Below are 64995 nucleotides of genomic sequence, written 5' to 3' on the forward strand. Positions count from 1 at the left end.
CTGTTTTTCCCTTAGTTACTTACTATAGTTCCATGTATGGATATTTCAACAAATTGCTGCATCTATTTCCCATTTCTCTAGGGAAATATCACAAAATGAGGGGTGGTTCAAAACCTTTGCACAGCAACGTACCGTACTGTGCAAAACTGAAAATAATATTCTCACTTAATTTGCTTTGTGATGGTTTTGATCCTATTCACAGAAATTTGCAGAGCCTGTGACTTTATGGTGAGTTACAAGTTTCCCTGTTGGGCAATAAAAGCCTTATTTTTATAAAAATGCTCTGCAGTCCTTCATAAAGACAGACAACTGGTCACCCTAGTCAGTATATAAATTGCCTATGATGCGTTGTTTAAAAACAGTATAATACAAATTTGCCGGTGTAAGAGATTTTAACATTTTATTTGAAATAAACTGACATGATCACTTAGATCTCATTGCTCTCACCTCACAGGTTTCAGCACTTCTTCTTTCAACTAGCAGATCACCTAGAAGCCAGCAGAGGTCAGCAGAAAGATAAACCACCTCCACTTTGCATAGCCTTATGTGCTAACCCTATATCTGAACACAAAATTAGGTTATCAGGACTTATAAAATTTTATATCTTGTAAATAAATGACAATAATCATTAATATGACTTCCTATCCAGAACTTTACAAGCGTATCTGTGTGCTGTGAATACTCATTTACATGTTTTATTTTTGGTTTATTATTTTTAATAAATTAGCAAGAATTTCTAGCATTTTTTTCTTTCCATTTTGGTGTGTTGTGCATTGAAGAGGTGAAAAATGAATAGAATCCATTTTGGAATGACGTTGGTAAAATGTTGAACCCATGTCATTAGTTTCCCGATGTGCCATTATATCACACTTTATGTTGTTAAAGTGTGGAGAAAGTGTTGCATCATGCCAGTGAAGTTGACAGGATGTGGTTCATTTTCTGAAACTGCTTAAATAGACATTAGCCGAAGTGGTTTGACTCATTTCAGCCTCAATCATTGCTAATGTGAGCCAAGTCGTGCAAAGTATAGACCAGACAAGTAACCAAACACAACAAAAATACATTTGCACCTAAACCCAAAACAGCAAAAGCATATTTAATGCTCTTCAAAATGTCTACAGTCTAGGCTACATTGTGATATTACTGTACAGATTTCAACAACTCAGGTACTTTTATAAGGTTTATAAACTGTATTACCTGTGACTTTTAACCACCTGAAGGTGAGACAAAAACTTATTTAACAAATAACTCCACACACAGTCACCAGGAAGTGTGTCATGCTCTCCAAGGGTGTCTTAGAAAGCTAGTGTGTATTACTACAAACACATACCTGAAGATACACACGCAGAGCCCAGATAAGCAACATGGTAAATCTATAAAAACCAATAAAAGATCCAATCATAAAGTATATTAAAAAAAAAAATCAAAAATCTAATTTATTAATCATCCCAGCTGCACATGCACAGACAGGCAGCAGCGTCAGAAGTCTGAAATACTAATTTCACTAACAAAAAACCCCCAAATCAAAGCGTGCGGCACATTACACAAGACAGTGTTGCAAGAGCTGACTAAATGAAAACTGAAACGTGTTCAAGCGAGACAGCCGATGTGTTTTGCATGACAAAGATTTCTCAAATAAAAGTGAGTTAATATTTTTATTAAGGAAGAACATCACGATCCAGCAAATATGTACATTTTATGCTAAATAATTAACTGCAAGTGTATTTATTAAAGCGTGAATAAGGAATTGATAATATATGATGCTTGTTCTAAAAACAAATATTTAAAAATGATCAACCCAGAAACTTCAGGGTAAAGCGTTACCTTCTGAAATTCTAAGAATATTTATAGCATTAACTATTCATATGAAATCCATGGGAGTATGTAACAATAGTTTGTAAAACACAATACAAAGAAAATTGGACAGAGTAAAGAAGGCGGCATTAAAGCAACCGCAGTGGCAGTTATGTAATGTCAGTGGCGTTAAAACATCACTGACATTACATAACCGCCAAATTTCCCAGATTTCAGTTGTAAAAAAACAAAACAAAATCAAGAACATTACTTTGTAGAAAGAGGCCAGTTTGGGCCTGATAAGAATGTAGACTTTAATAATTTAACTGTCCACACGGAGCTATAACATAATTTAATGCAACGATGAACATGTAGAGAACCTTTTTTGGGGGGGTGGGTATGGTTAAAATTGATCATTTCCTGTGGAAATCTACTTTCAAAGAATTAAAAGTACTTTCCTATCAGCCTGCACAAACTGCTATCCAACAACTCAAAAAAAAAAAAAAAAAAATCAAATGAAACCTCACATTTCATCACTGATGACGTCCAAGACATCCTTGGCTGTACATTACCTTTAAAAACATACATCTCCAACTCGCAACCTCAACCAAACACCAGCCTTTCTTTTCTCATCGATCAGATGGGTTTGGTGGTGCTATTGTAGACCAGAGCGTCTCTGCTCGGCTCCATCGTGGTGTACGTTGCATTACTGGCAGGCAGACGACGGTGCTGGGACTTCCTTCCCTTTAGGAAGTGGTACACCAGGATGGCTAGAACGATGACAATAGCCACACCCAACACGATAGCTAACGCTAAAATGGCTGTTAAAATGAATTAAAATAAGCATTACAATTACAGACAATTACAGCATTACATTTTTGGTCATATAAGATCTGAGCTTGAAAAGAGGGTGAAGAGTAATGCTCTTGATGTAAAAGTGGTAGGATGGGTATTTAAACCTCAACGGGCAAGAAATTATTTTCCTTTGGTACAGGCATAGATAAAAATAAAGGGTAATATACCTGTTTGGCTGTCACTCTCACTGGTTTCGCTCTCTTGTCTTTCTCTTAAATATACATCATTTTCTGAAAAACAAAAAGCAGTATGTCATTAAAAAAAATAAAAAAAGTTCCTTTAATATTAAAAACAATCTTTTAGAGGAAAGAGCAGGTGTAAAACCACTGCTGAAGTTGGAAATTGTTGGTAAACTCTTGAAATTGTAACACAAGTTAGTAAAGGAGTTCTGAAGTGTGGAGCATATAGATCCAAACCTATTTATAATACCCCAAATGCCACATAAACACTAACAAATAACTATCAATTTCAATCAATAATTCATTCATTTAAACCAGGGATGTCAGTCATTTTCAATCGTGGGCCACATACAGCCCACTTTGATCTCAGTGGGCTAGACCTGACCAGCGAAACTATGTGAAATTACAGGTAAAGTTCTGATATTTTATTGCCCTGATTGTCTTGTAATTAAAAAATATATAGTTTTCTGTAAACTTGTTCACATAAAATGTCATTTTTATTTTACTGTGAAATCGCTGTAAAAACAAACAAACAAAAAAACCTCAGGGGTGTCGTTACAGGGCCAATTTTGGCCCCCGGACCATATGCTTGACACCACTGATCTAAACAGTAAAACCAAGCAACCTGTTACTCTTTAGCATGAAGCAATGATGGAAATAACTTAATATTAACTTGCAGATTTCCTTTGGCCAAACACTTTGACAGTAAAGACAGAATGAATTACATTTTACTGCTTCTCTGTATGTTAGCATCTTTTTACTAATCTGGCAACGAGCTAATATTTGTGTGTCACCGTGCGACTCGGCTATAATTCATACGGTTCATGAGTCTCATTCAGCCGTATTCAAATTATGTGCAATAATGCATGGCCCAAGGTTTCAGTACTGGTTATCATCACCTCCAGCAATAAATGCATAAACATTTTTTGGACCATATGGTAACGCCAGTTTGTCATTATACAAACAGTTCCATATTTACAGACCCAACAATCATGTAGCAGAGTTGGCATTTAGTTGTTTTCACCTGAAACAATATTTAGTTGGCCTTTTTCCTCACCAAATGATCACTAGCTAGTTGTTGGCAGCAGCTGGGCAATAATATACAGGAAGTTTATCAGGGCTTTTTATGGTCCACAAAGGCTCAACGGTGAGATAAAAGATAGAAGCCAGCTCCACTGTGGAGCTGGCTTCTATCTTTTGTGGGTTCGTGGTAGAATTTATTTGATAAAGAAGTTAAACCTACTGGAAAATAATTCATTTACAGTTCACCTTGTTTACAGTTCATTGTGAGAGCTGTGAACTGCTCCATCAGAACAGGTGTGAAATGTCACCTCTAACAAAGGCGCCCAAACTAAACCCGAGGAAAACAAAGAACCATTTAAACTCATGTAGCATAAAAATGGCATGAATAGGAAATTGTACTATCATATATGAAGTCTGGGATTATGTGTACTATAAATATATAAAAATAAAACCCTACCTGTGACACCACGACAATAGTCTTGACAGGCCTCCTCATTCTCAAACTTGTTATCATTTCCTCCGCAGCCACCGTAGTTGAAGCGCAAACACTTCCGTTCGATGGGTTGGTAGTACCACTTAGTCATACTGTCCCTGCAGTCTCCTGGGTCAGGAGTTTCTGTGCAGTGTGCTGTGAATTTCAATAAACCACCACTAAGGTTACATAGATAATACCAGCCTGTGCTACATTTAGAAATAGCTAATTATATAACAAATAAACTCTAGAGAATGGCTTAGAAGCTCCAATCACCTTTTTTTTCATTGACTGGAATCTGCCGCAGAATCTCAAAGTTGTCTTTCACTGACGACCACACAGGAGACAACACCAGTTAGCATGACTTTCAAGAAACATTTTATCAGAGTGCTATCAAAGCCCCATTTGTCATCCCACAAGCCCGTTAGTTATTGCTCACACTCGTCGCAGTTCTGCTCATCAGAGCCGTCGGTACACTGTGGTGTTGAGTCACACTCGAGTGCAGGATCCAAACAGCAACCATTAGCACAGGTGAATTGTGTCGCATTACACGGAGCACCACATTTTTCTGCTGTGACACACAAACATAAGGGAAAGTGTAATTTGTACTGCTCTATGGCCTAGATAGATATTTGCCCTAGATAACTAATTATATCCAATAGCTAATGAACCATCAGACAACTATCACCTAGAGTTGTGGTGAACTTAGCAGTCAGGCCATAAATTTACATAGTTTTGGTTGTGAGAACAGGTTTTTGTCAAATGGCCAGAAACACAGCTTCAAGGGAATTCTGATGGTGTTTCGTAATTGTGTAAATATGAAACTATGTGTCAGTACAAATACATTTGTAAAAGTAAATAAATCACTTTTACATGTTAGCCAGTCCCTCATTAGGAACCATTCAGCTTGGCATCAGAGACTGTGAGAGCAACACTGAGGTGACCAAGAAAAACATACAGAGTAGAAAAAGTAGACATGCATTTCCAGTTGTGCACATGAGGCTTCTAGTCTTTTGTTCCGCGACCATCATTTACCTACCTTGATTTTTATGAATTGGTAAACCTCTACCAGATCCTTTTACTGAAAGAAATAAAACAAAAGGAGATTATGATTAAATGAAAATGATTTGTTAATTTTTTTTTTTTTTTACCAGGGAGTAAGCTACAGAAAGTCGTTAGTATTGAGATTTTCCTCAAATAAAAAGGGGTTTGATAATCTTAAGGAGAAGAAATGTTCCTTTCTTTTAATTACAAACTATCAGTGAAGCCATAAAAAAAGAAGTAAAATCTTAAAAACAATTATTACAGTGGAATTGAAACAAAAGTACCGGTACAGTTAATTCCCATCTTAAATTTGAGTAGATTTAAATCCAGACCGAAACAACTGTATCTGAGAATCTTGGAGAATTACACCGAGCTTTTAGATCAGGTCACTGACGTGTCCTGACGGTGACATTTCACCTCTTCAGGCAGAAAGACGACAACTTTCAGCAATAGTCTGCTATCTCAGAATCACTCAGCAGAGAGGCTGAGGAGGTATTTTGTCCCTTGGGCGATCAGACAGTATAACACCTGGGGGGATGTTTTCAATTTTTCAAATGTTTTTAAATAATCAATTAATATATTTTGTATTGTATTACTACTACTTCTATGTTTTCTGTTAATGCACCTGAGGAGACATTTACACCTACTCTGGAGAGCAGTCTTGATTTGTTGTGCAGAGATAAGTGTACATTTTCTTTACCATACAAAGGACTTTGCACTTATCCATTAGAATCGTGTTCACCGGCATTTTTTGGAACAAGCCTTGATATTGGCTTTGAAGTCTCTACTTGATTTTTCCTTTATTTAAAAAATAATAATAATAGTTCATCTTCACTTGCAGGCTCACGTGATTACCTCTCACAGCAGGAGCTATTTGGAGAATGAAACAAAGCCAAAGTCTCGCAGCTCTGGGCTCTGTGTGCTCAAAGGGCTGGATCTCTGACACAGTTCTGTCTGTGCTGATGTAACTACTCAAACGAAAGCTTAGACCTGAACCTGACACTTAGTGGCAAAAACACTTGTTTTAAATTGAAGGGAATGCTCTAAAACAGGGCTTGAAAATGTAAAAGATGTATACCAGGGCAAGCAGTTACAGTTTGTTCTCTAGATATATATATCCTCTTATAATCTGTAATGTAAACCCCTTCAGTGAATTGACACACACACATATTAATGATCTGTCAGTCATTTAAATGAAAAACAACAAACAGAAGAATAAAAGCATTGATCACAGGTACCTGAACCGTGGCAGGCCTTAACGCACTCGCCCTCAGTGAGATAGTTGTTGAGATTCTCCCTACAGCCCCCAAATAAGAACTCCTCACACTTTTCTTCGGCGCCATTGTAATGCCACCGAGGGAAAGAGCCACGACACGGTCCAGCCTTCTTCGGAGCCATACAGTGGTCTGATGGGACACAAAATAAAAAGGATTACCTTTGAATCACAGCTAACTTACTCCACCACACATTAAATTTCACTAGTAACTTCACAGCCTGTATGTGTTCACTTGAAAATATGAAACCTGTCAACAGCTTATCAAAAGGCCATTTCTTTGTGACTTTAAGAGGAAACAAATTGTGCTTTTTCTTATTTTCAGTAATATAAATGCTGCTAAGATCCTATTAAACACGGCCAGAGTTTCAAGCTATGAGCTCAGCGTGTGTGCAAGAAACCCCTGTGAGGCAAAAGGATTCAGGTTGTTCTAAACGCTCACTCTTCCCTCATGTATGTTTTATCACTCGGCTCTGGGTATGAGGACAGAAACCTCACACACCTGCTGTTCAAATATTATCTGTGTCAGGGGCAGCCAATTAAAGAAAGTTGGCTTAAAGGGCAATTAGCACCTTTCCCTTTAAGACCAAGCACTCGTGCTGATAAGTCAAACAGTGGATGAATCAAGATACTGCGCCAAGGCCCTGTGTTAAGATAAATAAGGATAATATGGGAATTTAATTCATCAAAATGACTCTAAAAGAGTCCAACTTGAAAAGTAGCTGAAAAGAAATCATAAAACAGATCCCCATTAACAAATATAAAATGATTCACTATTAGTCAATGCTTTAAATGTTAATCAGATGACTTTCTGAAGCAAATTAACAATATGACACTTGCTTTAAGTCCATAATCCAATCTGATCAATCGTATGAGACAGCTGTCCTGTCTCATACGCGATACTTTATTTGATGAGATTTTCTTTGACGTGTGCTTCCTTGTTGTCTTGAGAGCAGACAGATAATTACTTATGAAACTGCCGTCCAGACAGAAAGAGGGAGCAGAAAAAAGAAGTGGAGAACAAAAGAGCTACAGATCATGCGAATGTGGTTAATGACACAAAAGATCATAGATTCTTTTTACACTGGAAAAGGAAACGTAGCATTTGGAAGTATAAGCTGTACTTTAATTGGTAAGTTCTCGTATTATTTCTTCATTCATGAATGGCAAGAATTGTCATGCAAGAGTCGCGGCACTGACACAAAGGCAAGTCTCAGCAACAATCACACATATTCCACAGAAAGCATTCCTGAACATTATTCAGCACTAAACCTGTTAATGGGTGACTGAACCAACTGCATGGTTAGAAATCTTTTCCTGTCCTTCACTATATAATCAACCAGCAGATGCAGAACTAAGCAAAAGACAACCCCCTATAGCGCACACGTATTTTTTAAAAACAACAGATTTTAAATGACTTAATTAGTACGGACACTAACATTTACGGACATTGACTTTTTGTTTGTGCAGCCTAAGCAGAAACCAGACTGACAGGTTCTTCTGAGTTGGGGGAGGAGTGATGGTATCGGGGGAACAGTAAAAACCACACCGATTGAGACTGCTCACTTCCGTTTTCTCCAGAGAGCGTCATGTCGCCTTACTGTGGTATTTTACAACAGAAGCGACCTGGATATTACTTCCCCTCACACAAAAGGAGAATATTAAACCAGTCGCTTGTGCTCCAAAGTTCATTTTCCTGCTACCAGCCCTCCTTCCCCAGAGTCTTAGAATTGGGTGTAATCCCTTTAAAACACAAGCTTTTATCCCTCTGTGTTCATGTTGTCATGTCACTCTGTCCACAGGAATGATTCTAGCATGTTGTGACATGTCTGCCAACATGGAAGGACTTCAAGGAGCAACTGAAAACAAGCTGCTTGGAAATGTTTAATATTCCAGGGTCAGGGTGATGCAACAGAAAATTAATTAATTAAAATAAATAATCCATATATTTACAAAATTATTTTTTTTTGGGAAATATCTGAATTAGGACGTCTTGACCCCATTAAAGAAAATGTCAACAAATACGATACGGAGGAAAACATGACTCATTACAACTGAAACTGAACCATAGCTCCTGCCAGTCTATCAAGTAATGAAACATATCGGCCAACTCCAAGCTGAGATGTAATTTCCAGCTTCGGACTGGCAGCGCGGTATTTATGTCATGAAGACTCTGATCTACAGGGTAAGGTTCTCTCTCCATTTAAAACTTAAAAACAGATACATGGACTGACTCTTAGATATCACTTTTCTGCTTCAGCATTCAAAGTGCTTTATACAGCAGCCTCAATAACAGAAATAAGCACCTTTGTTCTACACCTAACCCTTCTATCTAACCTTCCAACTGTGATCGTGCCAGAGGATACTTTGGCATACAGACTGGAGAAGTCAGGGATAGAACCACCAATCCTTCAAATAGTAGATTCCTTGCTCCACCTCGTGAGCCACAGCCACCACATAATCTAAATCCCAGTATGTTCAAATCATGCTGAAGGTTCAAACAGCATCTTTTTTCAGACTAGATACTCACGCTCAGACTGCTCAGGAGTGAGGACGAGGACCTTAACTTCGGTTGAATCCGACTGGCCGATAGTATCCGTAACAGTCAGCTGGAACCTGTATTTCCCAGATGTCAGGTTGGAAACAACCATTTGGTCTTTAAATTGGATGTCCTGTAGGGCATATAAAGACAGTGTCTCACGTTTTTTTTAGTGAAACAGCAGGTGGAATCAATACAGTTATAGCAGATATTCCTATAAATAAATGCCATCGTCTTAAAATAATGGTGGTAAACTCAGGTTTGTCACTCTCCTCACCTCATAGACAGCATATAGATATTCGGTGAGCATTTTCCACTTGTAGGACACAATCCCTTTGTCATCTCTGCTTTTCATACCATTCAGTACCAGGCTTTCACGAGGCTGGATCACCTGGCCCGGACCTCCATCGGCCACTGGACGACGGTCATCAGTATCTAGAGCGAAACCGTGAGATTGGTGGGAATCACATTTTGACCAGTTTTAACAGAAAATGTAAAAGAAATAAGCAACAAAACAAAAACAGTACAAGCAACTAAACAAGCTGAAGAGAGATGAACATGCTAACCCTTCCAGGCATGTAGGAACACGCAAAACTGAAGATTACTGCCATAGATATGAAGAACAAGATATGCTTGTTATCATTAAACAAAACAAAAAAAGGGTGAATCAAAACTAGTGGATTTAATTATCGGAGTGTGCTAACAAATTTGGCAAATTCATGACCTTTAAGCATTTAAACAGGACACCCTCATAATGTCTGTTGTGAAGTTGGGTTCCTTAGAAAAAAGAAATGTCACTACTGGATGTTCCCACAGTTATAGTCCGTATGCATGTCAGATATTCACAAAGGCATAACTAACAACACTATGACAAATATTCTTTTGTGAGTTTTGGCCTTACCTGGGTCGGGGTGATTAACATGGTACCTGCTAAAAATGTTCTTGTGGATATAACTGTCGTATCCTTTCTTCCCAACAAAGTGGCAAACGTATTTCTGTTTGTACAGGCAATCAAAGAGAAAGCAGGAGCTGATCGTGCCTCCCTCCTCTCCCTCTTCCATGAAGGCGACATTGCACCTGGAATCTTTGCAGCAGGCTTGCACGCAGTCCTTGTGTCGATACAGTTTCGGCGACGAAATAAAAGTCGCTCCGTCTTTCACAGATCCGTCGGCATCGAGCACAAAGTCATCCCGACCTTTCTCGAATTGGGCCAAGCATTCCTCACCAACCTGCTGACCAGCGGTGGTTACAACAAGTAACAAGAGCAGCAGCGCACACGCACCCGATCGTCCTTTAATTAATGAATACATTATTTTAAAATAAGAGTCCCACGATGGCAAATTGACGCAAATAAAATCCAGAAGTGAAAGTGAAATCGGTTCAATATTTAAATATAAAAACAGCCACAGTTGGGAAAACTTATAACAAAAAACAACCTAAAAAGAGAGACCAGTTTAGGCCTCAAAGCTAAACAACACTTCTCCTCCTCGGCAGTCGACTCTGATTAAACTAACAACTTCCTGATATTCCACAAGACGTATCTGAGTGCTACCACACTGATCTGACGCTTTACGAGACTGAAACTCAGAAGAGATTAACCTGTTTGATGTCGGCAAAAACCACGGAGTCAACGACATAGCCCAGGTGACTCACCTGAGATACAGGAAGTGAAATTCCACTCTTGAGCCGCGCCACTCCCTTCTCTCTCCTAACAAAACAGGGACAGAGGACCGAGCGTGTGAGTGTAAAGCAGCACTGTAAACACCCGGGCGACACTCCAGTCAATCATTCAGTCCTCAACCTTTAGGGTTGATTTCAAGTTCCATTAGTAGATAATATCTAATAAAATAATATCAGTCAGCAATAAAACAACTAAACAAAACACACGTATTTATTTTAACGCTATACAAACGGCTGTTTTATTTTTAAAAATGAATTAGTAAATGAGATAAATCTAAAAATCCGTCAGATAAACCAGTCGTTGGCAACAAGAGAAAATACACATATTAAAATGAATGAATATAGAAAAAATACTATTAAATCTTCTTTCATAGTAATCAGAAATGTAAAGCGAAAACCAACAATAAGATCTTGAGAACTCTGCGTGCCACCAGTTTTAACGTGCATGCGCACTGAAGTCTCTCGATCTGCATTGAGGGGATTAACGCTATCTATCTATCTATCTATCTATCTATCTATAAAAACACCCAGCACGCCCCTGCGGGCGGTTTATCCCTCAAGCTCGGGTCCTCTACCAGAGGCCTGGGAGCTTGAGGGTCCTGCGCAGTATCTTAGCTGTTCCCAGGACTGCGCTCTTCTGGACAGAGATCTCCGATGTTATTCCCGGGATCTGCTGGAGCCACTCGCCTAGCTTGGGAGTCACCGCACCTAGTGCTCCGATTACCACGGGGACCACCGTTACCTTCACCCTCCACATCCTCTCGAGCTCTTCTCTGAGCCCTTGGTATTTCTCCAGCTTCTCGTGTTCCTTCTTCCTGATATTGCTGTCATTGGGAACCGCTACATCGATCACTACGGCCGTCTTCTTCTGTTTGTTGTTTTATATCTATATATATATCTATATGTATATCTATAGATATATATATAGATATACATATAGATAGATAGATCACCCTAATTTTTTTTTCTTGATAGTTATGAAAAGTTGTGGAGACCTCGTTGTGTTGAGATCTGGTGAGCATAGCAGCTGTCACAGCATTTGAGTGTCATTTTCACACTCATGAAAACCATTTAGTGACCTCCTCTGCCTGATGGGGGGAACTGCCACCTCTGAAGAAACCACTGCCATCAGGATAGAAACGTTTAATCGCATGATTTAAGTGATCGGGAGAACTTTGTAAAGTGAAGTGACCATGCACTCTGAGGAGAGAAGTAACACCTCTCCCCGCAAAATAACACGATGATAGCATGCCCTACCTACACCACACATGAATCACTCAGTTGTGAGAATATGGAGAGGAATGATTCATCGGTTAATATCGTTTCCCACTGCATCTCTAGACTAGTGCCTGTGGCTTTTGTACCACAGACGTGCATTTATCATTGTAATAGGGTTTGTGCACTGCAACACAATATCTCCCTTTATGTAAATGTCACTGAAAGGTTTTTGCTGACAACCTAGGGGGAGGATTGCTCTTCTGTTTCTCCTCACATATTGCACTAATGCACATCAAACGTGAGCTGCTGACCACAATTTCCAAGCCTTTTTTTTTTTTTTGAAACTGATATCTTTACCATAGATGCAAATTAGGAATTCTTCCAAAATGGAAAAAGCTGAACAGTCTCTGTGGCTGTGAAGCTCCTCTTTCAGTGTCTAATTACTTACCCTATTTTTTTTATACTGTCACGGACCTAAAATGTTCATGAGCTTTAATCCAGAAGATGGCAGTATGGCCCCACCAAATGCTGAACAAGCTGGCTTGGGTGAGCAGTTTATTGTTTATTTCTAAAATTACTGTAAAAAAATAAACAAACAAACCAAAACATGCGTCTAGCCCTAATATGAAAAAACAAAAGGACCCATCTTTTAAATTCACAGCAGCCCCAGTTCTCTTTGTCATAGTAATACTGAGCTGATTCAGGCTGGTGACTCATTAAAATATGTGACCAGTCAGGAAGCAATGCATGAACCAGGTGTGGAGCAACAGGAAGTTGATAATCAAATTATGCAATGTAAATAATTTGGTTTAGAAATGTTGAAAGACAAAAACACTCAGAAAATTACTATCTTGTAGAAAACAAAGTTAGTGGGGTTATCTGTGAACTCTGCTGCCTAAAAGGACCCATCTTCAGCCTTACGGGTCACACGAGCTGAGGTCAAGCTTATTTGGGTGGCTGTAGCTCAGGTGGCAGAGCAGGTCAGCCACTAATCAGAAGGTCGGTGGTTCAATCCCAGGCTGCACCCTGGCTGCATGCCAAATATCCTTGGGCAAGATACTGACCCCGTGTTTGCCTACTGGTGGTGGTCAGAGGGCCCGGTGGCGCCTGTGTCCGGCAGCCTCGCCTCTGTCAGTGCGCCCCAGGGCAGCTGTGGCTACAATGTAGCTGCCATCACCAGTGTGTGAATGTGTGTGTGAATGGGTGGATGACTGAATGTAGTGTAAAGCGCTTTGGGGTCCTATGGACTAGAAAAGCGCTATACAAATGCAGACCATATTTATTGGCCCTGCTTTCTTTTTCTGTCACCTACAATGAGTCACCCTGATAGGCCTGAGGTGAGAAGGCCTAGCCTTTTTTTTAGACAACCCAATAGAGCAGAACCAAGTAGCCATAAGATGGGATGGATGAATTTGTTTGCTTGGAAAGGTGAGCTGCTCGAGGCACTCAATAATTCAGTGTTTGTAACAGACGGTGCATCAGTGGGTGAACACTTGCAGGCATGCCTGATGGATAGTCCCTGCCAAAAGCCAAAAAAGCTGAACCCCATTATTCATATCGTAATACGATCTGTGGAAACTCTGCAGCCTGTTGCCTCTCTTGTCTCAGCTGTAATAATCTGGCATAGGTGTCCACTATGAATTTTTTTGACCTGTGGGGTGGAGTGCTGCTGTTTGACTTTGGAAACACTGATGCTTTCAGACTTTTGTCGTTTGACTTCTAAAGAGTCATAAACACTGCTGCTGCCGCTGCATCATCCATTATTTACCTGTGCGTAACTGAGGATGCCAATTGGACTTCAAGGCTTATTAAACGCACACCTGATAATACCCATTATAAAGGACTAAGCAGCTACCATACTAGAGGAACCCTGGATCACCTGTCAGGTTGGGGGGGACCCAGCTATAGTTAGAAGTGTTTGTGAACTTAAGAAGCATCAAGGATGGCAAACCCATTTGAGTCTGTCAACTTATAAATACTTAAGGTACTTTTACTGAGGGGGGAAACAATAAAAAAGAACACGAGTGGTGTGCCAGTAATGACAGGATTGGCAAGACGTGCAATGATCAGAAGGGAAAGATCAAAAGTGCAAAAGGATATGCTGGGATATTTTCACCCAGAGTTATTATCCTAACTTGATTGAAGGCAGTTGCCCTTTCACCCATTCTCCTCTTTTTATTGCTGTAATTGACCTATGCCCACTGCCTCCCCCCAACCACCTTTCCCCACCCACCCCTTCCTGATATAAGACAGACAAAGAGAGCAAAACGCAAACACACACCCTGTAAAGTGTGTGCACATACACACATGCAGAGGCAAGCTCGGAGCCATATCTCATTACCATTCTACTGATAGTGCAGCCAGTGGGTGTTGCAAGAGGAGGAGAGAAGGAGAGCAAGACAGTGAGCTTTAGAGAGGGACAGAGAGAGAGAGAGAGAGAGAAGGGGGGTCGGGGGTGAGGACAAGCAGGGAACCAGAGGCAGTGCTAAGGAGAAGGGAGAGCACGAGCACTCCACAAAGATAACAGGAAACACAGGAGATACGTGTGGGAGCAGCGTATCACTAAAAGAAAAGCAGAGACAGAGCTGGGGATTCAGAGCCTGCAAGTCCAGCGTGCCTGTAGGTCTGTCTGTGTTCCAGCTCGGTGCGTTTCCACGGATCTCCTGAGGCCGTGGCAGCCATGGCATCAGACCCTAGCACCCAGTCCAGGGTGATGTTCCAGGCAACAGACAAAGCAGAGGAGCCGGCGCACCGCAAACTTGGCAAGCTGACAGTCAAATACAACCGCAAGGACCTGCAGAAGAGGCTGGATATCGAGGAGTGGATCGACGGGCAGCTGCACCTGCTGTTTGACTGTGAGGTAGGACGGGGCTGGCTCACACAGACACTCACTCAGAAGCACGCTGTGCCGGGGGTGGCCAAAGAGGAGGAGAGGGGAGCAAGTAAGGGGAGAGGCACCGAGCCGCTCAAAAAGGGTGCTTGTAATAGAAACGACAAGAACCTCATAGGGGAGTGGGTGGTAGGAAAGTAGCTGTGTTTCACGGCTGTTCTTTCTGGTACAGAAACCCTCGCATGTCATCAAAATGACTGAGGTGCCAGCTGTGTGGTCTTCTGCACTAAGAGATCGAATGATTTTGCAGAGAGGGGACGTGACTAGTAAGCACGACCACAATTACACACCTCGGTCTCTTTAAGCATACGTGGTCGCCATGTGGCTACATTAAGATACGAGGCGTTTAGATGATGTCCTTGCACATAACAAAGTTGTACAGTGAGGCAAGCAACAGTAACAGTGAGTCAGTGCACCAAAACAATTATGTCACAATCCAACGTCCGCGTGTCTTGTGACAGATTCACCCAGTCACTCAGTAACTATGTAATCGAAAATACAGTACATAGTTTGATTGCTCACATATAAGGAAATGATTAACGATGATGGTTTCGATATAGAAATTAACATGCAGCAGGCATTGGAAAAAACAAAAGATATGCAGTCTGTATTACCACAGGACATGTGATGGTTAAAGAGTTACATCATGGAAAAGCATTACTATTACTTCCATAGCGAATTTATTCCATGCTCTGAAGACGGCTTCGTTTTAATACAGCGAGGACTCTACCAACAACAACATCCTTCATATCTTCCCTCCTGCACGGTGGGATGCAATCCAATTATGTCATAGGCTCCATATTGATTTGCTTGGCGTTCACTAAGGGGAAACCATGGCAACAGATGTCTCGTCGCCTACACGAGGCGGTGTGGCACGTTGGAATTAAGGGTGCCTGTTAAAGGAGGGCGAGCTTTCCAGTGACGACGTGGATCAGATGACAACGCAGCCTCAGTTTCGTGCCGGAGAACTCAGAGACAAAGTGTTTCTCGTTTCTCTCAAACCACACGGAGGCTCTCCTCACTTTAAGATGGTCTAGAGCCACCTCTCTGCCTGGCATCCCTTTACATGATCAATAAACCCTTTTCATGTTGCATAAAGCAATGCATAATAGTTAGGGCTGAATCTGATGACCCTGAATCCTCTGTTAGTTACACTGTGAGTGTTTCTTCTTCACTCTTTATTTGTGTTTATACACATTTTGTCCTGTCCTGGCTGTGTCTTTCTGAGTCTGGTTTTGCTGGAGATTTCTTCCTCATTAGCTCAAAGGTGGTCGTTACCTTTACCTTACAATATAAAGCCCCTTAAAGTGACTGCTGTTGTGATTTGGTGCTACATAAAAAAATTGAATTGTAATTGAATTGAATATAGAAACACTGCAGAGCACGAGCAGGTGGGCAGATCTATGGCTGCCTGCGGACAGGGAAGTTCTGTGGAGAAAATCTGAACATGATTAGATAACGTCTTTATCTAAACCAGGGTTAAGCCTGGCTGCCTTAAAGTTAAACCATTTGAGTCACAACTCAGGGTACTTAAGTGTTTTCCTCCTCAGGATACTTGTTTTGTGAGCCTCTTGGTAATATATGTTAATATGCTTGCGATGCTGAGGGCAGAATAAATCACATTAGTTGAAACTGGGACACGTAGACAAAAACAGATCCAAAGTCTTGTCTCTGTCTACTCTTTTGATCTTGTCCCAGAAACATACAATTATTTTAGTACTTCTGCTTTTTCGTTCTGGTTCTAACGTGATCTAACATAAGTGTAATTGTGCAGCACATGTACAGCACAGATAGCAGATGTTCGCCCTGCCGCAGGATGGACGGATTCTCGGTATAACTGACAACAGAGCAATAACACAATGCATTTCTTTGATGGGTTTACAATAATACCTGCTACCACTGACTTCAAGTACCTTGTCTTTACAATTTCCTTAAGACAAAACTACATTCTTTACATATGGAAATTAAGGCTCAACTTTCCACTTTGGATAGCCTGAATATTTGCATCAGGTCCTCATGTGGGATTATTTGCTCTTGTCCACGTGCACAGGCCAGTGTAATGAATTTTGCATGGGCTCAGGGGAAGGTTCCTTTGTTGGTTCTCTGAGTCTTCCGCGTGGAAGCATTTACCGTCAGTCCCCTGTGTCACCGCCTGAATTATTTAGACACATCTCTAATTCATAGAAAGCACTGCCTCAGTCTGGTGTGGCGGCTTCCGTTTGCAGAGTTCACACCTTTCAAACTATATACTAAGTAAAGAATTCTAAAATAGGCAACGCAACCTCTCAGTCTGCATGCTTCGATTTAGACAGACACTTCTATTTTCCCCACTGAGTGTCAGTCTTCTTTAGTGAAAACTTGTTTTTTTAAATGTGCAAACTGCAGAAATTTCCACTGAGAGACAGTAATTTGTTTGAGACTTTATGCAGACTGGGATGAATCCTATGAAGTTCAGCTGATTCTTGTTTAAAAAATTGCTCAGATTTGTATGTAATTAGACAACAGGATAAGGCTCCCTTTTTTCTCTTGCAACTCTGCCGTGACTCACTTGCTGAAGTTAATGAATATTTTGAGATGTGGACAGCTCGTGCTTCTGGCAGGAAAAGGGAAGGGGATGATAAGTTAACATGTGCCGGCATCTTCTCGAAACAAGACACGTTTTCCTGGGCATGGCTTCCTGTGTAATAACAAACACCATGATGAGCGTTTGATGTTAATGTTAATATCTTGTTATAAGGAAAGGCTAGTGAACCGTGTTACTGACTGTGTTATGAAATTACAGGAAGTTCAACTAAACCTGTTATAATAATAAAAAAAGAAAAAAAAAGAAAAAGCTGTCGTGTTGTTAGCTGCTCATGCCCACAATAGTGAAGTGTTAGTGAAAATAGCAAACCCTTCCTGTCTAATCCCTGCTGCTGCTTAGCAAAGAATAATACAGCATCATCAAATCTAAGTGTTCAGTGGTCACAGCAATAAGCAAAGTTTAGTTTGCTTATTATTCACCAGCTGATTATTAGAGCTATGCAAAAGTGGTAATGCTCTTCTTAATATCAGTAAATATCCAAATTGAAGCTGAATAAAAAATCAGACATAGCTTGAATTTCCTGTCTGGTACTTAATAAATGTCAAGGAGTGATATTGATTGCTCAGTTAACAGGTCAAAGGTCACCAAAGTCATTATTCCCTTGGGATATCAAATGTCAACATATTACACAACAATTTTATTGGCTCAGACACCCTCTCTTGATTTAAGCAGTGAGAATATCACATCCTAAGGCAAAGCTAATGGCAAACACTCTGCACATAGTAGCTACTGTTCTATATGTGGACAGTTTCCCATCACTGCAGCTCAGGAGTGCTTGTTGAGAGAGTTTTAGGTCAACTCCCGATAATGGTGAAATGTAAAAATTGTAAAATTCCGGTGGAAGTCGTCTTATCTTCGCAACATATTTGCACTACTACCATCTGAAGCTTCAGTCCTCTGAGAGCCACTTTGATATTCATGAATTTCAGCATTAGTGCCAACATTGGTTTTAGCTTTAGTATATTGCTTTTTAACTTCAAAAAGTGCTGCTGAGATGGTTTCCACCCAGAGGCCTCATTAAAAGGCCCTTTCCCTCTCACAATGAAGGTAAATCCCGGCGAGAAATACTGGGAAGTTAGAATGAGGATCAGATTGTGAGTCTTCGTGATAAACGCATGTGTTCCTCCCAGCAAGAGGAAGCCGTCGCTCATTGATATTCAGCAGTGCTCTGCATTGCCTCACTTTCAGAGGCAGACTGAGGAAGTTTAAGAGCAGTATAAGTACATTAGAGAGGTTTCCTTTTCACTGGACATGAAGTATACTTATACACATTTCTATTCTCATACAATTATAGTAGAGCCACTGAATGGCTCCAAATGGTGAAAATTAAACCTCTTCAGTCATGTCATAGGTAATCTTAGCACTGTTTGGAATGCATACTGAACACAATTCTACAAAACCCCAAACCCCAATCCATTTTAATAAATACAAGTATAATAATAAACGTATTCACTGCTTTTTTTTCTTTTAGTCATTAAGATGCTTTGTTGAAGTTTTTCAGGATTACACTATCAGCACTTTTGAACCAGGTCAAGTACAAAAAGACCAACCGCAGTACAGTTGGTAAAGCAAAGTCCATAAATGCACAGCTTAGATATAATAATAATAATAAAAAAACCTTCGGCACTGCATTTATCCTGCAGACATCAGCAGAATTACACAGGGTCCAAATTGGCAGTGTGTATCAATTAGAGGCAGGCACGGGGGCCCATCTATTCTGCCACTCAGCACTTCCGCATTGATTAGCTCTCTCTCCACATCTAGAAAGCTGTGTGAGCCCCGTCCTTTCATGTCATGAAAGCTCCCAAACCAGAAAATATTCCTCCTAATAAAAAAAAGAGACCACACTCGTCAAATATGAGCATGCACCTGCTGACTCCAGATATCTTCGAGTTCCTCCAGTGAGCACTCCTCATTCTCCCTGAAAGGTGTTCAGAGCTTGTTACATGAAGTGATTGCTTTGCTATATTTGGCCTTGAGAGTGGAGAGTGCTATGTTTTACAGTCTTCACATATAATTGCTGCTAATCTTTAAAAATGATGCAATCTATAGGTCGTTACATTGCAGTTGGGAGTGCTCGTGGGTTTGTGTTGTTTTTTGTTTTCCAGGTGTGCAGTATTAAAAACATGTGACGTGCATCAGAGATTAATATGTAAAAAAAAGTGGCGGAGCTGGGAATGCCAGCTGGCTGAACCATCCATAAAATCTGAATCCTGAATCCTCATACAGCCTTTCTGTCTTCATCCATCAGCCCACTGCAGCTTTTCCCATCAAGTCAATCAATTTTTTATCCTCTACAGTAAACCCACACCAACATAACTAATAAATTTGTCCCATGTTCCTCCCCTCACCCCCAACCAGTCGTCAGATGGCTGCCCATCCCTGAGCCTGGTTCTGCCAGAGGTTTCTTCCTGTAAAAAGGGAGTTTTTCTTTCCCACTGTCACCAAGTGCTTGCTCGTCGGGTTGGAATATCTGATTGGTTTTCTCTCTAAAGTGCCTTGATGCGATTTTCGTTGTTATTTGGTGCTATATAACTAAAATGGAATTGAACTGAAAACGTAAGCCTTAGTCTTCTGTCTGAATGACTACGCTTAGTTGGCTGGAAAGATGAGGAGGGATAAGAAGCCAAGAAGCCCACATTATACAATCCAATTTGTAGGAGTTTGTGAGGCATGCAGAAACACAAGTCTCAATGAATATGGTCTTTAACTTTTATTCCTCTCCACTCTCACAGGAAGAAGAGATCCCAGAGTTAGAAATCGACATAGACGAGCTCCTGGAGCTGTCGGATGAGGGGCAAAGAACCCGGCTGGAGGTAGGATTCTGTAGAATAGCCTAAATACTGATCTGATTAAACATCCCAATTGCTTGTTAATGACTTGTCAGTCATTTATTATTGTTGAGTGTATCTGCAACTAGTTCCCCTAAATTACATATGTATATTAGTGCTGTCAGCGTTAATCTCGTTAAAATGACGTTAGCGCCATAACAGCATTAACGCGGCAAATCTCCGGATCGCCCCATGTGAGGGCAGCACGGCAGTGAAGCCCCTCGCTGTCAGCACTAATGTACATATTTGTATTTGGTTGTCCTTAAGAAGAAACTGACTCATAATGAAATCCTGTTGTGCAATGTATTCAAAGAAAAAACAATGGAGAAGTGTATACCTCTTTCTGTTTGTTCACTAGGAGTTGTTGCAAGAATGCGGGAAGCCAAAAGAGGTGAGACAAAAACTTAGAAAAGAGGACTGAAATAATAAAGTCTACTTATTGTTTTAAAGTTACATAAAAAATTAAATAAAATTTCCCCATCTTCTCCACAGGATTTTATCAACGGGCTGCTCTACAGGATAAAGGGTCTACGTAAAATGTCAGGTCCACTGAAGAAATAATTGTAGGTCAAATTAAGAATGGAGACAATGTGGAGCCGCTCATCTTCCCGTCCCCCCACGCATTAACCATTTGGATGCCTGTAGGTGTGGATCAGAGGGACTATATTCCTGCCCCCTGCCTCCTCCTGCTGGGTCATCATCAATGTAACACCAGAGCTGTGGGGCTTTGAATTGATTTTTTTTTAATGTTATTTCAAATTCATTTATAGACTGCTTCAACATTTTGTTTCCCAATACCATACCAATAACGTACACGTGATACAAGCTGTACTGACTATTACTCAGACGGACTGTTTCTTGTGTATGACTGTACATTTTTAGTTGCTTATTTATGTACATAAATATTTTTGTTCAGATAACAGTGTTGTCAAAATGTAAAAAAAGAAAATAAAAACATTTCAACATTTTCAAGACAATGCTCACATCTGATTTTTAACAAAGTGATACATCAATATGCTTCATCAGGTATTATCATTTCCACTCATTCAAATAAATAGTGGCGTGTACATTACACTAATTGGTTTACAGTACCAGTTAAACTACCCTGAGCTCATAACTGCTCAGAAACACAGATAATGATTTTGCCCTACAGTCTACAGACAACTTTCCTACAGAACGGCAGTCAGCATTTTATTCCCAAAACATAAAGTAGTGTTTTCAGGCATTTTCAACAGATTGATGGAAACAAAGGAAACTTTGACATGTCAAGAGTAGGTGTAAACACACGGAGATCAGCAACAAGATGTTCCATTAAGTATGCATCCATTATCCTCGTCCATTTCCCGTCTGGGGTATGTGTATGACACGGCCAGAAAAGGCACAGTAACACTTTCCATATGAACCTTAATGGAGCAAACCCCAAGAGAAGAGTGTAATTATGGTTTCTCCTCAGCCAGACAGTAATGCACGCTGATGAGCCTGCACTCTGGCCTTCTCTCTGTCAAACACAGAGGGTCTTTCGGGTGAGGTCTCCACTATAGAAATTTATATGGTTCTCCTCAACTTCTCTGACAAAGGCATGTATACTATAAGAACTGCACTCCTTACAAGGCCTGACAGACTGAGATATTTTTATCAAGTAATAATACGTTGGATCTAAAAAGGAAAAAAAATAAGGCTTTAATGTTTAAATTAAGACTAAGGTATGCTGCATGCTCTCAACGACGTGACATAGTTGCTAACACTTATCCTTTATTTATAACGAAATTACACACCCAGCCGAACACAGATTACAAGAGCGACTGCAGTGACTGCCAAAAGAAAACAAAGCCCTTAGTAATCCTTTTATACTGACTCCTCTGTGCTTCTTCGGTGCAGAGCTGACAGCAGTCTGGGATTGTACATCATCCCAGATGAGCTCACGACGTGTCTGCTTTCTGTATGGGTTATAAAAACTTGGAAATCATCATATGATGACAAGTGCAAAAGAGCACTTTAAATAAGCCTTTGTTGCCATTAGGAAGTAGGACAAGTCACAATAAAAATAAACCCAATACTTCTTATTCAGATCAACCATATGAATTTTTGGGATTCCTATGTGAAGCGGCCGTGCAGGTTTGCTGCAATACCTTCACAAATATTACATACGTCTATTTTTATACATTCCACAAAAAATAAACTATATTTAAGATATTATACATATTATAATGCATTTACATTGTGTTTATGGTCCTTATCTAACCCGTGCTTTGCAAGAAATATTACCAGTGGTTTCTTATTATGCTTCATTCAATTAGTTCAGCCTTAGCATTTACTGAATAAAATATGTTGAGGAGTTCTGATGGTTTGTGGCTTGTTTTAGATGATTAGAGAGACTGTTTTCTAACAATAGTAAGTCACTTAAGGCTAATGAACAAGTCTAAGTGTGATGGCTGGCCTAACTCTACCAATCACCTGCAGCTTAGCTTCACTATCATGTCTCCCTCTTCTTCTTTGGCGCAGTGTAGTTAGTGGTGCGATGCTCCTTCCTATCATATTTATCATGGCCTTCCCTGGGGACATAATGAAGCATGGATTGATAATTCATCAGACTAAATACTTTATATTCATGCTGCTTAACAGTAGGGCAGCAGCTTGCCTGCAATTTATCTGGGTCATGGTATGCATTCCAAATCACAGAGATCTTGTTTTTTTGTGTGCAGTCAAGGCTTCCATGCAAAAGTCTATCATGAGTCTAAAGTTAGGCTTTTTTTCTTTCTTTCTATAATTAATGCATTTCATACTACCTGAAGCAGCGGTTGCAGTACAGATCTCCATCACAGGTGTGACATCGAAGGCTGGCATCTTGGTTACAGATGCAGCACCACGGAAGCTCTTCTTCGTCACTGTCTGACGGCTGATGTGCATCGGCAGCAGGTAGGTTCCTGCTCTTAGGTGCCGGAGGCGGAGCCTTTAAAATAAAATCAGATCGGGATTTAAATTTTATGCACTCACGTAGCTTTAAAATAAAGAAATAATTCAAGCGTGGTTTTGTACCGGTTTCTTGGACGATTTTTTATTTTCCCTATTCCTTGGCCCACTCTGTTCTAAAGGTATGTTGTAGCCACTGGCTTCATCTAGTGTAGCTTCTTCTGAGAGCTGAAAGCATACAAGAAAAAATAAGAAGTGATTAAACTGGCAAAATAGCAGCCCCTTGTGGCTAGGCACACTGGTCTGAATTAGTTCACTTGCACCTTTAGGGGTGTAAGATGTACGCAGAAACAAATTATTTATAGTTCATTATCATCTCGTGGTTATTTTTGCCACACCTGTTTTAACACTCTCATAACAGCTTCTTCTTCAGTCTCCTCTTCACTGTCAGGTTGCTGGAAGTCCTCCATAGTAACTATAAATGAATCACAATGAAAATGGGGCATGATACACTAGCATGCTAGGACTTCTGTCATGGAAACTGCATTTACAACGCACGTCCTTATCATATTTCATGACACACTAGTGCGTGGATAACAGATAAGGTGAGGTGAATGGTGCTCGAATAACTCACCTTTGTCCGGGTCCTGCCCCTTCAGCTGTGCCAGCCTCTTTGCCATGTGCAGGATCTGATCTTGAGAGTGACTTTCTTTCCTCAGCTCCTCCATAGCTTCCTCGAGCAGATGGGCTTTCTCAGCCTCCAGCTGCTTGGCTGCATCCTGGTTCTCTTCCAAATTCTCATCCAATGTACCTGCCTCACCTTTATTGAGATCATTCATGCGGCCATCTACACCTTCAGATTTAATAACAGTGTTGTTCAGTACCTGTTTATTAATTTTACGATATAAGAATGAATGTTATGACTGACTCATTACTTATTGGTTTAAGGCAGGTAAAATCAGGGAGAAATGCAATATCTTACTGCATTCAGGATTTGATTGTTGGTTGTCAATTGCAACTTCGTCTGTCATCTGACTTATCAAATCATTGGCTTGTTCAGTCTGGGTCCGGTTTTCTGGAGGCTGATGCACCTACAGACATGAATAGACAAGCATATATACTTGGAGTTAAGGGACACTGTTTAGTATTGAGTTCCCTCTAAATAAATATTTGAAGCTATTGAGCTACTGAGCTGTACTGTAAGGCCTAAGATGTTACAAACAAGCAGGAAGAGATTCAGCTCACAGGTCGAGGAGCTTGAGATGGTGGAGGGAGACCCCGCAGAGTGGCCAGACGGTCCTCCATCTCCTGTGCAGAAGGTACTGGCTTGCTGGGAGCTTTCAGAGCAGCAAGTCGGGACTCGAGCTCTTTGTCAGAGGGGACAGACCCTGAAGAGAAGGCAAAAAGCTTACTCCTTACCTTGTTTTGGAAAATATTATAATATTACTGCACTTGCTGGATTAAATAAAAATGAGAGCTGCTAAAAATCTTATTACTAGGTGCTGTGTCCTCCTTGAGCTTTTGAAGCCTTTCAGCAATTGCCTGATCTTCTTTGCTCAGGCCGCTGGTTGGTGGATGTCCTGCTTTGCTGGTCCTCACAGGCTGTGTTGGCTGTCCTTGCTGTTTGGCCTCAAGTGCAGCGACCCGTCTAATGGAAGACACGTGTACTTTAGATGTTATGAAACCGCTGTGCTGCCAAAGTTTAAGTTATTCCCTTATTTGATCGTATACACTGACTTTTTATAGTTTTCTGGAGGAGACCATCTGCCAGCACTGGTTGAAGATGGCCCACTAAAAAGAAAGAAATTAAAATGAGAGAGAAGCTCCAAAGTCCAAACAAAACTACTTTTAGGGTTTTTTTTTCTTCCTTGCAGGGTTTGAGCGTTACCTGGTCAGATTACCATGGCACTGTTTACAGACCTTCTGCTGGGTGTTGCCACAGCGAGGCACCACAGCACTGAAAGTCAAGCAGCTGGAGCAGAAGGAACGGCCGCAGTTCTTACAGCCCAGCTATGACGAACAGTAAATAGATCACTTTATTCAAAATGTACCTCTATGTATGTCTATGTGGTTAGCATTAGCCGTGAAATACTCACCTCCTTCTTGAAGAGGCTAAACTTGGATGCACAACAATAACATCGACTGTCCATATCGACACATGCAGAGGCTCATGGGTAGGGGGATGTTAATGCTATCGATACAGCTACAGTGCATTAAAATGTCTAAGAAAACACACTCAGTCGTGAGCATTAATTTGGCAGCTAGCTACTAGCAACTATTTTCAGGTGTTCATTCAAAACAGGAAGCAACGCGGAAGAGGAGGTATGACGTAATGTAAACGCATTTTCCGGTTTTCCGTCCAATCAGAGTCCTGCTAAATCTCTGGCGGCTCTTGTTCAAAATACAGACACAACCGTTCAACAGCTTTACTGCGACAACGTTGGAGTTCGAGCTGTCACCTAGAAAAGAAATAAAGGAGGCTCGGAAGCGGTATAGAACACGCACATTTTGCAGAAAGTCTATTTTAATTCAGTTATGTAAATTTGTCGTCGATGGAAAAAACGCTAAAGTTGGTCAGACTAAAGCTATCGTTCGCTAGCTAGTGTGTTAGCTCCAAACACATGCACTTCCTAACGTTAACAGGAACGCAGGGAGAGTGTTGATAGCTAAACATTATTTTGTGTACGTGTCACACGGTTTGTAATACGATGGAAGTTTACCACATAATTATTTAAAATGTGTTGTTGTTGAAGTGCATCGTTAGCTCATGTTGTCCTGAAACTTGTTCAGTATGCCTCCTGGACATCATGCTATTTAGTTCTCACACAAAAGAACTAATTAAGCCCGAAATAAACAATTATAATGACAGTGTCAGTACAGTAATAGATTACTTTTGGCTATACAGAGATAATAATAAGCTTTGTGTATATCACATTTCACGTTAGTGTATAACAAAGTCAGAACATCAAAAAAGTTATTTAAAATTAAATACAACTACAACAAAAGTGCATCAAATGAAATAAAAAGTAACAGACTTGACCAGTGAAAAATAAAATAAAAACTGAATGAAACTACATATTACTTAAAGCAAAGAAGTTATATGAAATTAAAACAAGTGCTGTCTGTAAAGAATATTCAGTCACACTCAAGCTTTGGATTTCAACACAGCCAGGTCCTCTGGCAGGCTGTTCCAGCAGCTTGAAGCATAACACTGAAAAAGCTACCTCCCCAGAGGTTTTGTCTTGCATTTTGCAACAGCTAGAGGATTTAAATAAAAGGATTTTAAAGTCAACAGGTGTGATGTACTCTCTCCTTTTGGTCGTAGTAAGAAGTCTGGCAGCAGAGATCTGAATCAACTCAAGTAGATTTTAGGTAGATTAGATAGCAGAGCCTTAAAGTAGTCCTGCCTGCTATGTATATAGAATTGGTTTGTCAGGGTCACCAAGATAAAAGGTTGCATTCTAGCAACATTTTTGAGTTATAAAAAGGATGATGTAGTGGCACACCCAGCACAGCCCTCAAGTTATGATCTGAGTCAAGACTTATCCAGTCAAACTTGGGTAAAAATGAGAAACAACAGGATTGTGGTAAATTTTTAAAGCATAGATAAAACTATGAAGGTCACCTCAGAAAATCTTCCTTTAAAACCATTATACAACTTCAAAATGATTCCGTTATTCATTTTGTGACAGTATGGTGTCTTTCTGACCAACAATCTAGAATATAAATTTCACATCTCTGGGCCGTTTTGTTTGTTTGTGGGGGGGACACACTGATGATGTAGTAGTCTCAAAAATTCTTGTGTCAAATATGAGGCATTAAAGGGTTACGTTTAATTTTTATTGTTCTATTGATTTGCCTATAAGGTGATTTCTTATTGAAGTTAGATTACAGATCAGAAATTTAAAAATAGGACAACTTAAAAACTCCAAGCAACTGAATTAAATGTGTATACAGAGGGCGAAATAATGGTTTTGATCCAGGACTGATTCTGTGGGCACGTGTGCTTTATACACATAACAAGTTGAGATAAGGGTATCTGTAATTGATTGATTTTTTTTTTTAATTTGCCAATCAGTGGGAGCCAGATTTCTGGCTGTTTGTAGGGGATCAAGTACTTATTTCACTCAATAACAAATAACAAATCCATTTAAAACTGTCATGCAGCTTATTTTTTTTCTGGGGTTCTGGTTAATTTTTAATTACAAATTCAGCCGGGGATAAATATCAAGTAATTAATTCTCCTGCTGTATGTATCTAGTTTCTGTCTCAGAAATGGCAGAAGGAGGAGATGTGGAATGGGAGCTCAGCAAAGAAAACATCCAGCCTTTGAGGCGGGGAAGAGCCATATCGGCTTTACATCAGGCGCTGAGTCAACAACAAGATGGACCCACCTCTGCAATCAACCAGCAGCGACAGTATGGATGGCTATTTTAAACTTAAATTAGGTGACAGAGATTTCTGTTGTACATTTTGTCCATGCATTTTTTTATATGATGAAAAAAGACCTTGTGTATATTTATTTCTGCAGGGCATTTGAGTCCGAGTTGCGCACATACGAGGGCGATGATCCACTTAGTGTTTGGGATCGGTAAGGGAAATATGTCAATAGCCAAGTGTGCTCATAAACATTGCTCTTAAATTTCCCTGTAATCCTAACACGGTTTTATTTTTCCAGGTATATTAAGTGGACAGAACAAACCTTCCCCCAGGGTGGAAAAGAGAGCAACCTCACCACACTGCTGGAACGGGTCGTGACCAGATTTACAGAGGAGAAACATTATCACAATGACCCCCGCTATGTTGACCTCTGGATCAAATTTGTGAGTGCAAAAGCATAACCTCTGACTATTTCTGTTACTTTGACAAACTAATGCTGCATTTATAACTTTTCATTACATGTCACCAGGCGAAGAACTGCCAAGAGCCTTTGGAAATTTACAGATACATGCAAGCACAGGGAATTGGAGTAACACAAGCTTCCCTCTACATTGCTTGGTCAGAGGAGTATGAGGATCAGGGCAATTTCCGCAAAGCAGACTTGGTCTACCAAGAGGGGTTCAGAAAGAGTGCTGACCCACATGATAAACTCCTACAGTTTCACAAGTATGGAGGCATCCAGTATAGTTTCTGATAAGTGAACATCTCTGTTATGTTGTTACAGTGATCACATTTTTCTGTATTTATATTCGCAGGGCACTGCAGGCACGCGTTTCCCGGCAGGTGATGATGAATGTGGAGGAGGAAGACAGTGATGATGAGCCTAAGCAACTCGAGAGAGTTTCTCTAGCTGATCTGAAACACAGAGGGAAGAAAAAGGCTGTCGCCCCCATCAACAGAACAGGGGCCGGAATCAGAAGTAAGCACATGAATATACAAATAAAATGTGTTTCAAAATACTAAATTGATGATAACAGTACTTTAAGACTGGGAAAAACATAATGAGTTTGTATTCAGGTATTCCCGGTGGCCTGAAGTCACAAGGCGCCCCTGTTCTTGGCAGTAACAGTCGGTTGGTCATCTTTGACGAGAATAAGGCTCAGAGCGCAGGCCCATCGGAGCCTAGATTGGAAGCTTGGGTGGCTCCTCCCACATCTAGGGCGAAGGAGAATGAGCAGAAGCCTGAGCGATGGTGTGATGTGAAGGTATGGGAGAACAGGCTCATTGTTGTGTGTGTTGAAAGCCATTATGCAAAGTTGATTCATAACTTTCTTTTTATGTCGTCATAGATGCCCCAAAAGTCCAAATTTGGACATACTGTTATGGCGCCACCGCCTCCCAAACTCACTTTCCAACCGTTTGTGGAGGAGTCGGATCAGCCTCCTACAATGTGAGTTACTATAAAAACCTTCATTTTTTTATTCATTCATTTTTAATTTTACTCATTATTTTGACCAGGGGGGAACAGACAAAGAGACAACAGGCAGGAGCATTAAAGGTTCAACAGAAATGCCTGAGTACCAAGATCTGTGGCTGTATACGCACATTTAATTGAAAAGCCCAAATAAATGAATTTTTAAAAAAATCCTCCGTCATCTCAGTTATCAAATCATTAGCTTGTTCAGTCTGGGTGCAGTTTTCTGGAGGCTGATTGCACCTACAGACATGAATAGACTACCATATATACTTGCAGTTGAGGGGAAAAGTATTTCCAGTATTCTTCACATTTTTAGTAGCATATCTCAGAAAAAGGTCCAGTTTTTATCTGACATTTTATGTCATTGCTTTATCTGCTAAATATTATATTCACATCACATGTTGATTAGTGTCTTCCTAAGCTGAATGTAAGTGGATTGTTCTGTCCCTCCCTCAGGACTCCATGTAAGATCAACCCAGCAGTTAACACAGTTTTGTCAGCGCGTAAGCCGGGCAGAGATGAGACTCCTCTCAAAAGGCTGCAGGACCATCAGCAGCAGCAGAAGGAGGCAGAATCGGGAAAACAACAGGAGCAGAGCATGTACTGTAAAGAGCTGCTGCTAAATGGTGCTGCTGAGTTCTGCTTTGAGGAGCTACGAGCTGAACGGTTCTTCAAAAAGACGGCGCAAGAATCAGAGGAAGGGCAGAAGGATGAAGCTGCAGCTGGTGCTGCAAACTGATGCTTCCAAATGGGATTTAGTTCCTTTTCTGAGTTTTTACCATTTTTGACTAGATCATGTAGTGACTGTTCATCACCCAGATGTAAATATCGTCATAGATTTCCAGTTACTCAGAAGGCTTTATAAACAAACAAAAAAGCTTTTTGAGGGGGATACCCTGGGAGCTGAAGACACTAAAAGGTGTATTGGATTCATGCAAATACAGTGGTTGGACCAAATAATGGGAACCCCTGTACACTGTAATGTAATCTAGTAAAAATGCTACTAGCGTGAGAAAAAACATAGATGTAAATACATGTTGATAGTGTCTATATGGGTCCACACCTCTGAGTGTTAAATACAACACTGTTGAGTGTTAAATTAACACTTTTGACAGTGTTATATGTTTAAAAGTAACCTAATCAGTTTTGCAGATTAACAAAGACTAACACTGAGCAGTGCTGATTTTCTAACACTGGAATATTTCTAACATTTTGAGTTATTTTCCAGTGTTAGAAAATCAGCACTGCTCAGTGTTAGTCTTTGTTAATCTTCAAAATGAATTAGGTTACTTTTAAACATATAGACACTCTCCAGTGTTAATTTAACACTCAACAGTGTTGTATTTAACACTCAGAGGTGTGGACCCATATAGACACTCTCCAGTGTTAATTTAACACTGGAGATTTTGCTGTGTACTACTCAAATTCGTTCCTTTTCACTCCCGATTGCGTCCAGTGTTCTTAAGCAGTGTTTTTTTTTATGCGTGCTGTTTTTGTTTTTGTCTTGCTCAGTATTTCTTGAGCAGATTTTTCTACTCTAATCCAACACAGTCACAAACGGGTTTCAGTGAGACACTTCAGCTGGGCTTCATGCCTCAGTCTGAGTACATGCATCTTTCAGGCCATGTAACATTGATGTCCAATAAACTTGCTACAATAACCAAACCAATTACTGGTAGTTGTTAATTTCTCTTTTAGAAACCAAAGGGGGTTGCAGTAATGCACTGTCAGCAGGGGGCATGCAAGGGGAAGCATAGATTGCACTCCAGGTAATGGTGTTTGCTTAATTACTAACAGGACACAAGAACAGTTTAGTGCTGACTGTAATCTGATGCTGGTGGGGGCATCAGATGAAAATTCCTTGGAAATGTCTAATGACATTATTCAGGAAGTGTTTACCCCAATCCCAAAAAGCATTGAAAGTATGCTTAAACTTTTAATCTACTGTGATGACAGGGTCCACTTTACACAGTCAACTTGCTGGGCAGACTTTGATGAATGGCTGCAAGATAGGTAGCTGGCTCATTAGCAAGTGAAATCAACCACTTGCAGCTGTGAGCAGATCAGGCTGTGGTTATCCCCAGGAAGCCTGATGAACCGTGGCTCAAAGCAGTGTTAGTTTTACATGCAAGTGGATCACTGGAGGAGCACACTTCACACTGGAAATATGACACTGCCGGCCAAGATCCTCTCTAGTGGTGAGTTCCCATACTGTCTACTTTAAATTGTGGCTCAGCGCTGGGAGCAGCTGAAATTCAGCGATAAGTGATGGGCAACATGATGCGCTCCCATCATAATAACGGCATAACTGCACCATAATGCATCCTCTATGGCTCGCCGGTTGGCATGACTTATTAAAAGCTCGTCCCAGCCAGCGACTCCCGACAGAAAATCCATAGCTCTCTGCACTGCACTGGAGAGCTGGTACGAGGAGGCCATCTACCGTAATGCTCTGTAGGCAGGCCCTCGGAGAAGAAAAGCTTTTGTCCTCTTACTGCGATGGACAAGAACACTCAAGTGCCATGTAGTCTTTACCTATTTGTAGCCTTTGGTTTGTGTTTGCATGCACCAGTTACCAGAAAGCTTTCTGTCCATTACCTAGGCTCACTTTAAGTCACTAGTAGAGGTTTTGCCCAGTGAGAAGGACTGAGGTGAACTTCCATCAGGCTTGCACACAGACACAACAGCTTGCAAACATGCAGCACCAAAATCATCAGCCCCTTTTCCCCCCTCCAATCATTCTGGTTGTGGAATTTCATACGCTTTCAGAAAAGGAAACTATAGCTCATGACTTAAACTATGAAGATTATTTCCTGATTTAGATCTACAATGATTTCATTCTGTAATTTTGACTCATGGTTATGTAATTCAGACAGCAACCCCAGCGTGTTAATATACTAACCGATGACTCAGTATTTTTACCACTTTCGCTTCGATCCTATCAGTTCTCCCGAGGCCACTGCTTGATATATACTTATATATCTCAAATTTGGCTTAATGTTATGTAATTACATGTAATTACACCCATGAAAATGACAGCTTATTATCTTATAATCATGAGTTAGTGGTATTTTTTTTAGGTTTTTGTCTGATCATGTTTGACTTATCTCACTGTTTCCACTTAGTAAGTCAGAACTGTGACTTACTATACCATGCACATTTGTTTGGTTACCTAACTGCTCATTAGCTGGCAGGTTAATGCCACGGGCTTTGTCTAGATTTCTGCAGTGCCTGTCTTAATCATACAGATTTAAAAATGGATTTCTAGGTCATCTGAAAAAGTCAGTGGATATTTTTTTCTAAATGAAAAATTACATTTGCTTTAGTTTAGTACTCTGAGCCCCGGTAGCCTGCTGTGTAATTCCTACATATTCATGCTAAACAATAGAATGAATTGAAATGCAAGGAGTTAAAGTTGTCTTACTTATGCAGCTCTGGGGCTTTCACTTTAATGACGCTGTGGTTTAAGACCAGTATTGTCATTGTGAAATCTGTTTTACATCACAAGCTACTTTTACGCTATTTATCCGAGAGGAGTTCCGGGTGAGGAGTGAGGATGACATGTAAAAATAATTTCTTTTATAACATCTCCTAGTCTCTCCTTTTATTGCAATACAATATGCACTAAAATATTCCATACATACATATATAAAAAAAGAAAATGATAATTAAATAAGTAGAAAAATAATAACTACCTAAAAGTGCAGCAGTAGCTTTCTTTTTACGTTTGTGCTAAACCACTGAAGCAAAATTGTGTGGTTCTGTGCATTCTCGCGGAAACAAGAAGACATGTTTCATTTATTGACCTTTTGACCTGTGCAGCTTTCCTTCATACTGGGCAAGCAGAGATAAGGATAAATAAGCAACCTCAGCTGAGATAACCCTGGTAAAAATTGGAGTAGTTTTTGTGATCACCATATTTGTGCATCTTTTATTGTTTCATAAACTCAAAGGAAATCATGACTATAAGACAACAAACCACCACCAGTCAATATCTGTGACATTAATGCTGACAAGTGAGAGTGAAAGAGAGGGAGGGGTTGTGTCTGCCATACCCCTAACAGGAAAATCTGCCACTGTTATGCAGATTGGTTTAGTGGAGTCGTTTTTCACCTCACTTTATTTGATGTGTGTGCTGGGGGAGGGGGTGCCATTATTTAAGCCTGTCGTAGTGCCTTTCATATCAAAATGCCATGTATTACACATATGCCCTAAATGTGGCTCACTCTTGCAGGCAGTTTCTGCATGACTTGACCCTAATACATTTTCCTTCTTCGTGCCTGGTCTTAGCTTCTGTATAAATTATTCAGGAAATGATTGTGGTAAAAGGAGAGGGGAAATGTTTCGCTCAAATAATGATGCCGGATCAGAGGCAGGAGTGTGGCTGTAACTTCAGTTTCAGTGTCCCCTCACTTGCAATGATTTTGGGGTTTTTTCTGGGTCACGATAGACTCAAAAGACAGTGTGAGGATGAGGATCTAGCCCCTCTACAAGGATAGTCCCACACCCCTTTTTACAAGCATCGGTACAGCAACCCCTCCTCTGCCATCTGCCATCTCCCTGACCATGTCATTTCATGGATAATACATTTGAGTGAACAGCAGTGCACCGGGTGAAGTCAGCACCCTCGCGTTCTCGTGTCACCCACATTACGTGCAAAGGAGACAGAGAGGCAGAGAGATGGTGGGTGGGGAGGGGAGAGGAGAGGGTGGGGGATGAAAGGTATCCCAGGTGATGAGGTGTTGAAGAGCTCTCCTCTCCTTACAGTCACTGGAAACCGGCACACGGGCGCAGGCACATGCTGCTATCAGTTCTTTTGCAGCCCAGTGAGGGAGTGGGAGGAGGCAGAGAAGGAGGGAAGTGATAAAGAGAGAGGCAGAGAGAGGAGGAGGAGGAAGAGAGTAAGAGAGAAAGGGAGGTGGGAGGGAGTGTGTGTGTCTGTAGGAGAAAGACAGCGAGCCTGAGAAGGAGAAGGAGAGAAAAGGGGGGTGGATGGAAGGAGCTACATGGTGCTGTGATATTCCTCTCCTCCTGGATGCTGCTTTTCTTTTTCATGGCTTTGTCTATCTATTGTACGGACACCCCCTCGTCCCCGGGAGCAGGCACCGGTACACGAATCAGCACTCAGCCACAGAACTGGGGATGAATCGGCCCCAACAAAGAGCCTTTGAGATGGCAGTGTGTGTTTCTGCCCGGAGGGAGGAACGCATCAGGCTTTCCCAGGCAAGCGGCAGCCTGCAGTGTGCTCTCGCTTGAGAGCCATCCCTCCTCGCCGTTGTGTGCATGAGCTTGAGAGCGTGTAGGTCTGTGTGCGAGCGTAAATGTGTGTGTGAACGTGAGTGAGCGGCGCATAATAGTGGATGTGAGTGTATGTGCACACTCGCTTCCAAACCTTCCTGGAGGAGAGAGGCTCTCCTCTTCACTGGACAGCAAGGTAAGGGGGGATGACTGATATTTTTTGGTGTCTTTCTCTAACAATGATTTTATCCCTCCAGAGTCCCATCTTCTCTCTTCACAGCGAGGAGAGTGGGGTAAAGTGGGGTGGGGGACAAAAAAAAAGAGGCTTAACGTCATTAATAAAGAGCAGGCTAGTGTATGCCATCGGTAGGTATCAGTCGTGGTGGAGGAAGAGAAAGAGGATGTGGAGCAAAGGCCAGTGCAGCCAGGTGCAGATGTGGTGGTGGTGGTGGGGAGGGGGGATACTGAGAGGTCTGCAGGATGTATTCAGTGATGGACTGCATCTCAAAAGAGGAGCCTTCACCTTCTGCTCACCCTCCTCCTTAAAATCCCAACATCGTCTCCTCCTCCTGTCTCTTCTGTCCTCAACCCCGATTTCACAAAAAAGGATTCAGCACTCTCAAGATGGATCACACTTGATAAATCTAGGATGATTATTATGAGTACTCTGGACACAGATGCTTCCTGTTTTTACCAATGTGAATTCAGGTGATATTTTTTAGTTGTATCAGTGGAAGCTTCTACTACTGCACATATATACATACTTCAGTAGATGGATGCTGTGGAAAGAATAGACACGATAAAGGAGACTCACACGTGATGTCTTTTCCTAGCATAAAGAAAACCTATTGTACGAGGGGTTGCATGAACGTGGGATGCGATGTTTGAGCACATTAAGAAATAAGAAATCTGGTCAGTACACTGGAAAAAATAGATTTGTAAAGTCTCTCTATTAGACTGCTATTAGATGCTAAGTCCTCTGTGGAAATCAATCTAAGGTGAAGGTGTTTTAAAGAAGTGTATAGATTGTTTGTTTTAGCCCACTTAGCATTGCCAGTGCACTCATTGTCAATGATGCTGTCGCAGCACTTCTCACGCTTGCTACTAAAAAAAGAAATAATAATAACAATGCTACTGTTAATGCTTCCATGTGTGAGTTGAGACGACATCTGTGCACATACAGGGCGATTTGCTCATAAGTTTAGTACTGATTGAAATGTATGGGCTTTTTAACATTTTTATTTTTAGTCTGTTGATATGTAACTGAGGCTCTGCAAGTAAAAAAAAAGCTCTTGTTTGTGTCTCAGGTCATTCATTGATATTCACAGAGGAAGAGGAAGAGCAGCCAAAGGGTAGGGGATGTGACAGAGAAGGTCTCTTTGGTTCACACACACACACAAATGCACATAAACACACACGCACAGCTGGACTTCTGCTTCACTCGGGGTGATGTGCGCTCTTCTATAAAGTCTATATTTTGGTGTTTGTTGTGTGTTGCTCATCGTGCGGGTTTACAGGCTCACAGTAAAACAAACAGACTTGAACACGCGCTTCAGGACGCCGACAGGACAGCAAGTGATACGGACCTCTCACACACTTGATCACGGCACGCAGGTGCTGTTGCGATGCCCCAGCGACCCATGCTGGGCTCACGATTGTTTTCAGGAGCGACTGTGACATGTTCATGCTGGTGAAGGCGGGGGAGCTGTGCATTTACCAGCTTAGTGTAGCTACTGGCCACGAGATGTCAAGCACCGCGGATTAAAAAATCCTCAGAGTCCAAATTAGGACAGCATGACATGAGTCCCCCCCCTCTCTCTAGGCTGAAACAGCACCCATGCTGGGTGACAGAGAAGGACAGCAGAGTTGGTGCAGACTGATACCATAAAGGAATCTGAGGTTAAAAATGGCCTGTGCTTTGTCCCTTGGAGAGACACGCTGAGGCCTTGGCTGGGAAAAAATATAAATCAAAGCCTTCATAAGCACATGCGCATACAGTAAAGCATGCGCCGAGTCCCAGTGCATCAATAAATTAGACCCAGGAGAGAAAAGTTGGGCTCATACCATTGGTCCAGCCTGATCATACGTTTCTATCAGCACAGTGTCAAATTGTTCAAAGCACTTGTGAGAGCCAAGAGGATCTTTCATTAAACAGAGTGTTGGTCACTGCTGCATTTTCTTTCTCTCCTGCCTCTAGTCCTTAGTATACATATTGATGCATATTTCCTGACGTGACAGTCTGTGGTGTTCTACTGATGTGTCAGCATCCAGATAACGTCCCATAAAATCCTGCAGGACATCAGAAGCGTTGTTTTTACAGTGTCATTAGATTAAGGTGTTTGGAGCAGATAGAGACCACAGCTTTTACTGCGCAGTAATGTCCACACTGTTCGCTGCAGGGCAGAGCAAACTAGTTTTCTTGTCCATTTTCTTATCCGTGAGAATCAGTGCCATTATGTCAGGTGACAGAATGATGTACGTGCTGTGTTGATGCAACTGTCCTGTCCTCAGATCCCCTCTGAGGCTTGTTTACTGCAGAAAAGATGATGGAGAAAACAGTTTGCATCTTCAGAACTGAAAGAGAGCTCCTCTCAGCATCATTACTTTTCAAAAAGTTTGACAAAAACGTCTATGTCTATGCTAATTTTCGCCAACAGCTTCAAATCTACAGCCATCCCCTTCAGTATTTTTTTCCTCTCTCTGTCCTCCATCCTAGATTTATCCATCTTCTCTTTTTTTTTCTGTCACCGCAGCTGAGTGTCTGGACTCTCCTTTCCTCCCCCACTCTTACTGCTCCCGTCTTGACCTCTCATTTTTGGTTTCCTCCTGTCAATCTTAACACAGGACAAGTGTTCCCTCCTGCGCAGATTTCTGCTCTTAAAGGAACTGACAGCCCACATTGTTGGGCACTGACACTGTTTTTTTCTGCGTACTTCCAATCCTCGGGCCTTTTCCTTACTCACGCCGAGCATGAGGAAATGACAGATGAGCATTTTTGATCGTTCACTTTCTCAGAATCTTCAGTGACTTCTACCATTTTAGACTTGCACGACTTCATCCAGAGATTTGAGTGAAAGCCGGCATATGACGCATCGCTGCGAGTTATGTGACATTTGAAAGACCCCAAGATATGTCACTATGAATGAACTCCCTGTGTAAATGTGGGTCATCCATGCTTAATATCTCATTTTATAAACTGAAAAGTGAAAGCACAATATGGATACAGTTGACTATCTAACCAGGAACCTATACGTCCATGGTTACATAAGGGTCTACTCTGACACTTTGCAACCTTTGCAGCCACATTTTCTTTACGCTTTCATATATTTGTATCTGTTTTATAATCATCAAGGGTATGAACACTTAATATTTATCAGCTGCAAGACTGTATTCATTATGTGTTTTACCTTGTGGGTCCTCCTGTCAGTTTGCGTGTCAACATGGCAAAAGTTGGTCCTGAAGACACCTTTAACGGGAGCAATGCCAACACCACGAGTACTTTATCAAGTTTGTCTGTGCATACATTTTGGCCACACTCTGTGCAAGCTTACTCTTTTTGTCCACTGCTGCTATTAAACTTTAGACAAAAACTAGTCCTTCACGTGCCCTTGGGTATGCTCTACATTATGTCCTTAGCCCTGAGTGGAGCTTTTATCAGAGTTACAGCTACATCAAGGACTGAGAAAGTTGCTGTTTGAAAACTGGCACTATATATCCGCACAATATATCTTTAGTCATCCAAAGAAAATGTTGGTTCAGGGAAATCATACTTACTCTTCAAGCAATCCCAAAGAAAAGGAAAGGAGAAATTCTGCATATTACCTCAGAAATAAACAAACGGAGCCACTATGTGCATTCTGCCTGCAGCCTTATTAGCCTAAAGACAACAGCTAGTAGCGAAATTAAACACGGTACTGCTTTCACCTTTACAGTGTGCTACACTCCTTTACATCAATCTTCAGAAATTAATCTTTGCAGAAAAATAACATAACATCTTTTACTCCATTCATTTAGCTAATTGACATGATTTAATAAAACCTTCTTGGCAGCTGTAATATCCCTCTCCTCGACCCCCTTTCCCACTTTGTAAAAAATAATTTTATGACAGCTGACATATCTTATGCCCATTATGTTTTACTCACAATATTTATTAGAAACATGTCTTTGGCAAAATTGAATGTGATTGCTTTGGTGATTTCGGTGCGTCTTTGGGAGCTGGATGTATATGCTGACACGCCGAATAGGCTACTTTTTATCGACGTTTAAGTTGAATCTGGATGATACAGGTTAGCAGGCATTACACTGTTTTCCTTGGGCTTTCATGCATTAATGGTGCTGCAGTTTTTTCAGGCAGTTGAATAAATCAGCTGTGTTGGTTTGCGGTGCAGACACAGTCCATAGGTTTCTGTTCATATGATTTCTTTTCAGTTAACATCACTTGTGCTAAATTCAAGGTTTTTCCAAATAATAATGGATGTTCCACTTCAAGGGATAGCTCTCACCTTCTCCTGTCCCAGACATTTCAATTTAGTTCTTTATATGTCTTTTAAAATAGGATTACTCATCCAGACCAGCCCAGGAAAAATGTATGGTGCAGAGAACAGTCACTTGTGATTGGCACAAGGCTTGTGGTCAGGATCTGATTTAGCGCTTGCTGATTTTCTTAGCATTCTTAGCATGATAAGTGAAGCACTCATATTAGACATCAGTCTATCGAGCTCATTTAACTGTGGGAAGCCAAAGTCCTGACAGAGTTTAAGATTAAGTTAAGTGTGCAACACTACTAGGGTGCTAGCCAGAATGCATTTAAAGCTGACAGTCTCTTGTTGCATGCTACATGTGAGCTACATTTGAGAAAGAGAAACTTCAGACAATGTCCCAGGCACACCGGCTTATTAGACTTATTAGACGCAGTGTCAATTTGATCTTGTCTTCAAGTAAATGTTCAGTGAGTGTAAGCAATAAACAATTCAGGTGTTTATAGTCTTACCACAGGTTATCTAACAAGATACACGACCAAGTTAGTTCATGTGATTTCTTCCCTCTTAGTTATTCCACCATCAACTGTAAGTGCTTACGTTACACAGGGGACGCATTTAAAATTCACAGCAACTCAAGCAGCAGCCTGAGGTTACAGAGGGTCGCCGAATACTGATCCAGGATCTTTGTCCACACGTCAGACCTAGCACCCTTCTTTCGGCTGGGAGAGTCCAAAGGTGCTAAAAGCACAAGTGGTCTGTTCCTCAAGGAACCAAAAATAAGGGAGTGACTATGAAAAGATGTGATGCTTTTCTTTATGGAGGAAATAGCAATGAGGACATTGGCAAATGTGAGCCTATAAACCCGACAATCGACTGATACTTTTGAACCCGCATTCTACTTTATACGGAGATGTTATTATTGTTATTATCATTATTACTGTTTTAGTTCATGTATGTAGGTATTCCACAGAATTGATGGCTTGCTGGTTGCACAAAAGAAAAAGTCAAGACGTCACCGAAGTTTAACCATCTTTGAATAATCATTGCACAGTAGCTATTTTGGTCTGTTCAACTGCTAGTGTTAGACTGACACCCCAACAATGTCATCTCCAGTGCAGTGCAGCTAGCATGCCTGAAGAAACAAAACTGTGCAATCAACCAAAGCTACATTTGTGCAAAGAATGACTTTATGGACCTAATAGATTCATGCCGACATTCTCCAGCATTTCTTATATTCTGAGTGCTTTGTCATGCATGATGTATCAGAGTGCTAGCGTCTTGTTATTCCGTGTCGTTGAATGCAGCTTATTACATCACATGTAAAGTCTTATTGAAAGTCCTTCCATCTTTGCAGAGGTGACTTCAAAGAGAAAGACATCAACGTAAATCATAAACACTGCTATTGTACTGTCCAGTCACGTCCGGCGCCTTGTACCTTTTATGCCCTCAGACGGTGTGTGTGTAAGTGCATGTGTATGTGTTTTACAAAGCACAGGGAAAAGATGACCATCCAAGACCCCCACCGCCCCCTCGAGAGGCAGTCTCATTACACTCAAAGGGCAAAACGGTCATCATAATGAAGCTGATAGAAGAGCAATCTCTAAGCGCTCTACACTGCACTGTAGATTCCAAAAGCACCATTTAAGACCTTGATGCTATCTATACTATTATGAAATAGATGTAACCCCCCTCCTGTAATTCAGTATAGCTGGATTATGCTTATACATGCATTGACAAGTACAAAAACAGGATTACCTCATCTCCATCGTCTCACACCCTCACTTCACCATTTGACATGAATCCCGTACAAAATAAACATCCATCTAGTGCGGGAGAGGCGGGGGGGGGGGGGGGGGGGAACGATGCGTCCTAAAATTAGATCAGTGAGGGACTGAACACCACTAATCCTGCAAGCACAGTCACCTGCACACTCATTACATTTTTTTGCATGCACGCCAACAAAAAGATAGAAGCAGAAATCAGGGCAAATAGGGAAAAAAAATCATTTAACAGAGCTGGGAGCACTAACATCGAGCAAATCCAATATCTCTCTTATCTCTCGATCCCCTCCCACTCAACCGGAACTCCTGCTTGGGGTGATCTGAACATGAGAGGAAGGAAAGCATGCTCTCTCTTCTTTTGTCATGTTGTCTGTGGGGCACATATGGATTGCTCGGTTGAATTTCTGGATGGTATGAGAGGCCAAGCCACTCTGCCAGGTGAAGAAGTTCCATCCAGTCAGGGGTAAGGCTATGATTGGATATTAATTTGAGCGTGGATTGGGAAAGGGATTGAGTGGTTACTTTCTGCAGAAAAATAAGTGTATTTTGCATGCGTTAGAGAATGTGCAGGCTGTGGAGTCTTTCTTTCAAGGTTTATGTTTAGTTAGACTTCAGAAATACTTATTGCAAACAGATTTCTGCTGAGTTCCAGTGTATGAGATCTTATTTCTCAGTGATGGGATTTGTGAGGCTTTTTTTTTTAGGTCACGCGTTTGGACTTGTTTAATTTGTTGCTCCTGCATTAAGTTGTGAAGATGAAAAACACCTCATGTTGCACAATTTTAAGAGTGACCTCATCCTGGCTCTCCTTTCATGTCTGTGACAGCAGCTGGCGGAGTTTTGCATCAGCACATTGATAGATTCAAGAAAAGCCACTCAGGCATAGGGTCAAGTCCCTGCAGTTTTGAGGGATGTGACTGGAAAGAGATGGTGGACTGTGCAAGTCAAGCTCTGTGGAAACATATTTTAGGGCTTAGAAATCAATAGCATATTGCTGTCAGGACTGTCATAAGCCCGGCAGAGTCTGAGAGGTCAATCTAAGGCCAGTCGCATATGATTAAAGCTTGTAAATCAATAATTGTATCAACTTTTTAAATTCATTCTGCCCAGGAATGAATCAAGTATGCATGTGTGTTTCTTCTTGTGTCTAATACCACAGTGGTTAGTTTGTATTTCCAGAGTCTGCAGAGGGGAACAGTGGTCAAGTATGAATAATGAATACTGTGATATATTCTGTTCTCTGCTGTTTTGAACTGATGCAACTTGATGAAGTATCATAAAAACCAGCTGCTCTTTTTGCAATGGTACTGTAGCAGTTTGCATTTTACTCAAGCGAATATTGATTGGTATGCTTATAAGAGAATACGTGAGCGTAAATGTGTAAATATTTGTTCGGGCAATGCCAGCATCGGCATCTTTAACAGCTATCTAAGCAGACAGCCTCTCATGCAGTGCAAAAAGAAAAAAAACGACAGCGATCACAATCTTCTATTTTTGCAGCTTGTGTTTTTTTTGCAGGCATTTTTTATTCAAAAGGGGCCACAACTGGCACTTAAAAGCCTTTCTGTGTCTCCAGGAAAGAAACTGGGTCCCTGTCTCACTAATATATCCACGTTTGACTGTAATCTTGGCCCCGACTCCTCTCACCCCACCTTCTGAGAGCCCTCACATCATAATGTCCCTGTCAGATAGAATTAAAGTCCTTCCCAGCATCACATTATGTACATAGGGAGAGCACAGAGTGATGCGTTTATGCAACACTTAGCATATTAGCCTTGTGATTGAATTATCCTTGGCGAGTGTCACGTCTATTCTAGCAGTCCTTCTGCGCCCCCTCCTTCCCACCTATTTCATCCTACCGCTCCCTTCCTGTAATGAAGTGGAGGTTTAGCTGATGTGACCAGCGGGCCTGACTTACTTTTACCTTGCAGTGATGCAGCAGGACGTGTGGCGTGGGTTAGTTACCAATACATCTCTTAACAGGCGTCATTGATGCCGATTAGAGCCATGCTGATCCGAGGGCGGAGGTGGAAAGAGGAAAGGCTGCCAGTGTGATCGCCTGCTGGTTTGCAGAGGGCTGAAAAACTAATTTTCTCAGCTCCCACTATTTCACAGTGCATGATGGGAGATAGTATCTGATCCTCTCAGGGTACCGTGTAGGCCTCTGCATTGGCTATTAATTTCAGGGTGACTTTTTGCAAAAACAAACAAAAGTTCTGTGAGCATTTAGTTGGCCACAGAAGTGCTTTGAGCTTGACAGGTCAAGTTAGCCTGCTATGGCAGTAGAGTGTTTGCTGTATTAGCTATCTTAGTTTAGCATGTCAACATTTGGTCATTTGCACACGCGGCTTGAAAGATAAATACAATATGGACATACCCATATATACCCATTTTTTGTTCTTACATTTTGAAGCCTTGATTTTAATGTTTTGTATTTTTTGGAGACAGAACTAAGCACAAACCATAACCTAATGTTAGCAAGTTTGGCTAGCAAGTTGCGTCCGCAGACCACATACATGTAAAGAATAGAATTTCCCTCACCAAAGTTGGAGCACAGACTTCTTGGACGTGGTATTATTGCTTCAGACTATGCATTAATTAATGCTACAAAAGGCACAGACACTACAAACTAGGATAAGAGGTCCAGATTAGTTAAGGCCTAGGAGATCCCTCACTGTCTTAACTAAGACCCATTCAAAGCAGCACCACTGCCCCTCCCTGAGCCTGGGTCTGCTGGAGGTTTCTTCCTGTTAAAATGGAGTATTTCCTTCCCTCCGTCACCAAAGCACTTGCTCATAGGGGGTCGTCTCCTTGTTCGGGTTTTCTCCCAATTATTGTAGGGTCTGTACAAAGCAATATAAAGCTTTTAGCATGTCCAGCACAAAGCTAGAGTTAACAAATACTTAAATCAGGACGGATGTAGTGGACTAAGCAGCAGACCGGCACTGGCATCCCCCTCGCATGGCTAGCTGAGACGGCTTCCGTGCTGTGAGCTATTTTTTAAAAAAAAAGTATTAATTCCAATCAAGTGACTTAAATGTGAGTGATTATCTCCCCTTACAGCTGTGCAGCCGAGGAAATGAGATGTAATGCATTTAATTATTTCCCCCCCCCCCCCACTTGAATGGAAAATAAAGCTGCATATACAGTAAACCCGAGTTAGTGGCTCAAGAAATACAGGACCATCCATCTGAAGATTAAGTAGTTGCCCTCCCTGCAATCAAGGGCACACAAGCTACTAATTAGGATGGGATATGAAAACGGTTATAAAAAGGCTTTGAAGGATAGCCTGCCAGAGTATATTTATGTCTGTATATATGTGTGTGCATGAATGTGTGTTGTACTTATTCTGCTAATGCACTGAAAGCCTGTGGGCGCTGGCCAGCCCAGCCTCGTGCTCATCAGTAAAAGGGCACAGAGAATGAATAAGCCTTAATTGACCAGATATCCTTCATTACACATGTGCTTACAAATCCATTCGCTGTCCTTGGAGCTCTTCTCTGTGGCGCAAGCTTGTGACAGCCAGCAAGGCAGTGTGGGACATCCACGTCCCAGGCACAGCTATTGGATAAGCCATTTAAATATATATATTCTCTCATGTGGAAGAATCATTTGTTGGCACATTTTATTTAAATGAACCTGGAGTAGTGGGCAAATGAGAGCAGCAACAACTCTTTAATCATTGTGGCACATGAGTTTTGTTTGTATTCAAATGTCTGGTTTACAGTTACTTAAATTTGTGCTGAATGTGATGTTTGGCGCAACTTCTTTAAAGACGATTACCTTTTTTCTACAGGGACATTTTGAAGCAGACAGGCTGCTACTCCTCTGAACCTAAAGATGTTTCGCAAAAAGAAAAAGAAGAGGCCTGAGATATCAGCCCCCAAGAATTTTGAGCACCGAGTTCACACCTCTTTTGATGCTAAGCGCGGCTGCTTTGTGGGCCTGCCGACACAGTGGCAAAGCCTGATAGAGAACCTGCGAAGGCCCAAACCCATGGTGGACCCTTCCAGGATCACAGAGGTGGAGTTGAGACCAAAGAAGGTAAGCTATTTAGCCCTTTATTGATTCTCTGTCCTTACCCTGAGGTGACTACTAATGAATGGCGCACGGCGTTGATTCCCATTAAGTTGTAATGAGCTTCATTCACAGAGAAATATGTGCTGGTTGCGTCAGTGCAAAAGTATTTGTGAGCGCTGTCACAGAAAATGCCACAATCCTCGGATGGCAACGTGGAGAGCTCTCTCCCCTCCCCATCTTTTTGCTTTCTTATCTATCATGTGGCTGAGCTAATGACCCTGCTGTGTACACTGACTGTACAATGTTGAATACTCATAGGGGCCACAAGATTTATTACTCCACGCAGGCAATTAATAATAGTCCATGGTGCCTTCCCAGAGATGTCAAGCAGAAGGGCTAAAAAGTGCAGGTACAGCAAAGGAATTGCCAGTGAGTGATAAAGCCTGCAAATCTCAGGATTTCTGTGCTTCATTGAACACACCGTTGACGCTTTTTATGGCTCCTCCAGAAAATAAAAAACCCACGAACATTTCGTTAAGTCTATGACGTGATTGTTATTAGTGCTGTGAAATATGAGAACAGTCATTCCAGCATTTAGGTCACTCGGGTCAGTCAGCATGGGTTTAGTGTCATCAGAAACACAGAAAATCCTAAAAGCTAAAAATAGAAAATTAAAGATTCAGCATGTTTCAGATTATTTCTACATGATGAGAAGACAGTTTCATTTTTAAAAAGCATGTGAAATTGCACAGAGGCTATTATCACCTGCCATTCCCTCCTCACAGCGAGGTGCTACAGTAGGTGAGATGTCATCTGACCTCTACCCCCCCTGTGCTGATGTAATGGCATTGAGCCAGAGAAATGGGAGAGGCAGTAGAGTATAACTGAACATGACTCTACCCTGAGTACGACTACTAAACCACCATGCAGTCAGTGTTACATCCATTCTGTTCTGGCAAAACATCTAAAGATTGTTTGATGATTTTATGTCAGGGCAAGCTTAGGCCATTTGCCTTTGGTTGCCTGCCAGTTGTGCATACCATGAGAAAGTTCATGAGCGGTTATCTCGACAATCTGAAAGCATGTGAGCAGTTGTAAAGGCTCTTTCTTTGTGTTTCGCTTGTGAAGTATATTTGTTGGTGTATTGTCAGAATCGGCCACTGGGGAAAATAAATTCAAGTCACCGTCTTTGTAGAATGACAAAGATGTCCTTTACAGATTCCCAAGTCTAAATTTAACTCGCCTTTGAGCGATGATTATGTCACCCTCATTCCTCTCTGTCCAAAATCCTTCTGTAATGCAATCATGGCTTGCAGGATGTGATACAGATAAATGCTTCTCTCCTTTCAGACCATTGTGCGTGGGAGCATGATCGGACACGGAGACTACATCGCAGCCATGATCAATGACATGAGCCGTCTGTCTGTGACCAGTTCCAACTCTTTGCGGAAGAGCAGCCCTTCAGCCAGGAAGAGAGCCCAGTCTCTGGGAAGGTTGGGGGAAGTGAACGAGGGAGACACTTACCAGTATGAGGGTCTGACCCAGGAGGATGATGACGATGAGGAGGATGCGGGCCAGGAACAGTGGAGGAATAGGGCCAGGAACATCCACAGTGAGACCAATACCCCCTACTTGGGCATGAAGAAGAGTATCACTCTGCAACCTAATGGGATTTTGCCCAAGGCCACGTCCACCTATGAAGTCGGGGTCAGCTCTCTCGAGGGCCCATCACATCCTGCTCAGTCCCAGAACATCCAGATGCCAAGTCACGGGGCTTATATGAGTAGTGATATGGGTAGTCCTCAGGAGAGAGTGATATGGAAGAGAGATTTCCAGCTGTCAAGGGGAATGCCACCAAATCAAAGGCCTGTAGCTTGTTTCTACAGCCCTGCTATGACGGTACAGCCACCCCAGGGAGATCAAGGCACAGTCACCACAGAACTCCGACCCAATATACCAATATACATGCACCAACAGAACAGCCCTGGCAGGCCGTTCTCCTCCTATGACCTGAAAGTAAGCCTTTGCAGCGATTAAGTGTACCGATAATACATTATTTATAGAATACACAATATATGCATATTTCTAATCCTATGTACATCATTTTTTAACTACTCAGCATGTTTCTTGCATGAGCTCTGAATACATTAAATAAAGTTATATTTTGCTGTCAAAAAACCATCACGGATCATGTTAATGCTTAGGTTGTGGAACTTTAGTGAAGCAGCTTATTGATTGGCTTTTTCACTAAAGAGGATCAAAGTTCTGAGTTTGAATCTTTGGTTTAGTTCTAGACTTAAAAATAATGAAAGTGGGTTCATGGTGCCAGTAGTCTACTGGCACCATCTTCTTTCAACATTTACAACTCTACTGCCAGTAGAGTTGTAAATGTTGAAAGAAGATGTGTTTGGCAAGATCTTTGCAGGACACTTGGGTCCATAAAACAACACATCAGTCATATCAGGTGAAGTGGAAAAGGAGGGAAAGTGAAGAACTTGATTTACATTTAGTTTTAAAGTGGGTCAAGAACCTCAGGCAGGTGGCCAACTGCCTTTCAGTTCTCTCTTAATTTTCCTCACCCCATTTTTCTGTGTTATTGTGCAGGGAGAATCAGCAGTGAGGTACCACTCTGGTTTCCTGCCCACCGGCACCAGCAGTCCTCTTGTGGGAGGCGTCAGACCCCAGCGGACTGTTCGCTCCTCAGCCAGCTACACCTTGGGTCTGTCTCCTAATATGGGACTGAGACCCAGTGGACCAGACCCCTTTCTCAGACACTCCGGATGCCCCAACCCTCCCTATCCCAGACAAGACAGCCCTTCCCAACCTCGACCTTCACCTACAGGCTCATTAGCCACCAGTCCTCCAGGCACCTGCTCCCCTGCCTTCAGACCCCCGCAACACCCCTCACCCAGACCGCCACCCGACCCACCTAAGGTGACACATGAACAGTTCAAGGCGGCCCTGCAGATGGTGGTGGACAAAGGCGATCCCCGCTCTTATCTGGAGAACTTTGTGAAGATCGGAGAGGGCTCCACAGGAGTGGTGTGTATCGCAACAGAGAAGCACAGCGGCCGGCAGGTGGCGGTGAAGATGATGGACCTGCGGCGGCAGCAGAGGCGAGAGCTACTCTTTAATGAGGTACAAAAAAAATAACCCAACATACAAATGCAAATAACTCTAAAATGTACCGAGAGTCATTTACAGCAACATATCTCTAATCTTTGTTGTTTAGCCTGTGGGAAAGCAGTTTAGTGATATCAGGGCATAAAAGAGAAGGCAGTTGCTTCATTTTAAGTGCTAAAAAAAGCACTTTAAGTGAGTTAATCCCTATGTTAACACAGCTTTAAAGTAGGGAAGTGTTTACAGCCTGGTACAAGAAAAAAACAGAGTCGGTCTCTAGAGTTAATTTTGCCTTTCATAGCAACGTTTGAACATTTTTAATGCAGTTATCTGACAGCTTTGGCTTGCCGTGCTGTCAAATGCAATTAAAAAACAAACAAACAAGTCTAATATTTTATTAGTATTACTTATCACTAACTGGTATCTGATTCTGGGTGACACATCCAATGGCTTATTAAGGTTAAGTGATCACTTGTATTCAAATATGATCATTTCTGACAAAACCAAGAGGCTTCCAAAAGGCAGCTGACACAGAGTATGCCTTTATAGAGTCCAATATTTTTATGCACATCTATCATTTGGAGGTATTTTCCAGTCTGAAAGAGTAGCACTGATGTCATCATCTTTGTAATCTTCATGGAGGTTAAATGAACTATATTTCTGCTTGGCAGTGAATTCCAATGACTGAGCAGCAGTCATCTTTACTGCTGGAGAACCAATAAGTGGCGACATTGTTTGTTATATTTCTAAAGATTATACCACCAAATAATGTTTTGTGTTGCAGGTGGTCATCATGAGGGACTATCAGCACAGAAATGTGGTGGAGATGTTTAAGTCTGCTCTGGTGGAGGAAGAGCTGTGGGTCATCATGGAGTACTTGCAGGGTGGAGCACTGACTAACATTGTTTCTGAAACCAGGTGAGAACGCCATTAAATATCCACAGAAGAAAAACAAAACAAAACAACAACAACAAAAAACTGTATTTCATTGATTCCATATGGAACTTATATTTTTTAATAACTAAATCAGCCACAAGAGGGTAGTGTGGTATCAACTGGTGGGTAATCGATGTTCCTCCCAGGAGTGCAAAACTGTCATCAAGTCTTCTCGTGCACGCCACGTCTGCTGCTTTCCTCCAGAGAAAAATAATAATACAGTAAAATAATTGAATTTGTGTGTGTTTAAATGCCACACGGAAGGCTGATTTTGGGTAGACATTTGATCCCCTGATGCTACGACATACATCAAAAAGGGAGAAAACATATTGACCAGCAGCAGGGAGCTGAAATTTATCAGGGTGTGTTTGTTTGAGCTGTCAATATGGTTTATATTACTAACAGATGGCTGGCTCAGTCTCCATAGGGTGACCTCAGGGTTAGATTGTTTGACTCAAAGGGATGGAAATTTTCCTCTCATACCAAATGATATATAAAGTGAGCCAGCTGTCACTGCCACTGCTGGTCTAAGCCTAAAATAATCGGGATATTGACACAACAATCAAGATCAAGAGTCCTTTGTGTATGCTGTTTCTCCAGGCTGAACTATGATGTCAGATTATTTTAAAAATCCACTCAGTTTTAATCATTTTATCTTATATAGTTTTAGACAGTTTTTAACCTATAGTTGTTGTGTGTGGGAGGAACCTTGCTCTGTAAAGTAATTGTTACCTGGTGTTTTCTGTGAAATGTCTTTTTGCTGCTCGACTCTAACTGTTTATGCTGCACTTGAAAAAATATTAAAGGCACATTAGCATCGCGGCAGAACGGGCGTGCTTCATTCGTCACTGTGCTACGTGGGAGTTGTTGTTTTGAACCTTGCCTACTTTATCGTTGCCTTTAATGTGCGGTGATTCATGAAATTCAACTTTAAGTCCTGTTGATTCGTCATAACTAGTAGTGTAAAAGTGTGAAATTCATGTAAAATCTGTGTGTTTCTGTGTGTTGTGCTGCAGGCTGAGTGAAGAGCAGATTGCTACAGTGTGTGAAGCTGTGCTGCAAGCCCTGGCTTATCTCCATTCACAGGGAGTCATTCACAGAGACATCAAAAGTGACTCTATACTACTTACGTTAGACGGAAGGGTATGAAATGTTTCTTTCTTTCTGTCTCCTTCTTTCTTTTTCTTTTTGCTTTCTTGATTAAAATTAAGGAAAGCGTTTTTTTCCTCACAGGTCAAGCTTTCAGACTTTGGCTTCTGTGCACAGATCAGTAAGGACATCCCTAAGAGGAAGTCTCTAGTGGGGACACCTTATTGGATGGCGCCTGAGGTCATATCCAAGTCGCCATATGGCACTGAAGTGAGGAGGCACACATTCAGTTTGCATGAATACCACTAGTGTAGCACTGATTGCCAACAGAGGCAATCTGTGCAATAGTATGAGACCTGTTAGACACTTTTTTTCCTGTGTCGTGGTTTATTTCCAGGTCGATATATGGTCGATGGGCATCATGGTGGTTGAGATGGTGGATGGAGAGCCGCCATACTTCAGTGAAACCCCTGTAGCAGCGATGAAGAGGCTGAGGGATGAGCCAGCTCCTACTGTTCGAAACGCCAGTCAGGTGCGAGAACAGACGAACGCAAGCTAGCAGCATTGATGGTCCAGACTGAAGTGTCTCGGCAAATGCTGGATGCAACACAATTACACGACCATATCACTGCAACGATTTATTGGAGTACAACTATATTATGTACTTATACGTACCTATTATGTTCCTATACAGCAGCTGGATAGCGTAGTGGTAGGCCTACACACCTTTGGAGTTGCAAGCTCGACCCAGTAACTGTCCTGTCTAGACCCCCCATGCTAAAAACCAAGCCCTGGAATGGCGCAGCTACACCTGTGCGCAGCTCAGACGCAAGCATTTCACTACATGTTGTACTCTGTATGATTGTTTATGTGACAAATAAAGGTTGTTTGTATTTCTTCCTGGTGCAGGTCTCTCCAGTTCTTAAAGACTTCCTGGACCGTATGCTGACTCGAGACCCCCTAGAGAGAGCCAGCGCCATCGACTTGTTGGAGCACCCCTTCCTGCTGCAGAGCGGCTCACCTCAGTGCCTGGTCCCACTGGTGGAGCAATACCGCAAGCGCATGTCCCGCTGCTGACCCCACAGGGCTCCTGGTCCCCCAACACCCACCTTCAGTATGACCCTTCCAGGCCTCAGAAGAGGACAAGCAACTGGGGTCCAACTTCAGCTCCCAAGCCAATGGGCTATCAGCTCCAGAGGCGCAGACCCCGTCGGGGTAACGGCGGCAAGTTTGGTAGACAGACACAGCATGGTCTCGGGCATGAGAGAAGCATCTTAGGAGCGAGTTAAAGGCAGCATGCGATCCCTCACCTCTCAGCTCGCTGCGATCCGATTATCGATTGGTTTCCTGTAACATTCAGTGGGATTCAACACAGCACAATGTGGTGCATATCAAAGTGATAGCAAAAATCAATATTCCACATGACTATATGTACATGTGCTACTATAAAAATCCTATATAGTGTTCATAGTGGGCATTATTGCTAGCTGTGTAAAGTTTTTAAGCTGGTGTTTAGGCTCAAACCAGAGTAGCTCATTGTGACATTATTAGGCAGGGATAAAGTTACCTCTGCACACTCACACTCTGTAGTGGAAACTGGACAACAATCTGTCAATCCACACTCTTTGCATGGCCAAATGGAGGCACACCTGGCCTGATGTGAATGCTTGAATATGTACGAAACAGGGATGTGAAAGACAATTCTCCTTTTATTAGCATAACAAATGGGTAGATGAAAGCCCCAGCTGCTACTATTGGGCTACTGGAAAACCACCAATTCCATGTTTCTCTTTTTTATGTTTATTCTTTATTTCAAAAAGGTATTGTTGGTCGTTTGTATGATGTGAAGTTGCAAATAAGGTTTCATTATTAGGTATGGACTTGAACCATGAGCAGATAAATTAATAATGTAAATACTGAATATTAGGATCTTACACCTGCTGATTCACTGCAGTAAATTATGTGAAACAAATTCAAAATGTTACTTTTCTTTACTGAAATGTGTAGTTGGTTTTTTTTGTCGTGTGTGTGTGAGAGAGAGAGGAAGCGCATGAATGTGTGAGGTTTCAGCGTTCGCTTCAACTCTTTGTATTGTGACAGACTATTTAAAGATCATAAGATTTATGTGTGTGTGTGTGTGTGTGTGTGCGTGCGTGCGTGCGTGCGTGCGTGCGTGCGTGCGTGCGTGCGTGCGTGTGTGTGTGTGTGTGTGTGTGCGTGTGTTACTCCTGAAGATGTGTGTGACTGTATTTGCATTTGTTTGCCTAGATAAAGCACACAGGCCTGGCATGTGATGCTGCAGGACGTCGACCTGCTGAGAAACACTTTGCACATAGTCTTTGTATTCTGACACAGATACATGTTGACATGTTTCATGTATTTCTATTTCTGTGTGAAGCATTCATGAAAAAGAGAATTACACATTTTAATTTTGTACAAATCAATAAATGATGCATACTGAAGCGGTATCCATTTAAATAACTCTGAGTCCTTTTCGCACATGCATAGTACAGGATGAATGAGCTGGTCTTTTAAAGTGTTTATTACATGTTGAGCATGAATCATACAGTGCACGGTGACTGAATATTTAGGCGAAATACATTTCTTCTTCTTTTTTTATTATAAACACAGAAGCAATATCAAATACATTCGATTTCAGGTCATATAAATCTTATACATGTGAAAGAAAATATTCATTTTCAGCAGCTCACAGACTGAAATCGTGTTCATTTGTAAAGGATTTTAAACATGGGTTAGCAAAATTGCACTTTATGCAACTTTTATTGACAGGTATTGAAAAACAAATAAGCTGCAACAAAAGCGAGGAATCATTACTTTTCTCAGTATGTAGGCGCTACTGCCGAGCAAGTACCAGAAGTTTAAATGCTGTTAAAAAACATCCACTACCAGCCAATTCTGCAGTTAGACATTGTCCTCTTTCTAGTCGAGGGTTGACTGAGACGAGCAGCTTTCGAACTCACACTTCACTCCACTGATGCTGTCGACGCTCGGCTGACTGTTGACCTGTTGGTGCGTGTGCGAGAAAGGAAAGGTTTCGGAGCGGGACATCCGACCCCTGCCATTCGAGGAGCCCGATGAGCAGTCTATGACCATCCTCATAAATTCGGGTGCAGTGAATCGCCGTAGCAGTCTGGTCCCCAGGCCCGTGAATCCCGGGGTACGGTTGGGGAGCTTCCCTGACTCAATTTCTCCCCTGGCAGGAAGTAACTTGTTGTGTCTGGCAGTCGCACCAAAGCTGCCCCTTTTCTGCTGCTCTCGTCTGCTCAGTGAAGCCATATCATTAGCCTCTTCATTCTTAGATTTGACATTCTCCTCTGGCACTCGTGCAGGCTGATTCTTGCTGTTTAAAAGAGGTTTTGGCACAGAGACAATTTTGTCAGCATCGCTTGTCAAGCCCTGGGTGTTCCCATGACAGTCCATCTTATCTATCAGGCATCTCTCATCCTGCAGTGAGGCTCTCTTTAATTTGCTGGCTGACAGGCTCATGTCACGCACATCACCCTGATAGGACTGCTTTCTGCTGCTCAGAAGGTCCAGGTTAAATGACTTTGCTTTGCCCCAGAGAGGAAAACTTGCTGGTGCTTGCTCTGGGAGTCCAGTGTCTCGGCTGACATCTTTCTGGCTTGGCTCAGGAAAAGAGTTCAGTGTTTTAGTCCCCCTTAGCTCTCTAAAGTGGCAGTTTTGCAGCTGCTTGGTTGTGAAGAGAATGCTGTGATCCCCCTCAGTTTGGCTTTTCTCAAGCTGAGGAGGCAGAGCCCAGCTGTGGCGATGGTTTTCCTCTTGAGATTGGCTCCTGGGACATCGGAAACGGTTCCACACTCCATTGCTGTCGCCAATTTTCAGCTGTCTCTGAAATACCCCAGGCAATTGGTCTTCATTATTTAACTGTTTGGAGAACCTCTCCAGAACCTGCCTGGGGAGCCTGCGGGGCAGACGGCACTCACCCTCCTGAGTGGTACTCGCATCAACAAGTGGATCATCTGTAGCAACACTTCTCCTGCAAGGAAAGTTCAGAATCTGGACGCACTGACTGTGCCCAAAGAAGCTGGCAACCTCAATGGCTGAGTGGCCAGCAGTATTGGTCCTGTCCAGCCTCAGTCCCAGTCTTTTGAAAGCCCTGACCAGAAACTCCAAAACCTGGCTTTGCCCAGAAAATGCAGCATACATGAGGGCACTGTTTCCCCAGGAATCAGTGATATCAGGGTCAGCATTGAACTGAACTAGAAGTTTGACCACGTCCAGGTGTCCCATTTCACATGCATGGCTCAGGGCTGTGCGACCGTCCTCATCCTGGCAGTTGACATCCGCCCCTTTTTCCAGCAGCAGCCGGGTGAACTTGGCCCTGGTCCCAGGGTCTTGCAGGCAGACGGCATGCATGAGCGGGGTGCGGCTGTTCTCCGTCTTCGAGTTGATAATGCGTCCATCCAGTGCGTCCAGGATGAAGCGTGCAAGGTGGACTTTACCGCCATGCATGGCATCGAGGAAGGTCTTGGTGCCAGAGCCCTGGCGTAAATCTTTTGGCCGCATCATCCTCCAACAGGTACTTGCAGTGCTGAGCCTTCAAGTGAGCCGAGAAAGAGAGATGGCAAAAAGGGAGAGGAACTGTGCGGCAAGTTCTCCGATACTCACTGTGTTAGAGTGAGCGCTTCACCTCAGAGTAAGACTCACAGAGGAGCTGCTAGTGTTTTTATACCTCCCTTTCCACATGCCCTCCCCACGTTGCCTAGGAAACAAACGTCTGAGGACCATTATGCAGTCGCAGCATCCATTCAGCCCGAGCACTCTCTGCCTGGAGAGAAATATATGCTATTTGAACAGAATAATTACTCAAGGAGAAAAACATGGCCAGCATTTACCATGTGAGGTCTGTGGGGTTAATTTAAATGCAGTATTTTCACTTTTGTTTGTTGCAAATGGACTCAATCGAGAAAATTTTGCTGTTGACAGAGCAGTCAAAATAAAAAAGGACTCATGTGATGAATAGTGCATTATGCTCATGTGTAAATGTCCCATTTACATGCAAGACTATACTGTATCAGTACACTTAGCAAATGTTTGACGGAAGATGAGACAGTCTTTGAGAGATCTATTCACTCTGTTGGTGTGGGGGTATGTTAGCAGTTATCCTTTTTTTCCCCTTGAAATAATGCGTCTATCCATCCATCCCTCTCTGTGTGTTTGTTCACAGTTTGCTCCAGCCTGCCATAATGAAGTGCAACAAGTTCAAGTTATTCTCCTCAACTGTGAGAAGACTTTTTCAAGGTTTCATGATAATGGCCTTGCCTGAAGGTATTTTCTTGTCAAGGGAAATAGTAAATCCGATCGAATCTACAATAAAAACACAGTGAAAGCAACATTAAATTAAAAAAAAACAAAAAACAGAAATCGCTCAATGTCAGATTCAGTCCTTTCAGTGACTCGAGTCCCTTTAATCATACAGATTAAGACCACTGTTTGTTTAAGGATTTCAGTGTGATTATCAATCTCCTTTTGCAGTAACACTGAAAATAACAATCAAAAGCCCACATGATTATGAACGGCTCCCCTAAATATAGCTATGTCAAACTTGTAGTATTAGACATTCAGTTAGTACACTTCATAGTTAATGATTTTTAAAAGAGCAGTTGTGCACTTACAGGGAGTGACCAAGACTGATGTTCTAACTACTGCAATTTATGAACATCAGTTATAAAGCCTCTTGCCACACATAATACTCTGTACTGAAAATAACAAGTTGGCATGCATACCTACCAAATATTAGCGATGATGGTGTATCCTTCTCTCAATGGCTGAAGATTATTATTAGCCAGTACCTCCTTTTTCTATATGTAGCAACTTATGGCAAATGGTTGTTTTTGGTGATTTAAATTCTAGAACTGTGTTTGTTATTTAGCACTAGTTAGCAGGTATTTGTTTCTCTGCATTGCACCTGTGCAGTATAGAAACAGCTTACTAGTCATTATTTCGATATTTTATATTGAGATTTTGCAGACACAGATTTTGCACAATAAATGACTGTATGTCAGTCTGCATTAAACAATGTACTCAAAAAAGCAAGTTTAAGTCAGGAAATATGATTTGGGATACAGTTTATTCTGTGCACCGAGAAACTGGCAGGTTATTCTGTTGTTGTATTTTTCATAGCTTGTAAGAATAATCAAATTATTACATATTACCACTAAAATCTCAACTGTGCACATATGCCTTAAAACTGTGTTTGAGTCATTTTACTCAGATCTACAAATGTGAAGCTCATGTTGGTACCGTTAATTAAATTATTTAATCCTTTGTTGTCAAGGCTTGTGACTGAGACCCTTTACACAGCTGTTTGCGCTCCACAAGACTAGAGTTTAATTTAAATTTCTAATATAAATCTCAGCAGGACCAAAAGTGTGCCAAATGGTGGAGTGAGAGGAAACATTACTCCGCTTCCACCTAGCTCACTGTTCACCACCCAGCTTCATCAGACCCTCAGCGGGTCCTTTGTGTAGCACTACGAACCATTCGATCATTCAAGTGGGGCTGAAATTCATCAGCAGATGCTTCCTGTGGGTTGTCTTTACATGGATGGAAGCTATTCTGTCAACATGATCTTTTTTCATAACAAAATCATATCATTGTCAGTAGGGCTGCACGATTAATCGTTAGAAAATCGCGATCTCGATTCATACTTATGTGCGATCTCATTTCCAAATGACAACGATTAAAAAAATAAAATAAAAAACGACGACGATTGTAGCGCATTTTGATCCGGGACGTACTCTGCATGAAGACAAGCGCTCACTCTTCCTGCTCAACAAATGACAAGGGCGGAGCCTTATACCACGTGATACAGAAGCTGTGCCGTGTGATGCTAAAATTAGCAGGGAAAAAACAACGGAGAGCACGTCAGGGATGACGAGAAAGTGACAGGAGAAAATCCGTCCCGGTCAACCACCCAAACATCAATAACGGGAACCTTATACAGTGCATCCCTATATGTAATAATGTGAATTATTGTTTGCAAGATGGTTTGTTCCACAATAGATTGTGTTGCTGTGCGGACGTTTTAGAGTGACACACAAGTAAGGATTGTTAGGCTGTGTGTTGCTGTTGTACATGGCAGAGGACCAATCTGAGTCCCATGACTTGTTAATAAAACTTACTACCCCGTTGGGTAGGAAATAGATATTCTGGAGTCTGTCGTGAATGAGACCAGAATATAACATGGTGGCAGCGGAGCGGACAGCGGAGCAAGCTGCACGGCCGGAGTGAACCCCCAAGAGACGCCTGTTGGAGTGGTGAGCAACTAGCGGCTAATCGAGCTAGCACCGCCGCAAGGCATGGAGGGCCTTAAATTGCCGCCGACGCTGGTATTGGACTCCAGTAACCTATCACGGACATGGAAGACCTGGAGGGATGAGTTTATGCTCTATGTGGAGCTGACCATGGACTCAGACGGCGAACAGAAAAAAGTAAGCTTGTTCTCGTTGTATCTCGTTGGTGAGAGCGGCAGGGAGCTGCTAGACACGCTAATGGGCGACACAGCGAGAGATCGGTGGACAGTTAAGGACATTATTGAGAAGTTTGACAATCATTGCAATCCTGTAGTTAATGAAACTGTGGAGCGTTATCGGTTCTTCACGAGAAACCAAGGCGCCAGTGAGACAATCGACAGCTATGTGACGGAGTTAAAGCTGCTGACAAAAACGTGCAATTTTGGAGTAATAAGGGACTCACTGATTCGTGACAGGATTGTATGTGGACTTAACAACCCGAGTTTGAGGGAAAGACTGCTGCGTGAGAAAAACATGACACTGGATGCATGCATACAGCACTGCAGAGCCGCGGAGCTGTCGCGGGAAAACAGCAAAACCATTTCGGGAGCTGCAGTGGAGGAGGTGCATGCTGTGCGTGGAGCTGCACGCCAGAAACGGATCAGCGACACAGTGGACTGTAAGTTTTGTGGCAGAACACATGAAAAAAAGAAAGAAAAATGTCCAGCATACAGGAAGAAATGTAAAAAGTGTGGCAGAGAAAACCACTTTGCAGTTAAATGCATGGCACATTCAGAGCAGAAGAGAAGGACGAATGTACACAACGTGACAGCATGTGAGAGTGATGAGTATGAGGACGTTCTCTGTGTTACAGAGGCAGACACACATGTTTCAACTACAAAGAACACTGACAAAGTGAGAGGCACTCAACTCTTTGCAGGCATGCTGATGGGCAAAGAGATTGTAAATTTTCAGATTGACTATGGTGCCAGTTGTAATGTAATGCCAATCCACATGCTAAGCCCGAACACACAGTTGGAGGACACACAAACAGTGTTGATGATGTACAACAAAAGTAAGATAAAGCCGTTGGGAAAATGCAAAGTTAAGCTACGTTACCCGAGAAATCAGAAACTGTATCGGTTGGAGTTTTTTAAGTGGTTGACAAAGACTGTAAAGTACCACTGCTGGGCAAGAGAGCCAGCGAAGCGATGAAACTCATAAAAGTACACTATGAAAACATCTTGAAACTGGACAGCATCGTTACTTCAGAGCACCCAACAGCCAATGAGTGGAACATGGATCAGATTAAAACAGAGTATGCCGATGTCTTCACAGGAGATGGCTGTTTGGAGGGAGAGTTAAGGCTCGAGGTGGATGAAACTGTGAAACCAGTGCAGTTACCAAAACGGCGTGTCCCTATTGCAATGATAAAGCCGTTAAAAAAGGAGCTTCAAGATCTTCAGCGCAGAGAGATCATTACACCAGTAGAATGCAGCACAGACTGGATCAGTGGGATGGTTGTGGTCCAAAAGCAGAGTGAGGACTTAAGAGTGTGCATAGATCCAAAACCCTTAAACAAAGCCCTACAACGGAGCCACTTCCCATTGCCCACCATTGAGGACATTTTGCCAGATCTGTCAAAGGCTAAAGTGTTCTCTGTCTGCGATGTGAAGAGTGGATTCTGGCACGTGAAACTGGAGGAGGAGTCGAGCTACCTGACAACATTTTCGACTCCATTTGGACGCTACAGATGGCTGAGGATGCCATTGGGGATAAGTCCAGCTCCGGAAGTGTTCCAGAGGAAGCTCACACAAGCTTTGGATGGACTGTGTTAAGGTTCACATAATTGAGGAAGGAGAGTACGAGCTTGGTCAAACAATTGATTTTAATGAATACACGCGTGGGAAGACCACTCTGTACGCAGACAGGGATTGATCTTCGACTTAATCAAAGCATACACAGATTTTTATCTGGGATCTACATCATTGCAGATGATGTACTGATCACGGGTCAGGGGGACACAGATGCTGGAGCAGTACGTGACCATGACGAGAAGCTGAGACAGTTTTTTACTCGGTGCAGGCAGAAAAACATTAAGTTGAACACAGACAAGTTCAAACTTAAACAGAAGGAGACCACGTACATTGGACATCAGCTGACATGCAACGGTCTGAAAATAGACCCAGAGAAGGTTAGGGCTATGGAAAAAATGCCCAGACCTACAGACGTGAAGGCAGTACAGAGACTGTTAGGTATGGTGAACTACTTAGCAAAGTTTTGCCCACATCTGTCTGACAATTGCGACTTACTGAGACAACTGACACACAAAGACAGTGAGTGGAACTGGACGACTCGACATGAAGACGCATTCCAGAGACTGAAAGAGGCTATAGCAGAGGCTCCAGTCCTGAAATACTACTGCCCAGAGGAAGAGCTGACAGTACAATGTGACGCTTCTGACAAAGGGTTAGGTGCAGCACTCATGCAGACAGGTAAGCCTGTGGCTTTTGCGAGTAGAGCACTTACATGTACAGAGCAAGGTTATGCCCAGATCAAAAAGGAGCTTTTGGCTGTAGTTTTCAGCATGGAGAAGTTTCATCAGTACACATATGGTCGTAAAGTGGTGGTACACAGTGATCACAAACCCTTAGAGACCATTGTAAGAAAACCACTGTTGAGCGCACCCAAACGGTTGCAAAGGATGCTTATGCGCATTCAGAAATATGACATAGATGTGGTGTATGTGCCAGGCAAAGACATGTTATTAGCAGACACGTTGAGCAGGGCATATCTTCCAGAGTGCTCACCACAGGGCTCCATAGAGGAGGAAATAGAGAGCATTAACATGGTCACTCATGCACCCATCTCACCTGACAGACTAAACAGCATAAGGACTGCTACACAAGAGGACAAAGCACTACAGATCCTCATAGATACAATTCACGGAGGTTGGCCGACAGACAAAAGAGACACTGACGGTGACATCAGACCATTCTTCTCATTCCTGGATGAACTGAGTAGTCAGGATGGACTTGTGTTTAGAGGTGAACGTGTTGTTGTCCCGACTACCATGAGACAGGAGATCCTAACTAGACTACACTCGACACACCTAGGTGTAGAAGGTTGTCTAAGGAGAGCCAGAGAGTGTGTGTATTGGCCAGACATGAACAAACAAATTAAGACTTATGTGACTAAGTGTGACATCTGCAGGTCAGTTGACTACAGACAGCAGAAAGAGACCTTGGTCCCACATGAGATCCCGACTAGACCATGGGCTAAGGTGGGCTCGGACCTGTTTATGTTTGACAACAAGGACTACCTTATCACAGTGGACTACTATTCAAACTTCTGTCTTCCTTCTCTCACCCCAACCGGTCGCAGCAGATGGCCCCGCCCCTCCCTGAGCCTGGTTCTGCCGGAGGTTTCTTCCTGTTAAAAGGGAGTTTTTCCTTCCCACTGTTGCCAAAGTGCTTGCTCATAGGGGGTCATATGATTGTTGGGTTTTTCTCTGTATCTATGAAGCGCCTTGAGGCGACTTATGTTGTGATTTGGCGCTGTATAAATAAAATTGAATTGAATTGAATTGAATTGGGAAATTGACTATCTCCCGGACACTAAGTCCACCACAGTGATTAGAAAGCTGAAGGCTCACTTTGCCAGACAGGGCATCCCGGACATTGTTGTTTCAGATAATGGACCACAGTATACGTCCGGTGAGTTTCTGAGATTTAGTCGACTGTGGGGTTTCCAGCATAAAACATCTTCGCCAGGTTACCCTCAGAGTAACAGGAAGGCTGAATCAGCAGTGAAGACAGCAAAGAGGCTGCTGCTAAAGGCAAAAATGGCGGGGCAAGACCCGTATCTTGCGATTCTGGACCATCGCAACACACCATCACAAGGCCTGGAGACCAGCCCAGCTCAGAGGCTGCTCAGCAGGAGGACACAGACGCTTTTGCCAACCAGGACGAGCCTGCTAAGGCCAAAAGTCATTCCAGCCCGGCGGGAGTTGGACATGAAACAGAAGCGCCAAAAACTGTGCTATGACCGATCAGCACGAGACATGGACTCTTTGAAGCTAGGGGACAGTGTCAGAGTTCAGCCTTTTGACCGCCATTCCACTTGGAGCAGGGGAGTGGTGATTGGGACTGTTGACCCGAGGTCCTATGAGGTTCAGTTGGACTCTGGAAGTGTCCTGAGGAGGAATCGGAGGCACCTGAGACATGCAGGCGTGATGGATCAAGAAAATGCCATAACAGACACTCGGGCACTGACCAGCTCAGTCACAGCTCCTTCAGACACTCGTGAGCGGCAGATCAAGACTGACGAGGTATCAGGGGGTGTCAGGACAAGGTCAGGCCGCAAAGTGGTTCCACCACTTCGGTACAAGGACTATGTTACATAATGAGGATTTCTTGTTTATTGTTTGAGGGGAAGAGTTGGGTATTCTGTGGATATTGATGTTCACTACAGCTTACAGAAATGTACATGTTTGAATAAGTGGAATGCTTTTGTATTCTTTGAGTGTTTCATATTGTTTGCTCCCTCAGTGAGAAGAAGGACAAATCAAAACAAGAAAGGACTTCTGTTTTTTCCAAAAAAAAAAAAAAAAAGAGAGAAGGGATGTAATAATGTGAATTGTTGTTTGCAAGATGGTTTGTTCCACAATAGATTGTGTTGCTGCGCGGACGTTTTAGAGTGACACACAAGTAAGGATTGTTAGGCTGTGTGTTGCTGTTGTACATGGCAGAGGACCAATCTGAGTCGCATGACTTGTTAATAAAACTTACTACCCCGTTGGGTAGGAAATAGATATTCTGGAGTCTGTCGTGAATGAGACCAGAATATAACACTATACCCGTCGAACTCCCGCAGGCACAAAGAAATTCCGGAGGCTATCACTTATCACCTGACCAAAGATATGGCTCCCATCAACACTGTGCAAAACGAGGGATTTAAGAAAATGATCAATCGTGATATCAATTCTAAGCCAAAAAATCGTGTTTCTCATTTTATGCAAAATCGTGCAGCCCTAATTGTCAGATCATGGTATCATGACAAGGTCATATTATCGCAGTAACTCAGTAGGTTCTTACGATTACTGAGATGCCACTTTATAGTTTTCCAATAAATAAATATAAAGCTGGTTAATTAATTATTCCAAGGCTGTAAGATGGCTTTTCCCTAAAGCTGTATTTGCTAGAATGTCGACATGGATATACAGGGAGTGCAGAATTATCAGGCAAATGAGTATTTTGTCCACATCATCCTCTTCATGCATGTTGTCTCACTCCAAGCTGTATAGGCTCGAAAGCCTACTACCAATTAAGCATATTAGGTGATGTGCATCTCTGTAATGAGAAGGGGTGTGGTCTAATGACATCAACACCCTATATCAGGTGTGCATAATTATTAGGCAACGTCCTTTCCTTTGGCAAAACGGGTCAAAAGAAGGACTTGACAGGCTCAGAAAAGTCAAAAATAGTGAGATATCTTGCAGAGGGATGCAGCAGTCTCAAAATTGCAAAGCTTCTGAAGCGTGATCATCGAACAATCGAGCGTTTCATTCTAAATAGTCAACAGGGTCGCAAGAAGCGTGTGGAAAAACCAAGGCACCAAATAACTGCCCATGAACTGAGAAAAGTCAAGCGTGCAGCTGCCAAGATGCCACTTGCCACCAGTTTGGCCATATTTCAGAGCTGCAACATCACTGGAGTGCCCAAAAGCACAAGGTGTGCAATACTCAGAGACATGGCCAAGGTAAGAAAGGCTGAAAGACGACCACCACTGAACAAGACACACAAGCTGAAACGTCAAGACTGGGCCAAGAAATATCTCAAGACTGGTTTTTCTAAGGTTTTATGGACTGATGAAATGAGAGTGAGTCTTGATGGGCCAGATGGATGGGCCCGTGGCTGGATTGGTAAAGGCAGAGAGCTCCAGTCCGACTCAGACGCCAGCAAGGTGGAGGTGGAGTACTGGTTTGGGCTGGTATCATCAAAGATGAGCTTGTGGGGCCTTTTCGGGTTGAGGATGGAGTCAAGCTCAACTCCCAGTCCTACTGCCAGTTTCTGGAAGACACCTTCTTCAAGCAGTGGTACAGGAAGAAGTCTGCATCCTTCAAGAAAAACATGATTTCCATGCAGGACAATGCTCCATCACACGCGTCCAAGTACTCCACAGCGTGGCTGGCAAGAAAGGGTATAAAAGAAGAAAAACTAATGACATGGCCTCCTTGTTCACCTGATCTGAACCCCATTGAGAACCTGTGGTCCATCATCAAATGTGAGATTTAAAGGAGGGAAAACAGTACACCTCTCTGAACAGTGTCTGGGAGGCTGTGGTTGCTGCTGCACGCAATGTTGATGGTGAACAGATCAAAACACTGACAGAATCCATGGATGGCAGGCTTTTGAGTGTCCTTGCAAAGAAAGGTGGCTATATTGGTCGCTGATTTGTTTTTGTTTTGTTTTTGAATGTCAGAAATGTATATTTGTGAATGTGGAGATGTTATATTGGTGTCACTGGTAAAAATAAATAATTGAAATGGGTATATATTTGTTTTTTGTTAAGTTGCCTAATAATTCTGCACAGTAATAGTCACCTGCACACACAGATATCCCCCTAAAATAGCTCAAACTACAAACAAACTAAAAACTACTTCCAAAAACATTCAGCTTTGATATTAATGAGTTTTTTTGGGTTCATTGAGAACATGGTTGTTGTCCAATAATAACATTATTCCTCAAAAATACAACTTGTCTAATAATTCTGCACTCCTTGTAGACTGTAAGAATAATCATACAATAAGCAATAATCGTAACTCTTAACTACAATGCTGATACTACAGGAAAAATATGGAATCAACAAAGTCATTTGAAACCATAAAAAAGTGAATTTTTTTCAATGCTAATAGTAAGTATTATAAGTATTAATGATAATTGTAGCCTAGCTAGCCTGGCATTGCCATTTCTAGAGCTAAATAAAACACTTTGATTCTAAAATGTTCCTGATCCTGAACATTATACATACTCATCATCAAAAAATTTCACTTTGGCCTTACTCACGTGAGCTATTCCAGTGATGCTCATATGACGGACATAAAGAGGGATTCATCCTGACAATGTCACCTCGACCCTGCATGATTAGCATTAGCATATCAGAAAATGGGACACATTTCCTGGATGTGGAGTAATAATTTCGACTCAACTTCAATCTGCTTTTGTGATTTAAGCTTCAGTATAACTCACCCACTCAGGGATTTGTTGTGCATTGAGCATATTCCAGTGATATCCAGATGATCAGTGCACTTCTTGGTTGGGCTACCTTGACATTGCATGATTCGGGCCAGACTCCCTTTCCTTTATAAGAATTCTCAGGCAGCAGTTAATACCTCTTTCAAAGACACTTTCTTTAGAGCTCATTCTTTGAATGCCTATTGAGGAGTTTCCAAACTTTTTTCTGGCATACTTCCAGCCTAACAGTGCTATCCATTTCTGAGCTTGCATGAATAATTTACTAGGTATCTACAGACTCATCAATTCCACTCAGAGGTGAAGTATTCCTGTACTTAAGACATTGGCGTGTTTAAAATTCTGTATCATTTGTTCATGATAACGGCTGTAGAATTGTCACAGGTCACCAAATGTAATTAACAAATAGCACAATTTCCATACTAGTGAGTACTTTAAAACTGTAAGTTAAAGAAAATCAAGGCTGTATCAGCAAAATTACCCACTAGAGAAGCCAGCCTCGGCTTATCATTTGTAAATTGGAGGCCACCTTTAGGATTAACCTGATAACACCATGCCACTTCTTATCATGAGACTTTGGTTCTTTTTGTTTTTTTTAGTTCATCCCAGGAAATAGACTTGATCCACCTGGATTACGTGCGTCCTTGCAGG

The 64995-nt window shown here is 42.1% G+C and overlaps 6 protein-coding genes across 10 annotated transcripts; 3 read left to right on the forward strand and 3 right to left on the reverse strand.

The window, feature by feature from the left end:
• Window positions 1-1641: 1641 nt before the first annotated feature.
• spint1a (serine peptidase inhibitor, Kunitz type 1 a) lies at window positions 1642-11757 on the reverse strand. Of its 2 annotated transcripts, none has more exons than XM_085441169.1 (10): window positions 10081-11757; window positions 9457-9614; window positions 9171-9312; window positions 6606-6773; window positions 5363-5404; window positions 4763-4891; window positions 4600-4650; window positions 4309-4479; window positions 2817-2879; window positions 1642-2615 (listed from the first exon to the last, which is right to left on the reverse strand). In XM_085441169.1, the coding sequence occupies exons 1-10, from the start codon at window positions 10487-10489 to the stop codon at window positions 2431-2433; spliced, it is 1518 nt and encodes a 505-aa protein (XP_085297295.1). In that variant the 5' UTR covers window positions 10490-11757; the 3' UTR covers window positions 1642-2430. The 2 variants fall into 2 exon arrangements, with proteins under 2 accessions (XP_085297295.1, XP_085297294.1); XM_085441168.1 differs by having other exon boundaries at window positions 4763-4894; window positions 10081-11755.
• A 2663-nt stretch (window positions 11758-14420) lies between these two features.
• Window positions 14421-21037, forward strand: ppp1r14d (protein phosphatase 1 regulatory inhibitor subunit 14D). The gene is made up of 4 exons (XM_085440902.1): window positions 14421-14937; window positions 20287-20367; window positions 20741-20773; window positions 20875-21037. The coding sequence occupies exons 1-4, from the start codon at window positions 14758-14760 to the stop codon at window positions 20941-20943; spliced, it is 363 nt and encodes a 120-aa protein (XP_085297028.1). The 5' UTR covers window positions 14421-14757; the 3' UTR covers window positions 20944-21037.
• Window positions 21038-22112: 1075 nt separating this feature from the next.
• zfyve19 (zinc finger, FYVE domain containing 19) lies at window positions 22113-25668 on the reverse strand. 3 transcript variants are annotated; one of them, XM_085440900.1, is made up of 12 exons: window positions 25389-25668; window positions 25181-25302; window positions 25030-25083; window positions 24789-24940; window positions 24538-24680; window positions 24275-24383; window positions 23927-24145; window positions 23691-23767; window positions 23419-23520; window positions 23169-23332; window positions 22837-22934; window positions 22257-22319 (listed from the first exon to the last, which is right to left on the reverse strand). In XM_085440900.1, exons 1-11 carry the CDS (start codon window positions 25440-25442, stop codon window positions 22856-22858), a joined length of 1275 nt encoding a protein of 424 aa, XP_085297026.1. In that variant the 5' UTR covers window positions 25443-25668; the 3' UTR covers window positions 22257-22319; window positions 22837-22855. The 3 variants fall into 3 exon arrangements, with proteins under 3 accessions (XP_085297027.1, XP_085297025.1, XP_085297026.1); XM_085440901.1 differs by lacking the exon at window positions 22837-22934 and having other exon boundaries at window positions 22113-22319; XM_085440899.1 differs by having other exon boundaries at window positions 22252-22934.
• On the forward strand, window positions 25245-30278 carry bub1bb (BUB1 mitotic checkpoint serine/threonine kinase Bb). Of its 2 annotated transcripts, none has more exons than XM_085440895.1 (9): window positions 25245-25314; window positions 27554-27710; window positions 27824-27883; window positions 27971-28115; window positions 28202-28398; window positions 28488-28651; window positions 28750-28937; window positions 29022-29122; window positions 29606-30278. In XM_085440895.1, the coding sequence occupies exons 1-9, from the start codon at window positions 25305-25307 to the stop codon at window positions 29886-29888; spliced, it is 1305 nt and encodes a 434-aa protein (XP_085297021.1). In that variant the 5' UTR covers window positions 25245-25304; the 3' UTR covers window positions 29889-30278. The 2 variants fall into 2 exon arrangements, with proteins under 2 accessions (XP_085297021.1, XP_085297022.1); XM_085440896.1 differs by lacking the exon at window positions 25245-25314 and adding an exon at window positions 25684-25782.
• A 3797-nt stretch (window positions 30279-34075) lies between these two features.
• On the forward strand, window positions 34076-52282 carry pak6 (p21 (RAC1) activated kinase 6). Its single transcript, XM_085441356.1, has 9 exons — window positions 34076-34583; window positions 44446-44693; window positions 46020-46685; window positions 47274-47807; window positions 48574-48707; window positions 49742-49868; window positions 49959-50084; window positions 50212-50346; window positions 50724-52282. The coding sequence occupies exons 2-9, from the start codon at window positions 44490-44492 to the stop codon at window positions 50889-50891; spliced, it is 2094 nt and encodes a 697-aa protein (XP_085297482.1). The 5' UTR covers window positions 34076-34583; window positions 44446-44489; the 3' UTR covers window positions 50892-52282.
• A 36-nt stretch (window positions 52283-52318) lies between these two features.
• Window positions 52319-54478, reverse strand: ankrd63 (ankyrin repeat domain 63). The gene has a single exon (XM_085441357.1). The coding sequence runs from the start codon at window positions 54363-54365 to the stop codon at window positions 52755-52757; it is 1611 nt and encodes a 536-aa protein (XP_085297483.1). The 5' UTR covers window positions 54366-54478; the 3' UTR covers window positions 52319-52754.
• Window positions 54479-64995: the final 10517 nt, after the last annotated feature.

The sequence above is a fragment of the Copadichromis virginalis genome, linkage group LG19, assembly GCF_057382275.1.
Source record: "Copadichromis virginalis isolate Kocher_CV1m ecotype Utaka linkage group LG19, C_Virginalis_male_GT1.1, whole genome shotgun sequence".
Taxonomy (NCBI): Eukaryota; Metazoa; Chordata; class Actinopteri; order Cichliformes; family Cichlidae; genus Copadichromis; species Copadichromis virginalis.

What these genes read in the sequence shown, in the direction of transcription:
- ppp1r14d (XM_085440902.1), top strand. Translation starts at nt 14,758, where the DNA reads ATGGCATCAGACCCTAGCACCCAGTCCAGGGTGATGTTCCAGGCAACA. An exon ending in ACCTGCTGTTTGACTGTGAG is followed by an intron (nt 14,938 to 20,286) that starts GTAGGACGGGGC and finishes CCACTCTCACAG; the next exon opens with GAAGAAGAGATCCCAGAGTT. An exon ending in AATGCGGGAAGCCAAAAGAG is followed by an intron (nt 20,774 to 20,874) that starts GTGAGACAAAAA and finishes TCTTCTCCACAG; the next exon opens with GATTTTATCAACGGGCTGCT.
- ankrd63 (XM_085441357.1), bottom strand. Translation starts at nt 54,365, where the DNA reads ATGATGCGGCCAAAAGATTTACGCCAGGGCTCTGGCACCAAGACCTTC.
- bub1bb (XM_085440895.1), top strand. An exon ending in GCAATCAACCAGCAGCGACA is followed by an intron (nt 27,711 to 27,823) that starts GTATGGATGGCT and finishes TTATTTCTGCAG; the next exon opens with GGCATTTGAGTCCGAGTTGC. An exon ending in CCACTTAGTGTTTGGGATCG is followed by an intron (nt 27,884 to 27,970) that starts GTAAGGGAAATA and finishes TTATTTTTCCAG; the next exon opens with GTATATTAAGTGGACAGAAC.
- zfyve19 (XM_085440901.1), bottom strand. Translation starts at nt 25,442, where the DNA reads ATGGACAGTCGATGTTATTGTTGTGCATCCAAGTTTAGCCTCTTCAAG. An exon ending in CCTCCAGAAAACTATAAAAA is followed by an intron (nt 24,941 to 25,029) that starts GTCAGTGTATAC and finishes GTCTTCCATTAG; the next exon opens with ACGGGTCGCTGCACTTGAGG. An exon ending in TTATGAGAGTGTTAAAACAG is followed by an intron (nt 23,521 to 23,690) that starts GTGTGGCAAAAA and finishes GTATGCTTTCAG; the next exon opens with CTCTCAGAAGAAGCTACACT.
- spint1a (XM_085441168.1), bottom strand. Translation starts at nt 10,489, where the DNA reads ATGTATTCATTAATTAAAGGACGATCGGGTGCGTGTGCGCTGCTGCTC. An exon ending in ATCTATATGCTGTCTATGAG is followed by an intron (nt 9,313 to 9,456) that starts GTGAGGAGAGTG and finishes TATGCCCTACAG; the next exon opens with GACATCCAATTTAAAGACCA. An exon ending in TAAGGCCTGCCACGGTTCAG is followed by an intron (nt 5,405 to 6,605) that starts GTACCTGTGATC and finishes TATTTCTTTCAG; the next exon opens with TAAAAGGATCTGGTAGAGGT.
- pak6 (XM_085441356.1), top strand. Translation starts at nt 44,490, where the DNA reads ATGTTTCGCAAAAAGAAAAAGAAGAGGCCTGAGATATCAGCCCCCAAG. An exon ending in TCTCCTCCTATGACCTGAAA is followed by an intron (nt 46,686 to 47,273) that starts GTAAGCCTTTGC and finishes GTTATTGTGCAG; the next exon opens with GGAGAATCAGCAGTGAGGTA. An exon ending in AACATTGTTTCTGAAACCAG is followed by an intron (nt 48,708 to 49,741) that starts GTGAGAACGCCA and finishes GTTGTGCTGCAG; the next exon opens with GCTGAGTGAAGAGCAGATTG.